The sequence below is a fragment of the Carcharhinus amblyrhynchos genome, unplaced genomic scaffold (assembly GCF_965287045.1).
Source record: "Carcharhinus amblyrhynchos unplaced genomic scaffold, sCarAmb.v2.hapA scaffold_892, whole genome shotgun sequence".
NCBI classification, from domain to species: Eukaryota; Metazoa; Chordata; class Chondrichthyes; order Carcharhiniformes; family Carcharhinidae; genus Carcharhinus; species Carcharhinus amblyrhynchos.
In genome coordinates this window covers 1-56,500 of record NW_027650632.1, presented here as the reverse complement: position 1 = coordinate 56,500, position 56,500 = coordinate 1, and the positions used below count along the sequence as shown (strand labels likewise).

Here is a 56,500-nt window from a genome sequence, read left to right as displayed (position 1 = left end):
GGGGATGGAGATGGGGGGGGTGGGGGGGGTGGGGGGGTGGTGGGGGGGGATGGGGATGGGGATGGGGGGTGGGGGGGGATGGGGATGGGGGGTGGGGGGGGATGGGGATGGGGGGGTGGTGGGGGGGGGTGGGGGTGGTGGGGTGGATGGGGGGGTGGTGGGGTGGGGATGGGGGTGGTGGGGTGGGGATGGGGGGGTGTGGGGGGGAGGAGGAGGAGGGGGGCATGGGGAGGGACGAGGAGGGGGGGGAAGGGGAGGGGGGATGGGGAGGGGGGAGGAGGAGGAGGAGGGGCGGGGATGGGGAGGGAGTTGGGGAGGGCGGAGGGGATGGGGGAGAGAGAGGAACTGGGGTGGGGCAGGGCAGGAGAGGGGCTGAAGCAGCAGGTAGGTGCGAGATGGAGGAAGCACTGGGTGGGAGGGTGATTGAGCTAATCCTGATGTTAACGCTGGCTGAGTATAAATGTTTTGATGTGGATATGGCGGTGTTGGACTGGGGTAAACACAGTAAAAAGTCTGACAACACCAGGTTTAAGTCCAACCGATTTATTTGATAGTAAACTCACAAGCTTTCAGGTTTGCCCCTTCGTCAGGTGAGGCCAGAACTCTCTATTCACCTGACGAAGGGACAAACCCCGAAAGCTTGTGAGTTTACTATCAAATAAATCGGTTGGACTTGAACCTGGTGTTGTCAGACTTTTTACTGTATAAATGTTTTCCCAATCATCTGAAATCTGAATTCTGTCATACCAATGTTTAAGTCTGAGCAGGAACCAGCCATTTACTCCTTTGTTGATTAAGAATCTATCTCATTCAGGTAATAATATTTACTGACCTTGCCTCCACCACTCTCTGGGGAACGTGTCCAATCTACAAATGTAATTAAATAATTTCTTAAATATTATAGAATCATCGAAAAAACTACAGTACAAACAGGCCCTTCGACCCACAAATGCGCTGATCATATCTCTACTAACTCAGCTTACCTATAACCCTCAATCCTATTAAGTCCTGTATACTCATCCAGAAGTCTCTTAAAAGACCCTAATGAATTTGCCTCCTCTACCACCATCGCCAGCAGCCGATTCCATGCACCCTCCACTCTCTGAGTGGAAAATCTTAGCCCTGACATCTCCTCTGTACCTAGCCCTCTTGATATGAATGCTAACTTGCATTTGCCTTCCTAACTGCCAACTGAACCTGGAAGTTGAGCTCAAGAAAATCTTGAACAAGGATTCCCAAGTCCCTATGTGTTTCTGATTTCCTAAGTATTTTTCCATTTAGAAAATAGTCTATGTCTCCATTCCTCCTTCTAAAGTGCAGAACCTCACACTTTTCCCCATTATATTCCATCTGCCACTTCTTTGCTCACTCTCCAAACCTGTCCAAGTCCTTCTGTAGCCCCCCTGCTTCCTCAATACTACCTGTTCCTCTACCTGTCCCTTTTATTGGCCTTAGCTGCATAGCTGTTGGGCGATTTACAAATCTGATTTTTAAAAAAAGTATTTTTAGTGCTAAGGTCAGGATAGAACATAACATAAGAACATAAGAAACAGGAGCAGAACCAAATTGGTTGGATTAAAGCCAGGACTTCCAGGAAAGATGGGAATGGATTTAGGAAGCAATAAAAATTATCATTTTGTAATTATGGAACTTTACTGTTGCTGAAAAAAAATGTTTTGTCAAAGCTTTTAGTTTTGAACTCATCAGAACAATCACAAGAATACCAATGTCAGGGAAGCAACAATGTTTACTGCATGAGAATTGAGTATTGATTGGCAAGTGGACATTGGTAGAGCTATTACGTGAAGAATGCGTGAATTGATGGCGACTGACCGTTAACTGCCAAGCATTGTTTTAAATGTATATCATGAAGCTTAACTCTGGCCAACACATTACCCTGAGGAATCAACCAGTGAATGGTTGTCACTCATTTCGTTTGTCTGAAAAAGATGCAATGTGTGTACCTGTTCTTTAGGTCTGCAAAGAACAAGATCCAAGAACATAACATAAAAACGTACGAACTAGGAGCAGGAGCAGGAGTTGGCCATCAAGTCAAACAACTTCCCTCCTTCTATCTTATCTATTCCCTTCATAATCTTATATGTTTCTATAAGATTTCCCATCATTCTTCTGAATTCCAGTGAATAACGCCCCAGTCTACTCAGTCTCTCCTCGTAAGCCAACGCTCTCAACTCCGGAATCAACCCAGTGAATCTCCTCTGCCCCCACCTCCAGTGCCAGTATATCCTTTCTCAAGTAAGGAGACCAAAACTGTACACAGTAACTCCAGGTGTGGCTTCACCAGCACCTTATACAGCTGTAACATAACCTTGCTGTTTTTAAACTCCATCCCTCTAGCAATGAAGGATAAAATTCCATTTACCTTCTTAATTACCTGCTGTACCTGCAAACCAACTCCTTGAGATTCCTGCACAAGGACACCCAGGTCCCTCTGCACAGCAGCATGCTGCAATTTTTTACCATTTAAATAATAGTCCATTTTGCTGTTATTCCGACCAAAATGGATGACCCACATTTACCAACATTATACTCCACCTGCCAGACCCTCGCCCACTCATTTAGATTATCTATATCCCTTTACAGACTTTCAGTATCCTCTGCACACTTTGCTCTGCCTCCCATCTTAGTGTCATCTGTGAATTTTGACACACTACACTTGGTCCCCAACTCCAAATCATCGATGTAAATCGTAAACAATTGTGGTCCCAACACTGATCCCTGAGGCACACCACTAGTCACTGAGTCACCGAGTCACCAGTCACTGAGCCTCTAGTCCCTGTGTTCATATACATAGCATTCAGTGCACACAAATGTAAAGTTTACTTATTAATCACAAGTAAACTTGCATTAACATTGTGAACTGAATATTCAAGGGCACTAAATATTTGGGTAGGATAAACAAAAGGGAAAGGAGATGGGTGAGGTTGTTAGTTAAGGATGAAATCTGTGCAATAGTGAGAGAGGATGTTGGCTCAGAAAATCTCAATATAGAATCAGCCTAGGAGGATTTGCTCCTGTACCTGAGTCCTCTTGCAATAAAGTCCAACATTTAGCAAATGTTGTCCAAATGTGGAATCATATCTAACATTGGAGACTGTGATTTGAGATTTGTACTCACCAGTTGGTTGGGTATGGCCTGTATCTTGTCAGAATGGACTTGCTGTTTGATTCAGTCAGTCTTTGGGATGTGTGACCTACATACCTGGCATCATACTGGCCCTGAAATTCACATAGAACATTACTGAATTGTGTGATACATGTCTTTTTGGCTTGACATGTCAAGCCAAAACATTCTGTTAGTGGTGAATACCACTTATGTTGCCACTGCACTGAGGCAGCATGAAACATCTAGGGCCACCTGCTGATCAAATTGATGAGATTCCTTCCCCTTGCAGGGTAATCTAAGGTAAACTGGATATTCACAGGTTCAAGAGTGACTGCCTTAGGTCTGTTTATGAGTTTGCATGACAAACAATGTGAAATGATTCAATTAGGGTAGCCATGATCCCACAGGATTCCTGTGATGTGCCCTATTTTAGCATCAAGCTTGCATAGTGAGCAAATGTCTGGGGTGCTCTTTGAGTTTGCCAATAAGGCCAATCTTATAAAGCAGTTAACTGTAAGAATTCAATAGATATATTCATAGAAGCCCTACTGTGCAGAAGGTTGCCATTTGGCCCATCGAGTCTTCACCGACAGCAATCCCACTTAAGCCCTATCCCCGTAACCCCACATGTTTGCCCTGCTAATCCCCTGACACTGAGGGTTAATTTAGCATTACCAATCAACCTAACCCAAACATCTTTGGACTGTGGGGGGAAACTGGAGCACCCAGAGGAATCCCACACAGACACGGGGAGAACGTGCAGACTCCACACAGACAGTGACCCTAGCCAGGAATCGAACTTGGGTCCCTGACACTGTGAGGCAGCAGTGCTAAACCACTGTGCCTTCCCGATTGAGCAGTGAAGGTGACCTTGTGACAGACCATGGTAGAGAATACCGTCCCCCACCGGGCACATTTCTCAAAGGTACATCAAGGAAAGGGAGTTAATTTGACTGCTGTGTTTCAAACGTGGATTTGAGCACAGGATGGAGCCCATTAAGACATTGAGGAAATTATTACATTATCCCACAGATTTAAACATAGCAACCACATTTTGGAAATTTGTAAAGGAGAGGCTTTTGGCTGTCATTCAACAGTGCATTGATGTGACCATATCTGGAGCACTGTGTACAGTTTTGGGAGTATATAAATATGTTGAAGTAGTTCACAGAAGTCTTTACTAGACTATTACCAGGATGAGTGTGTTGTTCATGTAGAAAGGTTGGAGATTAGGTTTGAGTTTAGAAGAGTAAGAGATGCTTTGATTAAAACCTTGAAGATCTGAGGGGCTTTGACAGGGTGGGTGTGGGGCTTTGACAGGGTGGGTGTGGGGCTTTGACGGGGTGGGCGTGGGGCTTTGACAGGGTGGGTGTGGGGTATTGACAGGGTGGGTGTGGGGTATTGACAGGGTGGGTGTGGGGTATTGACGGTGGTTGTGGGGCTTTGTCAGGGTGGGTGTGGGGCTTTGACGGGGTGGGTGTGGGGCATTGACTGGGTGGGTGTGGGGCATTGACGGTGGTTGTGGGGCTTTGTCAGGGTGGGTGTGGGGCATTGACTGGGTGGGTGTGGGGTATTGACGGTGGGTGTGGGGTATTGACAGGGTGGGTGTGGGGAGGATGTTTCCTCTTGCTAGAGAATCTAGAACTAGGTGTCACAGTTTAAAATTAAGAGGTTGTCCATTTAAGAGATTGGCTCTGATGTGGAGATGCTGGTCTTGGACTGGACTGGACAAGACACAAGGTCACATGACACCAGGTTATAGTCCAACAGGTTTATTTGGAATCCCGAGCTTTCAGAGCACTGACTTGACCTGGCAAAGGAACAGCACTCTGAAAGCTTGTAATTTCAAATAATAACCTAGTGTCATGTGATCTCTCATTTAAGAAACAGCTGAGGGGAATGTTTTCTTAGAGGGTCTTTGAAAGTGCCTTCCTCTAAAAGAGGGGGAAGCAGATGATTGTTTTTAAGGTAGAAATAGATTCTTGATTAACAAGGGGGCAAAAGATTATCAGGGGTAGATATGGGTGTGGGGTTGAAGTTACAAGGGCCTAAACAGGATCCCAAGGCAGCACTGTTTGCTTAGGCTTGCGTGGTGCTGTTAACACTGAACTCAACTGTGCAAGTTACTGATTTTTCAGTGAATGCTGATTTACACCTTGGTGGTTGTCGAGATCGCTGTGATCTGGGGCTGTAGCATTTCCTGAAGTGAAACATTGGGGAAAGAGTTAGAAATGTCAACTAAACACACGGACATAAAACCCCATTTGGGTCACTGATGTCCTTTAGGGAAGGAAATCTGTCATCCGAACCCACTCTGGCCTACATGTGAGTCCAGAGCCACAGCAATGTGGTTGACTTTCAACTGCCCCAGGCAACTAGAGATGGGTAATAAATGCTGGCCAGCCAGCGACGCCCAAGTCCCATGAACCAATAAAACAAAACATGGTATTGATATGCAAGTTTAGTTTGGTCTTTGTCAATATGAAGGAATCCTGTATTTGTAGAAAATTTGTTGAAAACTGATTGTAACAATTGTACCATTTAGCCAAATCACACTGTGTGGTAGTGGTTAGGATAAGATGTAGAAGGCCATCATTCTTGTGTGTCCTGGGTGATCTGTAGATAAGCAGACACAGTGAGTAATGAGCATGAACCCTGTTTTATATGTCACGTTCCTTGCTCTTACACAAGTCCAGCAGGCAATTTTTTAAGCTTTCTGTTCGGTCACATTGAGCTGCATTCCCAATTGATCAGAATTTGGACCTGACATTTTGTTGATGTTGTCGTGCTGATTAAAGGTTTTATTCCCGCCCATTTGTCAGGGTTACTGATACGTATGCCTGGTTTGGTCTTAAGGCCTCACAATGCTGTAGGACATGTGATTTGCATGGTCATTCAGAATTCCACAATGTGTGTGTGCCGAGGTCAGCAGGAATGTTCCATGGATTCAGCATCTTCAATGGAGGCTGGTTTGTGGTGGGATGGTTGGAAGTAGAGGAATTTAAACATAATAAATACCTCTTCACATTTGATACGGGATGAAGGTGCACCAACATTTTGCCTGTTCCAGCTAAACAAATTAACTGATAGCCATTCGCTGATTCATTCCTCAGGGCAATGCCTTGAGAAATCAGATCCAAACTGCTTGGTTTAAATGATCAAACAGTACTTGGCAGTTAACTGTGAGGCAGCAGTGCTAACCACTGTGCCACCGTACCGCCTTGTTCACCCTCTGTGGCTCTTGTGCTCAATTTAGGGCAGCAGCCTGCAGCTTTGGTCTTTGATGTTTCTGCTGTCTGTCTGTAGTGGGGGTGTCACTGGACTAAATGACAATGATTTGATTTCAGGTTATTCAAGAGGAGATGGCAGGGACAGCGAGACATGACCGAGAAATGGCGATGAATGCAAAGAAGCAACTTCAACAGTGCACGGACCCGATTGAGAAGCTGCGACTGCAGTGTCTGTCCCGGGGCTCTGCAGGAATTAAAGGCCTCAGCAGGTACATCAAGCGATCAGATTGTGATATCTGTATTTCTGTCGTTCTCTCTGTGTGGTACAGTTACAGGTGCCCACAACCCCATGGCATTTCCCCTGATGTTCACTTAGTGCTGGCTGGCTATTTGATGACAGAGATCCTGGCAGCTGTAATTATTTGCACCCCCCACTGCTCAATTTGGAGGGTGTTTGCTCCAGATGGTATAGACTGGCAGTTTGGCATTCCTGACACCAGTGTGTCTTACCCTGTCTTCCGTGTCTCTGTGCTATCGTTTAGACAGTAAGAAGTCTCACAACACCAGGTTAGAGTCCAATAGGTTTATTTGGTAGCACAAGCCACTGGCTTTCAGAGCACTACCCCTTCATCAGGTAAATGTGAGTTCTGTTCACAAACAGGGCATATAAAGACACAAACTCAATTTACAAAATAATGGTTGGAATGTGAGTCTTTACCAGGTAATCAAGTCTTAAATGTACAGACAATAAGAGTGGAGAGAGAGTTAAGCGCAGGTTAAAGAGATGTGTATTGTCTCCAGACAGTAGTTAGTGAGGTTTTGCAAACCCAGGCAAGTGACGGGGGTTACAGATAGTGTGACATGAACCCAAGATCCTTGTTGAGACCGTCCTCATGTGTGCGGAACTTGGCTATCAGTCTCTGCTCAGCGACTCTGCGCTGTCGTGTGTTGTGAAGGTCGCCTTGGAGAATGTTTACCCGAAGATCAGAGGCCGAATGCCTGTCATCGCTGAAGTGTTCGCCAACAGGAAGAAACCTTCTCTCTACTCCCATTGCCTGTACCTTTAAGACTCGATTACCTGTAAAGATTTGCATTCAAACCATTATCTTATAAATTGAGTTTGTGTCTTTATATGCCTTGTTTGTGAACAAAACTCCCACTTACCTGACAAAAGAACAGCACTCTGAAAGCTAGTGGATTTTGCTACTAAATAAACTTGTTGGACTTTAACCTGGTGTTGTGAGACTTCTTACTGCGATTACACCAGTCCAACGCCAACATCTCCACGTCATGACTATTGTTCAGGGCCATGCTGTGTAAGCTGATGATCTGCAAATAAAATTGTCAGGAGTGGTAATGTTTGACTTTTTACAGGAACTCTGTTCGTTTGGAACTGCTTGATTGGGACTTTTTTCTCTGAAGCATAGGAGGCTGAGGGGTGATCTTATAGAGGTCTATAAAATAATGAGGGGCACAGATCAGCTAGATAGTCAATATCTTTTCCCAAAGGTAGGGGAGTCTAAAACTAGAGGGCACAGGTTTAAGGTGAGAGGGGAGAGATACAAAAGTGTCCAGAGAGGAAATTTTTTCACACAGAGGGTGGTGAGTGTCTGGAACAAGCTGCCAGAGGCAGTAGTAGAGGTGGGTACAATTTTGCCTTTTACAAAAAACAAAGAACAACACAGCACGGGAAACAGGCCCACGCCACCATTTTAACAATGTGTTTTTCACAATGTGTCCCTTGACGCATGTCTATGCTTATGGTACCCCCACTGGAAACCAGATTCAGGGGAGAATAATTTAGGGACAATTTGTTACACCAATCAGCCTAAGAGCACAACTTTGGGGTGTGGCACAAACTCCCACAGACACTGGCCCAAATCCATGCATCTGCACAGCAAACAGTGATAGTCACTGAGCTGTCTTGGTGCCCATCTGCTGGTCCAGTTTAAACGTACACTAACGACGTGAAGCACTAGGCTACTCTCGAAACGTCCAAGAGCAGCACTCATACGACCCACCGTGTGTATGCCCCTCATTAGACAACAAGGTGGACTGACGCACCTGTAGATTAAAAGAGAAAAACATCAACACATGTAACAGTTGATTTCCAGGAACGTCCCGAGGCTCTGATCCTTATTTAAAACAGTCTCCTATAACCCTCCATCCCTATTTCGCTCATGTGTCTATCTAAGTAAACCTTAAACAAGTAATTTGTTAAAAAAGCATTTAGACAGTTTTATGGGTAAGGTGGGTATAGAGGGATATGGGCCAAATGCGGGCAACTGGGACGAGCTTAGGGGCTAAAAAGATGAGTGGCCAAACTCGTCCATGCCAAAGGGCCTGTTTCCATGCTGTAAACCTCTGTGACGTGACAATTGTGTGGCGCAGTATTAATTCTGAACAGCTCTGTCATATCTTGTGTTAACCTTTGTGCTCTAAAGGCAACAAGCTTCTCCAGTTTATCCACATAGCTGAACTCCCTCAACCTGCTCCTTCTTGTAAGATATGGTATGGTGCCCAGAACATATATCTCCAGCTCGGGTCCAATTAGTATTTATAAAGCTTTAGCAATACCTTTTTACTCTTTTTTACAGCAGAGTTTCTTATTTGCTGTTGAACAGTTTTCTGGAGCTTTCACTGCCCAGTGAATTCCTCTGTTTATTTAGGATGTTCCGGATCATGGACGATGACAACAATCGGACACTTGACTTTAAAGAGTTTGTGAAAGGGCTGAATGATTATGGTGTGCTGATGGAGAAGGAGGATATGGAAGCTTGCTTCAAATGTTTTGACAAGGATTCAAGTGGAACCATTGACTTTGATGAGTTTCTCATAACACTGCGGGTAAGAGATTTCTCATAACACTGCGGGTAAGAGATTTCTCATAACACTGCGGGTAAGAGATTTCTCATAACGCTGCGGGTAAGAGATTTCTCATTACGCTGCGGGTAAGAGATTTCTCATTACGCTGCGGGTAAGAGATTTCTCATTACGCTGCGGGTAAGAGATTTCTCATTACGCTGCGGGTAAGAGATTTCTCATTACGCTGCGGGTAAGAGATTTCTCATTACGCTGCGGGTAAGAGATTTCTCATTACGCTGCGGGTAAGAGATTTCTCATAACACTGCGGGTAAGAGATTTCTCATTACGCTGCGGGTAAGAGATTTCTCATAACGCTGCGGGTAAGAGATTTCTCATAACGCTGCGGGTAAGAGATTTCTCATAACGCTGCGGGTAAGAGATTTCTCATAACGCTGCGGGTAAGAGATGTGTATTGGCAGTGCATTCCCTGAGAATTTTATGACCTGCATAAAATTGAGAACTGTCAATCTTTCAAAGTAATGAGTTACTTTCACTTGCTGTATAAAAACAGTGCCACAACTTGCATATCTATCACGTGTTTAATACAAGGAGATCTTATTGAAACTTATAGGATATTGCAAATCCTGGATAGAGTGGCTGTGGAGAGGATGTTTCCACTGGTAGGAAAACCTAGAGCCAGAGCGCACAACCTCAAGCTAAAGGGACGATCCTTTACAACAGAGATAGAACCATAGAACATTACAGCACAGAAACAGGCCTTTTGGCCCTTCTTGGCTGTGCTGAACCATTTTTCTGCCTAGTCCCACTGACCTGCACTTGGACCATATCCCTCCACACCCCTCTCATCCATGTACCTGTCCAAGCTTTTCTTAAATGTTAAAAGTGACCCTGCATTTACCACTTCATCTGGCAGCTCATTCCACACTCCCACCACTCTCTGTGTGAAGAAACTCTCCCCCCGGCCCCACCAAAATGAGGAGAAATTTCTTCATCCAGAGAGTGGGGAATCTGTGGAACTCTTTGCTGCAGAAGGTTGTGGAGGCCGGGTCACTGAGTGTCTTTAAGACAGAGATAGATAGATTCTTGATTAATAAGGGGATCAGGGGTAATGGGGAAAAGGCAGGAGAATGGGGATGAGAAAAATATCAGCCATGATTGAATGGTGGAGCAGACTCAATGGGCCGAGTGGCCTCATTCTGCTCCTATGTCTTATGGCCTAACTTGTATTAAATAGTATCTTAAGGTAGTGAAATGTCCCAGAGTGAATAACAGGTGTGTTATCAAATACAATTTGTTACTGAGCATCATAAAGAGATATCAGGAGAGATAATCAAAGGCTTGGTGAGAGTGGTCAGCCTCAAGGCGCCTCTTAAAGGAGGAGAGAGAGAGGAGCAGAGATTTAAGGACAGAATTCTCGAGCCTCAAGTTGCTGAAGGTGGAACAATGAATATTGGAACTGCTAAAGAGGCCAGAGTTAAAGTAGTACGATTATAAATCCATAGAATAGTAACATTGGAGCAGGAGGAAGCCATTACAATGCATTATGTATTGTTATCAATGATCTCACAGCATCTATCTTGTCTGTGCCAACTCTGTAAGAAAAGCCCACTAAGCACGGAGCCTTTCAGATTGTTTTCTCTCCAGATAATGATTCCGTTTCCCCTTGAAGACCTCAACTGAACTTGTCTCCACCACACGGTCAGCTAATGCATTCCAGATCCTAACCGCTCGCTGCAATAAAAAGATTTCCCTCATCTCACCATTGCTTCTTTTGCCAAAAACCTTAAATCTGTGTCCTCCTGTTCTCAGCCAGTGTAATACATTGCCTTTAACTGCTCTGTCTTCATGATTTCGAATACCTCTATCAAATGTCTTCTCAACCTTCTTTCCAAGGAAACAACCCTGGTTCCTCCAATCTATCCTCTTTACATGAGCTCCCTCATTCCTGGAACATCTCTAAACATTTTCTTCCTAAAGTATGGTGCCTAGAATGTGACACAATACTCCAGTTGAATCCAAACTAGAGTTTTAGTAAGATTTACCGTAAGTTCATGCATTTATACATATGGAGCCCAAGATCCCATCTCCTTTATTTCCACATAAGAGATGAGAGTGTAAAATTAAAGTGTGTGGGATTGGGATGATAGTGAGATGAATAGAAAACTGGTTGCCAGACAGGAAACAAAGGGTAGGGTCTTTATCTGAATGGCAGGCAGTTGCTAGTGGGGTATATTTAAGTCACGGGTAGATAGGTTTCTGACAGACAAGGGAATTAAGGGTTATGGGGAGAAAGCGGGAAAGTGGAACTGATCCACTTCAGATCAGCCATGATCTTATTGAATGGCGGGGCAGGCTCGAAGGGCTAGTTGGCCTACTCCTGCTCCTATTTCTTATGTTCTTATGTTCTTATATCCCTACATATTATACCCACTAATCCCCGCTACCCTGGACACTAAGGGGCAATTTCTTAGCATGGCCAATCAACCTAACCCGCACATCTTTGGACTGTGGGAAGAAATCGGAGCACCCGGAGGAAACCCACGCAGACACGAGGAGAATGTGCAAACTCCACACAGACAGTGACCCGAGCTGAGAATCGAACCCAGGACCCTGGAGCTGTGAAGCAGCAGTGCTAATCACTGTGCTACCGTGCCACCCAACACTATATTCCAAGTGTGGCCTCACTAAAGTTCTATAAAGCTGCAACATGATTTGCCAGTTTTTAAACTCAGTGCTCTAGCTGATGAAGGCAAGCATGCCGTCAGCCTTCTTGACTACCTTGACCTGTTGGTGTGAAGAACTGGATGATCTCCCGTGGGACTGCTTGGAGTCAGTAGACTAGTCAATATTTAAAAACTCTGCGACCAGCCTGAGTGAGGACATCACTACAATAACTGACTCCATTAGTAAGTGTGCAGAAGACTGTGTGCCACAGAAGCAAATCCGTGTGTTCCCCAACCAGAAACCATGGATGAACAGGGATATCCACTGCTTGCTGAAGTCCAGGTCTGAGGCGTTCAAGTCAATCTATACAAGAAAGCCAGATACAATCTATGGAGATCCATCAAAGATGCCAAAGAACAGTACCAGACCACACAGACCCCTGCCTGTGGCAAGGTCTGCAATACATAACAGGCTACAAGATGAAGGATGTAAAATCACCGGCTCTAACGCACTCCTCCCTGATGAATTCAGCACATTCTGTGCCCATTTTGAGCAAGAGGTCAGCGAGAGCACGCTCTCCACCCTGGATGAACCTCTATTTGGGGTCATTATTGTAGATGTTAGGGAAGCCTTCTTGAAGGTCAACCCATGGAAAGTGACTGACCTGGATGGACGAGCACTCAAATCCTGCATGGAGCAGCTGGTGGAGGCATTCACAGACATCTTTAAACTCTCTTTACACCAATCTGAAGTCCCTACATGCTTCAAGTAAATGGTCATCATCCTGGTACCAAAGGAAAACCAAGCAGCGTGCCTTAATGATTATCGGCCAGTGACATCCATCATTATGAAGTGCTTCGAAAGGTTATGATATATAGAACATAGAACACTACAGCACAAACAGGCCCTTCGGCCCACAAATTGCGCTGATCATATCCATACCTACCAGGTCTATCTATAACTCCCAATCCCATTCAGTCCCATGTACTCATCCAGAAGTCTCTTAAAACACCCCAGCGAGTTCACCTCTACCACCCCCGACGGCAGCCAATTCCACTCACTCACCACCCTCTGAGTGAAAAACTTACCCCTAACATCTCCTCTGTACTTGCTCCCCAGCACCTTAAACCTGTGTCCTCTCGTAGCGACCATTTCAGCCCTGGGAAATAGCCTCTGAGAATCCACCCTATCTATTCCTCTCAACATCTTATAAACCTCTATCAAGTCGCCTCCCATCCTTCGTCTCTCCAGGGAGAAGAGACCGACCTCCCTCAATCTATCATGACATGAATCAATTCCAGCCTCCCAGACTACCTGGATCCACTACAGTTTGCCTACTGCCACAACAGGTCCACAGCAGACGCCATCTCCCTGGATCGGCACTCAACCCTGGAACACCGAGATAACAAGGACACCTATGTCAGATTCCTACTTATTGATTACAGTTCAGCCATCTTCAAACTCCGTGGCCTGGGCCTCGGCTTGTCCATCTGCGACTGGATCCTAGACTTCCTAACCCACAGACCACAATCAGTAAAATTACACAAGGGCATTCTCACACTCCTTAGGAAGCATTGTGGAACAGAGGGATCTTGGAGTTCAGGTGCATGGTTCTCTAAAGGTGGAGTCATGGGTAGATAGGGCCGTGAAGAAGGTTTTTAGCATGCTGGCCTTCAGTCAGGGCATTGAGTATAGAAGTTGGGAAGTTATGGTGCAGTTGTACAGGATGTTGGTGAGGCTGCACCTGGAATATTGTGTTCAGTTTTGGTCACCTTGCTTTAGGAAAGATGTTATTAAATTGGAGAGAGTGCAGAAGGGATTTACAAGGATGTTGCCAGGACTCAAGGGACTGAGTTATAGGGAGAGGTTGGAAATGCTGGAGTTTTTTTCTTTGGAGTGTCGGGACTGAGGGGTGATTTTATTAAGATCAAAGTCGGAGGTGTGGTAGATTGTGAGGAAGGGTGTCGAAGTTTGCAGGGTGACTTGGACAGGTTGCAGAGCTGGGCCGCGAGGTGGCGGATGGAGTTTAATGCGGAGAAGTGTGAGGTAATCCATTTCGGTAGGAATAACAGATGTGTTGAGTATAGGGCTAATGGGAGGACTTTGAATAGAGTGGAGGAGCAGAGGGATCTAGGTGTATGTGTACATAGATCCCTGAAAGTTGGGAATCAAGTAGATAAGGTTGTTAAGAAGGCGTACGGTGTCTTGGCGTTTATTGGTAGGGGGATTGAATTTAGGAGTCGCAGCGTCATGTTGCAACTGTACACAACTCTGGTGCGGCCGCACTTGGAGTACTGTGTGCAGTTCTGGTCCCCACATTACAGGAAGGATGTGGAGGCTTTGGAGAGGGTGCAGAGGAGGTTTACCAGGATGTTGCCTGGTATGCAGGGGAGGTCCTATGAGGAGAGACTGAGGGATTTGGGGTTGTTTTCACTGGAAAGAAGGCGGCTAAGAGGGGATCTTATAGAAACATATAAGATGATTAGAGGTTTAGATAGGGTGGATGGTGATAGCCTGTTTCCTCGGATGGAGAAAGCTAGCACGAGGGGGCATGGCTTTAAATTAAGGGGGGGTAGTTATAGGACGGATGTCAGGGGCAGGGTGGTGAGGGACTGGAATGCCCTGCCTGCTGCAGTTGTAAATGCGCCTAGTTTGGGGGCGTTTAAGAGATTGGTGGATAGGTTTATGGACGAAAAGGGATTGGTTTAGATTAGTGGGTCAATGTTTTTTTTTAAAAATAAGACTGGTCGGCGCAACATTGTGGGCCGAAGGGCCTGTTCCGCGCTGTAATGTTCTATGTTCTATGTTCTATGTTCTAAGATCATGAGAGACATGGATAAGGTGAATGCACTCAGTCTTTTTCCCAGAGTTGGGGAATCGAGAACTAGAGGGCAGAGGTTTAAGTTAAGAGGGGAAAGAATTAATGGGAATCGGAGGAGTAACTTTTTTACACAGAGGGTGGTACGTGTGTGGAATGAGATACTTGAAGAAGTGGTTGAGGCAGGGACATTGACAGCATTTAAAAGACATTTGGACAGATACATAGATAGGAAAGGTTTAGAGGGATAGCGGCCAAATGCAGGCAGATAGGGTTAGCTTAGATCAGCATTTTGGTTAGCATGGTTGAATAAGATTATCTCCCGACTCCTAAACTCAATTCCTTGATTGAAGGCCAGTACACCATGGGCCTTCTTAACCACATCCTCTACCTGCGAGGCCGATTTGAGAGTCCTATGAACCTGGACCCCAAGGTCCTTCTGATCTTCCACACTGCTAAGAGTCTTACCCTTGATATTATATTCCTTCATCCCATTGGTCATGCCAAAATGAACCACCACACATTTATCCGAGTTGAAGTCCATCTGCCACTTCTCCGCCCAGTCTTGCATCCTATCTATGTCATTCATTGAGTTGATCGTAAGACCATAAGATATAGGAGCAGAATTAAGCCCCTCGGCCCATTGAGTCTGCTCTGCCATTCCAGATCCTAACCACTCGCTGTGTGAATCTGTCTCCACCACACTCTCAGACAATGTATTCCAGATCCTAACCACTCGCTGTGTGAATCTGTCTCCACCACACTCTCAGACAGTACATTCCAGACCCTAACCACTCGCTGTGTGAATCTGTCTCCACCACACTCTCAGACAGTACATTCCAGATCCTAACCACTCGCTGTGTGAATCTGTCTCCACCACACTCTCAGACAGTACATTCCAGACCCTAACCACTCGCTGTGTGAATCTGTCTCCACCACACTGTCAGACAGTACATTCCAGATCCTAACCACTCGCTGTGTGAATCTGTCTCCACCGCACTCTCAGACAGTGTATTCCAGATCCTAACCACTCGCTGTGTGAATCTGTCTCCACCACACTCTCAGACAGTAACATTCTAGAAACCAATCTAAAGCCCATCTAAGCTACACTACTCAGTTGGTGCGAGTGCGAGAGTTCCAGTTTACACGGATAAATCTGGAGATAACAGAGCCTTGGGTGAAGGATTCAGGAACAGGTGAGCTGAGGTGGTATTGCTATTTGTTCAGACACAATGGGAAGGCAGTGGAATTTGCTGCTCCAGGGATTTGGAGATTCCTTACTCATGTTCTGCTAGGTTTCTGAGCAAGTGCAGAATTCACTCTGTGCCAGAATCAGTGACAGAGATTCACCTATTTTCCCTCTCTCCCTGCTCAGCCTCCCATGTCCAACGCAAGGAAAGAGATTATTCAACAAGCCTTTCGTAAACTGGACAAGACAGGAGATGGTGTGATAACCATTGAGGATCTACGGGGAGTTTACAATGCTCAACATCACCCCAGGTATCAGAATGGGGAGTGGACCGAGGAACAGGTCTTTAGGATTTTCCTGGACAACTTTGACTCGCCCTATAACAAGGATGGAATTGTGAGTGAGAGAGGGAGCTGGCCCCTCATTAGCCAGAGCTCTTTGTTATGGGATTGCGAGTGTGACATCTTACTGAGTTTGTAGTTGATGTGGATGAAGCAGATCCTGCTGCCCAGGCCTGTGACAGCTGCATTCTGATACTGTGTGACCCTGCTGGAAACCAAATGCCCAGACAACCCCCCTCCTGCTCCTCATTCAGCCCAGGGTGGATGGAGGTCAGACACATTGCCCTGTCTGACTGAGTCACTGACGTAGCGGTTATTCTACAGTCTGCCATGACAGCGTAGAAACTGAGAATTCTGATAAAAGAAAGACTTGCTGTCGAAGCTTTTTGTTTTGCACTCATCAGGTCAGATGCACAAGAATACTAAATCTCAAAGGAGAATAATAATTCTGACTGCACCCAGTCTTCTCATGTAGTATAAGTTATTGTTCCCCTTCCTGATTTGGTAGTCTTGTGTATTTTTCCTGATAAGAGCAAAACAAAAAGCTTGGGCGAGCCGCATTCGACCCAAGGCCAGAAAATCCCAGCCGAGGTCAATGCTCCTTTGCATGTTCCGAATCCCGCACGCTACGATTCCTGTGGCAGGCAGGAATCTGTTTTTGAGTAATATATTCACAGTGTGGTGCGATGTGACAGATGCTTCAACAGTGATGTTAACCCCTTTAACCCCTTCATTGTTACTTAGAAATTTAGCAAAGCTTCAGCCAATATTGCCAGGTGAGAAATGAGCTGCCTCCTATGGAGGATAGTGTGAATGTTATAAATTTGTCATGGCAATCCTCTTAATCAATGTGAGAAAGTCGAGACTATACCCAACAGCTCCAGCACCTTCGTGGAAGGTGACTCATAGCGTTGAAATTGGTGAACCAAGTGTCATCGATATCAGCTGAAGAGGGCAGTCGGTATGCAGTGCCACTCCTGATAGCAAAGTGCAATTACAATGTGACATGTTTACATGGGAAGTCTCCGTTATAAATCGACACAGTCCAAGAGGTGTGCTGGTCCATTGGCCATGCTAAATTCTCCCTCAATGTACCCAAACAGGCACCAGACTGTGGCAACTGGGGGATTTTCACAGTAACTTCATTGCAATGTTAATGTTAAGTCTACTTGTGACTAATAAATAAACTTAACACAGGAATTCCTTATGAAAACACTAAAATAGAAACAAGGATCAGACTATAGGGGCCTGTATTTATTGTTATCTGGTCTTACCCTCGCTTTAACTAAAGGCAGTATTTGACTCTTACAGAACATAGAACACTACAGCACAAACAGGCCCTTTGGCCCACAAGTTGTGCCGATCACATCCATACCTACCAAGCCGTAGAACTATCTGTAACTCCCAATCCCATTAAATATAGAACATAGTAGTAACTATGATCTATATTTGTAACTAGTACTAACTCTTGAGTTACTAACTACTATGCAATTAGGAGTAACTCTTGAGTTCTCATGTCCAACATCTTGCAGTCTCCCCTCACATTGAGAAAAGATTTGAATGCTGGTTAACAGAGGCTGTGGATATCACGCTGTGTTTCTTATTACTGGGCCCTATCTGGATTGCTGTGAGTGGAATTACTAGAGCAATCTGACTAGTTTGAGCAGAATGGCCCAGAATGCACAGTGGCTAGGCACTCATTTCACTGCCCCTTAGGCTAGGGTTTAGGATTATATCCCGTCCACTTGGAGTTACTGTGAAAATCCCCCAGTTGCCACAGTCTGGTGCCTGTTCAGGTACATTGAAGGAGAATTTAGCATGGCCGATGTACCAGCATGCCTCTTGGACTGTGTTGATTTATAGTGGAGACTTCCCATGTAAACATGTCACGTTGTAATTTTAGCACTTTGCCATCAGGAGTGGCACTGCATTGATGAGAATTATAATCCCAGAATAACCATTATAAAGGAGCCTGGGTCATCGATCCAGCCTGCATTGTGTGTGTTGTTACTCTTCCTGAACCTAGTGATGCATAAGGCAGATTTTAATCTGTTCCCACAGTGAGGTTTTTCCCCTGGAGCACATCACTAACCTGTTGCTAGGGGTTTATAGCTTAAAGGGTGTAACTCAACATCAAGCATGACTGACCAGGAGTCTCTCCCGCTCTCACCACCAGCCATTGGTGTATTTGGAAGGATTTTCAGGTTGAAACTTGCCTGACTGTTATGAATGCACCTTCCATGGCCATCAAATCCTGGAGTGAGACTCAAACCTGGAGCTTCTGGCTCAGTGGCAGCAATGGTACCCACTGCACCACAGAACCTGCTGATACATTGTGTGGAGGAAATACATTTCCATCACTCTGAGAATACTTTCTAGTGCTGGATAGAGAACGTGGGTAGATTAGTGTTGAGTGACACGGAGAGAGGATGGGAGATTGGGATTAAGGGATTTGGAAAGAAATCAGATAGGTTTTGAAGGATCTGAGGAAAAGTTGGATGGTGGGGGAGGGAGTGAGGGAGGAGGTGGGGGGAATGAGGGGGCGGGAGAGGGAGTCAGGAGAAAGTGGGGTTGTTCTGTGTAAAAGGGATGAAGAGGTTTCTGAGGGATTATGTGGCACTTGCAGCTCTGTATCTGTGACTGGATGTGATGTGTGTCAGTCATAGATTCATAAAGGTTTCCAGCATGGAAACAGGCCCTTCGGCCCAACTTGTCCATGCCGCCCTTTTTTGTAAACCCTAAACTAATCCCAGTTTCCTGCATTTGGCCCATATCCATTTTACCCATGTAACTGTCTAAATGCTTTTTAAAAGACAAAATTGTACCCACCTCTACTACTACCTCTGGCAGCTTGTTCCAGACACTCACCACCCTCTGTGTGAAAAAATTGCCCCTCTGGACACTTTTGTATCTCTCCCCTCTCACCTGAAACCTATGCCCTCTAGTTTTAGACTCCCCTACCTTTGGGAAAAGATATTGACTATCTAGCTGATCTGTGTCCCTCATTATTTTATAGACCTCTATAAGATCACCCCTCAGCCTCCTACACTCCAGAGAAAAAAGTCCCAGTCTATCCAGCCTCTCCTTATAACTCAATCCATCAAGTCCCGGTAGCATCCTAGTAAATCTTTTCTGCACTCTTTCTAGTTTAATAATATCCTTTCTATAATATAATCGCGTCGTTGTGTGCGCTTAAACTGGACCATCTGACGGGCACCACGACAGCTCAGTGACTATCACTGTTTGCTGTGCAGATACATGGATTTGGGCCAGTGTCTGTGGGAGTTTGCACATTCTCCCTGTGCTTGCGTGGGTTTTCTCCGGGTGCTCTGGTTTCCTCCCACACCCCAAAGATGTGCTCTTAGGCTGATTGGTGTAACAAATTGTCCCTACACTATTCTCCCCTGAATCTGGTTACAATAGGGGTACCATTCACATACACGCGGGGCAGGGTAGGTGTATGAAAATGCTTTGTTAAGATGGTGGCGCGGGCTCGTTGGGCCGAAGGGCCTGTTTCCCGTGCTGGGTTGTTCTTTGTTCTTTGTTCTTTGTTGGGTGACCAGAACTGTACACAGTATTCCAAGTGTGGCCTTACCAATGTCTTGTACAACTTCAAGACATTCCAACTCCTATATTCAATGTTCTGACCAATGAAACCAAGCATGCCGAATGCCTTCTTCACCACTCTGTCCACCTGTGACTCCACTTTCAAGGAGCTATGAACCTGTACCCCTAGATCTCTTTGTTCTGTAACTCTCCCCAACGCCCTACCATTAACTGAGTAAGTCCTGCTCTGGTTCAATCTACCAAAATGTATCACCTCACATTTATCTAAATTAAACTCCATCTACCATTCGTCAGCCCACTGGCCCAATTGATCAAGATCCCGTTACAATTGGAGATAACTTTCTTCACTGTCCACTATGCCACCAATCTTGGTATCATCTGCAAACTTACTAACCATGCCTCCTATATTCTCATCCAAATCATTAATATAAATGACAAATAACAGTGGACCCAGCACTGATCCCTGAGGCACAACTCTCTCCAACCACCCTCTGACTTCTGTCAAGAAGCCAATTTTGTATCCATTTAGATACCTCACCCTGGATCCCAGCACCGAGCTGCAGCAGGGCTGACATTCTGTCTGATTCTGTGATAACTATCTGCTAAGTGAATGATCGGATAATAGACTCTGTCGGTGATGTATCTGCTGCTGGAATCGTGTTGTTTGGCCTGGTCAGTACGTGGCAGACAGTCCCAGGGCTGAGGTAATGAAGAAACCTGGTATCTGATGGACTTTCCCAGCAATGGGCAGCTCCGTGAGGAAAGGGGAATCAGGTTACATTGGTCTCTGATCAATCACTGCAGCAACAGGGGGGGAAGCAGCTGCTCAGACTGTGATCGATGTCTGCTCCTCGGAAGGTTCAGGGCCGCTGATATTCGGACACTGGGCTGCGCTGCTTGTTGTGATGTGGGCAGTTATGATCAATGATGTTTGGTGTGACTGTAGGTGACGATGGAGGAGTTTGTGAATTACTACGCGGGTGTCAGTGCCTCCATAGACACCGATGTCTACTTCATCATCATGATGAAAAACGCCTGGAAACTCTGAGGAGAATTCATGTACCTGGTGGTAAATTGCAGCCCTCTCCCCGTTCCCCTCTCCCCGTTCCCCTCTCCCCGTTCCCCTCTCCCCGCTCCCTTCCTCCCCTCCACCCCCACCTTCCCCTCTTCCCCTCTCTACCCTTCCCCGTTCCCTTCCCTCTCCCTCCGCTCCCTCCCTCCGAGAAACACTAACTCTGATCATAATACATTCTGAGAAGAATAACCGGCTCCAAATATAATATCAAACAGAGAGAGAGACGGAGAAGGAGAGAGTCACAGAGAGAGAGACGGAGAAGGAGAGAGTCACAGAGAGAGAGACGGAGAAGGAGAGAGTCACAGAGAGAGAGACGGAGAAGGAGAGAGTCACAGAGAGACGGAGAAGGAGAGAGTCACAGAGAGAGAGACGGAGAACGAGAGAGTCACGGACAGAGAGACGGAGAAGGAGAGAGTCACGGACAGAGAGACGGAGAAGGAGAGAGTCACAGAGAGAGGCAGAGACAGAGAAGGAGAGAGTCACAGAGAGAGAGACGGAGGAGAGAGTCACAGAGAGAGACGGAGAAGGAGAGAGTCACAGAGAGAGGCAGAGACGGAGAAGGAGAGAGTCACAGAGAGAGAGACGGAGAAGGAGAGAGTCACAGAGAGAGAGAGAGACGGAGAAGGAGAGAGTCACAGAGAGAGAGAGAGAGAGACGGAGAAGGAGAGAGTCACAGAGAGAGAGAGAGACGGAGAAGGAGAGAGTCACAGAGAGAGAGAGAGAGACGGAGAAGGAGAGAGTCACAGAGAGAGAGACGGAGAAGGAGAGCGTCAGAGAGAGAGGGAGACGAAGAAGGAGAGAGTCACAGAGAGAGAGAGAGACGGAGAAGGAGAGAGTCACAGAGAGAGGGAGAGACGGAGAAGGAGAGAGTCACGGACAGAGAGACGGAGAAGGAGAGAGTCACAGAGAGAGGCAGAGACGGAGAAGGAGAGAGTCACAGAGAGAGAGACGGAGGAGAGAGTCACAGAGAGAGACGGAGAAGGAGAGAGTCACAGAGAGAGGCAGAGACGGAGAAGGAGAGAGTCACAGAGAGAGAGACGGAGAAGGAGAGAGTCACAGAGAGAGAGACGGAGAACGAGAGAGTCACGGACAGAGAGAGAGACGGAGAAGGAGAGAGTCACAGAGAGAGAGAGAGACGGAGAAGGAGAGAGTCACAGAGAGAGAGAGAGACGGAGAAGGAGAGAGTCACAGAGAGAGAGAGAGACGGAGAAGGAGAGAGTCACAGAGAGAGAGAGAGAGACGGAGAAGGAGAGAGTCACAGAGAGAGAGAGAGAGACGGAGAAGGAGAGAGTCACAGAGAGAGAGACGGAGAAGGAGAGAGTCACAGAGAGAGGGAGAGATGGAGAAGGAGAGAGTCACGGAGAGACGGAGAAGGAGAGAGTCACAGAGAGAGAGACGGAGAAGGAGAGAGTCACAGAGAGAGAGACGGAGAAGGAGAGAGTCACAGAGAGAGAGAGACGGAGAAGGAGAGAGTCACAGAGAGAGAGACGGAGAAGGAGAGAGTCACAGAGAGAGAGACGGAGAAGGAGAGAGTCACAGAGAGAGAGACGGAGAAGGAGAGAGTCACAGAGAGAGAGACGGAGAAGGAGAGAGTCACAGAGAGAGAGACGGAGAAGGAGAGAGTCACAGAGAGAGAGACGGAGAAGGAGAGAGTCACAGAGAGAGAGACGGAGAAGGAGAGAGTCACAGAGAGAGAGACGGAGAAGGAGAGAGTCACAGAGAGAGAGACGGAGAAGGAGAGCGTCACAGAGAGAGAGACGGAGAAGGAGAGAGTCACAGAGAGAGAGACGGAGAAGGAGAGAGTCACAGAGAGAGAGACGGAGAAGGAGAGAGTCACAGAGAGACGGAGAAGGACAGAGTCACAGAGAGAGAGATGGAGAAGGAGAGAGTCACAGAGAGAGAGACGGAGAAGGAGAGAGTCACAGAGAGAGAGACGGAGAAGGAGAGAGTCACAGAGAGAGAGACGGAGAAGGAGAGAGTCACAGAGAGAGAAAGAGACGGAGAAGCAGAGAGTCACAGAGAGAGAGAGAGAGAGACGGAGAAGGAGAGAGTCACAGAGAGAGAGACGGAGAAGGAGAGAGTCACAGAGAGAGGGAGAGACGGAGAAGGAGAGCGTCACAGAGAGAGAGACAGAGAAGGAGAGCGTCACAGAGAGAGAGACGGAGAAGGAGAGCGTCACAGAGAGAGAGACGGAGAAGGAGAGAGTCACAGAGAGAGAGATGGAGAAGGAGAGCGTCACAGAGAGAGAGACGGAGAAGGAGAGCGTCACAGAGAGAGAGACGGAGAAGGAGAGCGTCACAGAGAGAGAGACGGAGAAGGAGAGCGTCAGAGAGAGAGAGACGGAGAAGGAGAGAGTCACAGAGAGATGGACGGAGAAGGAGAGCGTCACAGAGAGAGAGACGGAGAAGGAGAGAGTCACAGAGAGAGAGAGATGGAGCAGGAGAGAGTCACAGAGAGAGAGAGACGGCGAATGAGAGAGTCACAGAGAGAGGGAGACACGGAGAAGGAGAGAGTCACAGAGAGAGAGACGGAGAAGGAGAGCGTCACAGAGAGAGAGACGGAGAAGGAGAGAGTCACAGAGAGAGAGAGGGAGAAGGAGAGAGTCACTGAGAGAGGGAGAGACGGAGAAGGAGAGAGTCACTGAGAGAGGGAGAGACGGAGAAGGAGAGAGTCACTGAGAGAGGGAGAGACGGAGAAGGAGAGAGTCACAGATAGAGAGACAGAGAAGGAGAGAGTCCCAGAGACAGAGAGAGTGAGACGGAGAAGGATAGAGTCACAGAGTGAGAGACAGAGAAAGAGAGAGTCACAGAGAGAGAGAGATGGAGCAGGAGAGAGTCACAGAGAGAGAGAGACGGCGAATGAGAGAGTCACAGAGAGAGGGAGACACGGAGAAGGAGAGAGTCACAGAGAGAGAGGCAGTGAGACGGAGAAGGAGAGAGTTGAGGACAGAGAGACCGTGAAAGAGAGAGTTGCACAGAGAGAGAGAGACAGAGAAGTAGAGAGTCATAGAGAGAGAGGGAGACGGAGAAGGACAGAGTCACAGAGAGAGAGTGAGACGGAGAAGGAGAGAGTCACAGAGAGAGGCAGTGAGATGGAGAAGGAGAGAGTCGAGGACAGAGAGACGGAGAAAGAGAGAGAGACAGAGGAGAGAGTCACAGAGAGAGAGAGGGAGACGGAGAAGGAGAGCGTCACAGAGCACGAGACAGAGAAGGAGAGAGTCACAGAGAGAAAGACGGAGAAGGAGAGAGTCACAGAGAGAGAGAGACGGAGAAGGAGAGCGTCACAGAAAACGAGACAGAGAAGGAGAGAGTCACAGAGAGAAAGACGGAGAAGGAGAGAGTCACAGAGAGAGAGAGGGAGAAGGAGAGAGTCACAGAGAGAGGGAGAGGCGGAGAAGGAGAGAGTCACAGAGAGAGGGAGAGGCGGAGAAGGAGAGAGTCACAGAGAGAGAGACGGAGAAGGAGAGAGTCACAGAAAGAGGGAGAGACGGAGAAGGAGAGCGTCACAGAGACAGACGGAGAAGGAGAGAGTCACAGAGAGAGAGAGAGACGGAGAAGGAGAGAGTCACAGAGAGAGGGAGAGACGGAGAAGGAGAGAGTCACAGAGAGAGAGAGGGAGAAAGAGAGCGTCACAGAGAGAGAGAGGGAGAAGGAGAGCGTCACAGAGAGAGAGACGGAGAAGGAGAGCGCCACAGAGAGAGAGACGGAGAAGGAGAGAGTCACAGAGAGAGAGAGAGACGGAGAAGGAGAGAGTCACAGAAAGAGAGACGGAGAAGGAGAGAGTCACAGAGAGAGAGACGGAGAAGGAGAGAGTCACAGAGAGACGGAGTAGGAGAGAGTCACAGAAAGAGAGACGGAGAAGGAGAGAGTCACAGAGAGAGAGACGGAGAAGGAGAGAGTCACAGAGAGAGAGACGGAGAAGGAGAGAGTCACAGAGAGAGAGAGACGGAGAAGGGGAGAGCACAGAGAGAGAGACGGAGAAGGAGAGAGTCACAAAGAGAGAGAGAGACGGAGAAGGAGAGAGTCACAGAGAGAGGGAGAGACGGAGAAGGAGAGAGTCACAGAGAGAGGGAGAGACGGAGAAGGAGAGAGTCGCAGAGAGAGAGGCAGTGAGACGGAGAAGGAGAGAGTCGAGGACAGAGAGACGGAAAAACAGAGAGTCACACAGAGAGAGAGAGAAGGAGAGAGTCACAGAGAGAGAGTTGGAGACGGCGAAGGAGAGAGTCACAGAGACAGAGTTGGAGACGGCGAAGGAGAGAGTAACAGAGAGAGAGAGACGGAGAAGGGGAGAGTCGCAGAGAGAGAGAGACGGAGAAGGAGAGAGTCACAGAGGGAGAGTCGGAGAAGGAGAGCGTCACAGAGAGAGAGAGAGAGGGAGAAGGAGAGCGTCACAGAGAGAGAGACGGAGAAGGAGAGCGTCACAGAGAGAGAGAGGGAGAAGGAGAGAGTCACAGAGAGGGAGAGAGACGGAGAAGGAGAGAGTCACAGAGAGAGGGGGAGACGGAGAAGGAGAGAGTCACAAAAAGAGAGACGGAGAAGGAGAGAGTCACAGAAAGAGAGACGGAGAAGGAGAGAGTCACAGAGAGAGGGAGAGACGGAGAAGGAGAGAGTCACAGAGGGAGAGACGGAGAAGGAGAGAGTCACAGAGGGAGAGAGACGGAGAAGGAGAGAGTCACAGAGGGAGAGACGGAGAAGGAGAGAGTCACAGAGGGAGAGACGGAGAAGGAGAGAGTCACAGAGAGAGAGACGGAGAAGGAGAGCGTCACAGCGAGAGAGACGGAGAAGGAGAGCGTCACAGAGAGAGAGACGGAGAAGGAGAGCGTCACAGAGAGAGAGACGGAGAAGGAGAGCGTCACAGAGAGAGAGACGGAGAAGGAGAGAGTCACAGAGAGAGAGAGGGAGAAGTAGAGAGTCACTGAGAGAGGGAGAGACGGAGAAGGAGAGAGTCACTGAGAGAGGGAGAGACGGAGAAGGAGAGAGTCACAGAGGGAGAGACGGAGAAGGAGAGAGTCACAGAGGGAGAGAGACGGAGAAGGAGAGAGTCACAGAGGGAGAGACGGAGAAGGAGAGAGTCACAGAGGGAGAGACGGAGAAGGAGAGAGTCACAGAGAGAGAGACGGAGAAGGAGAGCGTCACAGCGAGAGAGACGGAGAAGGAGAGCGTCACAGAGAGAGAGACGGAGAAGGAGAGCGTCACAGAGAGAGAGACGGAGAAGGAGAGAGTCACAGAGAGAGAGAGGGAGAAGGAGAGAGTCACTGAGAGAGGGAGAGACGGAGAAGGAGAGAGTCACTGAGAGAGGGAGAGACGGAGAAGGAGAGAGTCACTGAGAGAGGGAGAGACGGAGAAGGAGAGAGTCACAGATAGAGAGACAGAGAAGGAGAGAGTCCCAGAGACAGAGAGAGTGAGACGGAGAAGGATAGAGTCACAGAGTGAGAGACAGAGAAAGAGAGAGTCACAGAGAGAGAGAGATGGAGCAGGAGAGAGTCACAGAGAGAGAGAGACGGCGAATGAGAGAGTCACAGAGAGATGGAGACACGGAGAAGGAGAGAGTCACAGAGAGGGAGGCAGTGAGACGGAGAAGGAGAGAGTTGAGGACAGAGAGACCGTGAAAGAGAGAGTTGCACAGAGAGAGAGAGACAGAGAAGTAGAGAGTCATAGAGAGAGAGGGAGACGGAGAAGGACAGAGTCACAGAGAGAGAGTGAGACGGAGAAGGAGAAAGTCACAGAGAGAGGCAGTGAGATGGAGAAGGAGAGAGTCGAGGACAGAGAGACGGAGAAAGAGAGAGAGACAGAGGAGAGAGTCACAGAGAGAGAGAGGGAGACGGAGAAGGAGAGCGTCACAGAGAACGAGACAGAGAAGGAGAGAGTCACAGAGAGAAAGACGGAGAAGGAGAGAGTCACAGAGAGAGAGAGACGGAGAAGGAGAGCGTCACAGAGAACGAGACAGAGAAGGAGAGAGTCACAGAGAGAGAGAGACTGAGAAGGAGAGAGTCACAGGGAGAGGGAGAGACGGAGAAGGAGAGAGTCACAGAGAGAGGGAGAGACGGAGAAGGAGAGAGTCACAGAGAGAGAGACGGAGAAGGAGAGAGTCACAGAGAGACGGAGAAGGAGAGAGTCACAGAAAGAGAGACGGAGAAGGAGAGAGTCACAGAGAGAGAGACGGAGAAGGAGAGAGTCACAGAGAGAGAGACGGAGAAGGAGAGAGTCACAGAGAGAGAGAGACGGAGAAGGGGAGAGCACAGAGAGAGAGACTGAGAAGGAGAGAGTCACAAAGAGAGAGAGAGAGACGGAGAAGGAGAGAGTCACAGAGAGAGGGAGAGACGGAGAAGGAGAGAGTCACAGAGAGAGGGAGAGACGGAGAAGGAGAGAGTCGCAGAGAGAGAGGCAGTGAGACGGAGAAGGAGAGAGTCGAGGACAGAGAGACGGAAAAACAGAGAGTCACACAGAGAGAGAGAGAAGGAGAGAGTCACAGAGAGAGAGTTGGAGACGGCGAAGGAGAGAGTCACAGAGACAGAGTTGGAGACGGCGAAGGAGAGAGTCACAGAGAGAGCGAGACGGAGAAGGGGAGAGTCGCAGAGAGAGAGAGACGGAGAAGGAGAGAGTCACAGAGAGAGAGACGGAGAAGGAGAGCATCACAGAGAGAGAGAGAGGGAGAAGGAGAGCGTCACAGAGAGAGAGACGGAGAAGGAGAGTGTCAGAGAGAGAGAGAGGGAGAAGGAGAGAGTCACAGAGAGGGAGAGAGACGGAGAAGGAGAGAGTCACAGAGAGAGGGAGAGTCGGAGAAGGAGAGCGTCACAGAGAGAGAGAGAGGGAGAAGGAGAGCGTCACAGAGAGAGAGACGGAGAAGGAGAGCGTCACAGAGAGAGAGAGGGAGAAGGAGAGAGTCACAGAGAGGGAGAGAGACGGAGAAGGAGAGAGTCACAGAGAGAGGGAGAGACGGAGAAGGAGAGAGTCACAAAAAGAGAGACGGAGAAGGAGAGAGTCACAGAAAGAGAGACGGAGAAGGAGAGAGTCACAGAGAGAGGGAGAGACGGAGAAGGAGAGAGTCACAGAGGGAGAGACGGAGAAGGAGAGAGTCACAGAGGGAGAGACGGAGAAGGAGAGAGTCACAGAGGGAGAGACGGAGAAGGAGAGAGTCACAGAGGGAGAGACGGAGAAGGAGAGAGTCACAGAGAGAGAGACGGAGAAGGAGAGCGTCACAGAGAGAGAGACGGAGAAGGAGAGCGTCACAGAGAGAGAGACGGAGAAGGAGAGAGTCACAGAGAGAGAGAGGGAGAAGGAGAGAGTCACAGAGAGAGGGAGAGGCGGAGAAGGAGAGAGTCACAGAGAGAGGGTGAGGCGGAGAAGGAGAGAGTCACAGAGAGAGGGAGAGGCGGAGAAGGAGAGAGTCACAGAGAGAGAGACGGAGAAGGAGAGAGTCACAGAAAGAGGGAGAGACGGAGAAGGAGAGCGTCACAGAGACAGACGGAGAAGGAGAGAGTCACAGAGAGAGAGAGAGACGGAGAAGGAGAGAGTCACAGAGAGAGGGAGAGACGGAGAAGGAGAGAGTCACAGAGAGAGAGGCAGTGAGACGGAGAAGGAGAGAGTCGAGGACAGAGAGACGGAAAAAGAGAGTCACACAGAGAGAGAGAGAGAGAAGGAGAGAGTCACAGAGAGAGAGTGGGAGACGGAGAAGGAGAGAGTCACAGAGAGAGAGAGACGGAGAAGGAGAGAGTCACAGAGAGAGAGAGGGAGAAAGAGAGCGTCACAGAGAGAGAGAGGGAGAAGGAGAGCGTCACAGAGAGAGAGACGGAGAAGGAGAGCGCCACAGAGAGAGAGACGGAGAAGGAGAGAGTCACAGAGAGAGAGACGGAGAAGGAGAGAGTCGCAGAGAGAGGGAGAGACGGAGAAGGAGAGAGTCACAGAGGGAGAGACGGAGAAGGAGAGAGTCACAGAGAGACGGAGAAGGAGAGAGTCACACAGGGAGAGACGAAGAAGGAGAGACTCACAGAGAGAGAGACGGAGAAGGAGTGAGTCACAGAGAAAGATAGACGGAGGAGAGAGTCACAGAGAGAGGGAGAGACGGAGAAGGAGAGAGTCACATAGAGAGAGACGGAGAAGGAGAGAGTCACAGAGAGAAAGACAGAGAAGGAGAGAGTCACAGAGAGAGAGAGGGAGAAGGAGAGCGTCACAGAGAGAGATGGAGAAGGAGAGAGTCACAGACAGAGGGAGAGACGGAGAAGGAGAGAGTCACAGAAAGAGAGACGGAGAAGGTGAGAATCACTTAGAGAGGGAGAGACGGAGAAGGAGAGAGTCACAGAGGGAGAGACGGAGAAGGAGAGAGTCACAGAGGGAGAGACGGAGAAGGAGAGAGTCACAGAGAGAGAGATGGAGAAGGAGAGAGTCACAGAGAGAGAGAGACGGAGAAGGAGAGAGTCACAGAGAGAAGGAGAGATGGAGAAGGAGAGAGTCACAGATAGAGAGACAGAGAAGGAGAGAGTCCCAGAGAGAGAGAGAGTGAGACGGAGAAGGATAGAGTCACAGAGAGAGAGTGGGAGACGGAGAGGGAGAGAGTCACAGAGAGAGTGAGACGGAGAAGGGGAGTGTCACAGAGAGAGAGACGGAGAAGGAGAGCGTCACAGAGGGAGAGACGGAGAAGGAGTGCGTCACAGAGAGAGAGGGAGAAGGAGAGCGTCACAGAGAGAGAGACGGAGAAGGAGAGCGTCACAGAGAGAGAGACGGAGAAGGAGAGCGTCACAGAGAGAGAGACGGAGAAGGAGAGAGTCACAGACAGAGGGAGAGATGGAGAAGGAGAGAGCAACAGAGAGAGAGGCAGTGAGACGGAGAAGGAGAGAGTCGTGGACAGAGAGACGGAGAAAGAGAGAGTCTCAGAGAGAGGGAGGGACGGAGAAGGAGAGAGTCACAGAGAGAGAGACGGAGAAGGAGAGAGTCACAGAGAGAGAGAGAGACGGAGAAGGAGAGAGTCACAGAGAGAGGGAGAGGCGGAGAAGGAGAGAGTCACAGAGAGAGGGAGAGACGGAGAAGGAGAGAGTCACAGAGAGAGAGACGGAGAAGGAGAGAGTCACAGAGAGACGGAGAAGGAGAGAGTCACAGAAAGAGAGACGGAGAAGGAAAGCGTCACAGAGAGAGAAACGGAGAAGGAGAGAGTCACAGAGAGAGAGAGACGGAGAAGGGGAGAGTCACAGAGAGAGAGACGGAGAAGGAGAGAGTCACAGAGAGAGAGAGAGGGAGAAGGAGAGAGTCACAGAGAGAGGGAGAGACGGAGAAGGAGAGAGTCACAGAGAGAGAGACGGAGAAGGACAGAGTCACAGAGAGAGAGAGAGGGAGAAGGAGAGAGTCACAGAGAGGGAGAGACGGAGAAGGAGAGAGTCACAGAGAGAGAGACGGAGAAGGAGAGAGTCACAGAGAGACGGAGAGACGGAGAAGGAGAGAGTCACAGAGAGAGGGAGAGATGGAGAAGGAGAGAGTCACAGAGAGAGAGACGGAGAAGGAGAGAGTCACAGTGAGACGGAGAAGGAGAGAGTCACAGAGAGAGAGACGGAGAAGGAGAGAGTCACAGAGAGAGGGAGAGACGGAGAAGGAGAGAGTCACAGAGAGAGAGAGACGGAGAAGGAGAGAGTCACAGAGAGAGGGAGAGACGGAGAAGGAGAGAGTCACAGAGAGAGAGACGGAGAAGGAGAGAGTCACAGAGAGACGGAGAAGGAGAGAGTCACAGAAAGAGAGACGGAGAAGGAAAGCGTCACAGAGAGAGAGAGACGGAGAAGGAGAGAGTCACAGAGAGAGAGACGGAGAAGGAGAGAGTCACAGAGAGACGGAGAAGGAGAGAGTCACAGAGAGAGAGACGGAGAAGGAGAGAGTCACAGAGAGAGGGAGAGACGGAGAAGGAGAGAATCACAGAGAGAGAGAGAGGGAGAAGGAGAGTCACAGAGAGAGGGAGAGACGGAGAAGGAGAGAGTCACAGAGAGAGGGAGAGATGGAGAAGGAGAGAGTCACAGAGAGAGAGACGGAGAAGGAGAGAGTCACAGAGAGACGGAGAAGGAGAGAGTCACAGAGAGAGAGACAGAGAAGGAGAGAGTCACAGAGAGAGAGACGGAGAAGGAGAGAGTCACAGAGAGACGGAGAAGGAGAGAGTCACAGAAAGAGAGACGGAGAAGGAAAGCATCACAGAGAGAGAGACGGAGAAGGAGAGAGTCACAGAGAGAGAGAGAGGGAGAAGGAGAGAGTCACAGAGAGAGGGAGAGACGGAGAAGGAGAGAGTCACAGACAGAGAGAGACGGAGAAGGAGAGAGTCACAGAGAGAGGGAGAGATGGAGAAGGGGAGAGTCACAGAGAGAGGGAGAGACGGAGAAGGAGAGAGTCACAGAGAGAGAGACGGAGAAGGAGAGAGTCACAGAGAGAGGGAGAGGCGGAGAAGGAGAGAGTCACAGAGAGAGGGAGAGACGGAGAAGGAGAGAGTCACAGAGAGAGAGACGGAGAAGGAGAGAGTCACAGAGAGAAGGAGAGATGGAGAAGGAGAGAGTCACAGATAGAGAGACAGAGAAGGAGAGAGTCCCAGAGAGAGAGAGAGTGAGACGGAGAAGGATAGAGTCACAGAGAGAGAGTGGGAGACGGAGAGGGAGAGAGTCACAGAGAGAGAGAGACGGAGAAGGGGAGTGTCACAGAGAGAGAGACGGAGAAGGAGAGCGTCACAGAGGGAGAGACGGAGAAGGAGTGCGTCACAGAGAGAGAGGGAGAAGGAGAGCGTCACAGAGAGAGAGACGGAGAAGGAGAGCGTCACAGAGAGAGAGACGGAGAAGGAGAGCGTCACAGAGAGAGAGACGGAGAAGGAGAGAGTCACAGAGAGAGGGAGAGATGGAGAAGGAGAGAGCAACAGAGAGAGAGGCAGTGAGACGGAGAAGGAGAGAGTCGAGGACAGAGAGACGGAGAAAGAGAGAGTCTCAGAGAGAGGGAGGGACAGAGAAGGAGAGAGTCACAGAGAGAGAGACGGAGAAGGAGAGAGTCACAGAGAGAGGGAGAGACGGAGAAGGAGAGAGTCACAGAGAGAGAGAGACGGAGAAGGAGAGAGTCACAGAGAGAGGGAGAGGCGGAGAAGGAGAGAGTCACAGAGAGAGGGAGAGACGGAGAAGGAGAGAGTCACAGAGAGAGAGACGGAGAAGGAGAGAGTCACAGAAAGAGAGACGGAGAAGGAAAGCGTCACAGAGAGAGAAACGGAGAAGGAGAGAGTCACAGAGAGAGAGAGACGGAGAAAGGGAGAGTCACAGAGAGAGAGACGGAGAAGGAGAGAGTCACAGAGAGAGAGAGAGGGAGAAGGAGAGAGTCACAGAGAGAGGGAGAGACGGAGAAGGAGAGAGTCACAGAGAGAGAGACGGAGAAGGAGAGAGTCACAGAGAGAGAGAGAGGGAGAAGGAGAGAGTCACAGAGAGGGAGAGACGGAGAAGGAGAGAGTCACAGAGAGAGAGACGGAGAAGGAGAGAGTCACAGAGAGACGGAGAGACGGAGAAGGAGAGAGTCACAGAGAGAGGGAGAGATGGAGAAGGAGAGAGTCACAGAGAGAGAGACGGAGAAGGTGAGCGTCACAGAGAGAGAGACGGAGAAGGAGAGAGTCACAGAGAGAGAGAGGGAGAAGTAGAGAGTCACTGAGAGAGGGAGAGACGGAGAAGGAGAGAGTCACTGAGAGAGGGAGAGACGGAGAAGGAGAGAGTCACAGAGGGAGAGACGGAGAAGGAGAGAGTCACAGAGGGAGAGAGACGGAGAAGGAGAGAGTCACAGAGGGAGAGACGGAGAAGGAGAGAGTCACAGAGGGAGAGACGGAGAAGGAGAGAGTCACAGAGAGAGAGACGGAGAAGGAGAGCGTCACAGCGAGAGAGACGGAGAAGGAGAGCGTCACAGAGAGAGAGACGGAGAAGGAGAGCGTCACAGAGAGAGAGACGGAGAAGGAGAGCGTCACAGAGAGAGAGACGGAGAAGGAGAGAGTCACAGAGAGAGAGAGGGAGAAGGAGAGAGTCACTGAGAGAGGGAGAGACGGAGAAGGAGAGAGTCACTGAGAGAGGGAGAGACGGAGAAGGAGAGAGTCACTGAGAGAGGGAGAGACGGAGAAGGAGAGAGTCACAGATAGAGAGACAGAGAAGGAGAGAGTCCCAGAGACAGAGAGAGTGAGACGGAGAAGGATAGAGTCACAGAGTGAGAGACAGAGAAAGAGAGAGTCACAGAGAGAGAGAGATGGAGCAGGAGAGAGTCACAGAGAGAGAGAGACGGCGAATGAGAGAGTCACAGAGAGATGGAGACACGGAGAAGGAGAGAGTCACAGAGAGGGAGGCAGTGAGACGGAGAAGGAGAGAGTTGAGGACAGAGAGACCGTGAAAGAGAGAGTTGCACAGAGAGAGAGAGACAGAGAAGTAGAGAGTCATAGAGAGAGAGGGAGACGGAGAAGGACAGAGTCACAGTGAGACGGAGAAGGAGAGAGTCACAGAGAGAGAGACGGAGAAGGAGAGAGTCACAGTGAGACGGAGAAGGAGAGAGTCACAGAGAGAGAGACGGAGAAGGAGAGAGTCACAGAGAGAGGGAGAGACGGAGAAGGAGAGAGTCACAGAGAGAGAGAGACGGAGAAGGAGAGAGTCACAGGGAGAGGGAGAGACGGAGAAGGAGAGAGTCACAGAGAGAGAGACGGTGAAGGAGAGAGTCACAGAGAGACGGAGAAGGAAAGCGTCACAGAGAGAGAGTCGGAGAAGGAGAGAGTCACAGAGAGAGAGACGGAGAAGGAGAGAGTCACAGAGAGACGGAGAAGGAGAGAGTCACAGAGAGAGAGACGGAGAAGGAGACAGTCACAGAGAGAGGGAGAGACGGAGAAGGAGAGAGTCACAGAGAGAGAGAGAGGGAGAAGGAGAGTCACAGAGAGAGGGAGAGACGGAGAAGGAGAGAGTCACAGAGAGAGGGAGAGATGGAGAAGGAGAGAGTCACAGAGAGAGAGACGGAGAAGGAGAGAGTCACAGAGAGACGGAGAAGGAGAGAGTCACAGAGAGAGAGACAGAGAAGGAGAGAGTCACAGAGAGAGAGACGGAGAAGGAGAGAGTCACAGAGAGACGGAGAAGGAGAGAGTCACAGAAAGAGAGACGGAGAAGGAAAGCGTCACAGAGAGAGAGAGACGGAGAAGGAGAGAGTCACAGAGAGAGAGAGAGGGAGAAGGAGAGAGTCACAGAGAGAGGGAGAGACGGAGAAGGAGAGAGTCACAGAGAGAGAGAGACGGAGAAGGAGAGAGTCACAGAGAGAGGGAGAGATGGAGAAGGGGAGAGTCACAGAGAGAGGGAGAGACGGAGAAGGAGAGAGTCACAGAGAGAGAGACGGAGAAGGAGAGAGTCACAGAGAGAGGGAGAGGCGGAGAAGGAGAGAGTCACAGAGAGAGGGAGAGACGGAGAAGGAGAGAGTCACAGAGAGAGAGACGGAGAAGGAGAGAGTCACAGAGAGAGAGAGACGGAGAAGGAGAGAGTCACAGAGAGAGAGAGACGGAGAAGGGGAGAGTCACAGAGAGAGAGAGAGAGGGAGAAGGAGAGAGTCACAGAGAGAGGGAGAGACGGAGAAGGAGAGAGTCACAGAGAGAGAGAGAGGGAGAAGGAGAGAGTCACAGAGAGAGGGAGAGATGGAGAAGGAGAGAGTCACAGAGAGAGAGACGGAGAAGGGGAGAGTCACAGAGAGAGAGACGGAGAAGGAGAGAGTCACAGAGAGAGAGAGAGGGAGAAGGAGAGAGTCACAGAGAGAGGGAGAGACGGAGAAGGAGAGAGTCACAGAGAGAGAGACGGAGAAGGAGAGAGTCACAGAGAGAGAGAGAGGGAGAAGGAGAGAGTCACAGAGAGAGGGAGAGACGGAGAAGGAGAGAGTCACAGAGAGAGAGACGGAGAAGGAGAGAGTCACAGAGAGACGGAGAAGGAGAGAGTCACAGAGAGAGAGAGACGGAGAAGGAGAGAGTCACAGAGAGAGGGAGAGACGGAGAAGGAGAGAGTCACAGAGAGAGAGACGGAGAAGGAGAGAGTCACAGAGAGACGGAGAAGGAGAGAGTCACAGAAAGAGAGACGGAGAAGGAAAGCGTCACAGAGAGAGAAACGGAGAAGGAGAGAGTCACAGAGAGAGAGAGACGGAGAAGGGGAGAGTCACCGAGAGAGAGACGGAGAAGGAGAGAGTCACAGAGAGAGAGAGAGGGAGAAGGAGAGAGTCACAGAGAGAGGGAGAGACGGAGAAGGAGAGAGTCACAGAGAGAGAGACGGAGAAGGAGAGAGTCACAGAGAGAGAGAGAGGGAGAAAGAGAGAGTCACAGAGAGGGAGAGACGGAGAAGGAGAGAGTCACAGAGAGAGAGACGGAGAAGGAGAGAGTCACAGAGAGACGGAGAGACGGAGAAGGAGAGAGTCACAGAGAGAGGGAGAGATGGAGAAGGAGAGAGTCACAGAGAGAGAGACGGAGAAGGAGAGAGTCACAGTGAGACGGAGAAGGAGAGAGTCACAGAGAGAGAGACGGAGAAGGAGAGAGTCACAGAGAGAGGGAGAGACGGAGAAGGAGAGAGTCACAGAGAGAGAGACGGAGAAGGAGAGAGTCACAGAGAGACGGAGAAGGAGAGAGTCACAGAAAGAGAGACGGAGAAGGAAAGCGTCACAGAGAGAGAGAGACGGAGAAGGAGAGAGTCACAGAGAGAGAGACGGAGAAGGAGAGAGTCACAGAGAGACGGAGAAGGAGAGAGTCACAGAGAGAGAGACGGAGAAGGAGACAGTCACAGAGAGAGGGAGAGACGGAGAAGGAGAGAGTCACAGAGAGAGAGAGAGGGAGAAGGAGAGTCACAGAGAGAGGGAGAGACGGAGAAGGAGAGAGTCACAGAGAGAGGGAGAGACGGAGAAGGAGAGAGTCACAGAGAGAGGGAGAGACGGAGAAGGACAGAGTCACAGAGAGAGAGACGGAGAAGGAGAGAGTCACAGAGAGACGGAGAAGGAGAGAGTCACAGAAAGAGAGACGGAGAAGGAAAGCGTCACAGAGAGAGAGAGACGGAGAAGGAGAGAGTCACAGAGAGAGAGACGGAGAAGGAGAGAGTCACAGAGAGACGGAGAAGGAGAGAGTCACAGAGAGAGAGACGGAGAAGGAGACAGTCACAGAGAGAGGGAGAGACGGAGAAGGAGAGAGTCACAGAGAGAGAGAGAGGGAGAAGGAGAGTCACAGAGAGAGGGAGAGACGGAGAAGGAGAGAGTCACAGAGAGAGGGAGAGATGGAGAAGGAGAGAGTCACAGAGAGAGAGACGGAGAAGGAGAGAGTCACAGAGAGACGGAGAAGGAGAGAGTCACAGAGAGAGAGACAGAGAAGGAGAGAGTCACAGAGAGAGAGACGGAGAAGGAGAGAGTCACAGAGAGACGGAGAAGGAGAGAGTCACAGAAAGAGAGACGGAGAAGGAAAGCGTCACAGAGAGAGAGACGGAGAAGGAGAGTGTCACAGAGAGAGAGAGAGGGAGAAGGAGAGAGTCACAGAGAGAGGGAGAGACGGAGAAGGAGAGAGTCACAGAGAGAGAGAGACGGAGAAGGAGAGAGTCACAGAGAGAGGGAGAGATGGAGAAGGGGAGAGTCACAGAGAGAGGGAGAGACGGAGAAGGAGAGTGTCACAGAGAGAGAGACGGAGAAGGAGAGAGTCACAGAGAGAGGGAGAGGCGGAGAAGGAGAGAGTCACAGAGAGAGGGAGAGACGGAGAAGGAGAGAGTCACAGAGAGAGAGACGGAGAAGGAGAGAGTCACAGAGAGAGAGAGACGGAGAAGGAGAGAGTCACAGAGAGAGAGAGACGGAGAAGGGGAGAGTCACAGAGAGAGAGAGAGGGAGAAGGAGAGAGTCACAGAGAGAGGGTGAGACGGAGAAGGAGAGAGTCACAGAGAGAGAGAGAGGGAGAAGGAGAGAGTCACAGAGAGAGGGAGAGACGGAGAAGGAGAGAGTCACAGAGAGAGAAACGGAGAAGGGGAGAGTCACAGAGAGAGAGACGGAGAAGGAGAGAGTCACAGAGAGAGAGAGAGGGAGAAGGAGAGAGTCACAGAGACAGGGAGAGACGGAGAAGGAGAGAGTCACAGAGAGAGAGACGGAGAAGGAGAGAGTCACAGAGAGAGAGAGAGGGAGAAGGAGAGAGTCACAGAGAGTGGGAGAGACGGAGAAGGAGAGAGTCACAGAGAGAGAGACGGAGAAGGAGAGAGTCACAGAGAGACGGAGAAGGAGAGAGTCACAGAGAGAGAGACGGAGAAGGAGAGAGTCACAGAGAGAGGGAGAGACGGAGAAGGAGAGAGTCACAGAGAGAGAGAGAGGGAGAAGGAGAGAGTCACAGAGAGAGGGAGAAACGGAGAAGGAGAGAGTCACAGAGAGAGAGACGGAGAAGGAGAGAGTCACAGAGAGACGGAGAAGGAGAGAGTCACAGAGAGAGAGACGGAGAAGGAGAGAGTCACAGAGAGAGGCAGAGACGGAGAAGGAGAGAGTCACAGAGAGAGAGAGACGGAGAAGGAGAGAGTCACAGAGAGAGGGAGAGACGGAGAAGGAGAGAGTCACAGAGAGAGAGACGGAGAAGGAGAGAGTCACAGAGAGACGGAGAAGGAGAGAGTCACAGAAAGAGAGACGGAGAAGGAAAGCGTCACAGAGAGAGAACCGGAGAAGGAGAGAGTCACAGAGAGAGAGAGACGGAGAAGGGGAGAGTCACCGAGAGAGAGACGGAGAAGGAGAGAGTCACAGAGAGAGAGACGGAGAAGGAGAGAGTCACAGAGAGAGGGAGAGATGGAGAAGGAGCGAGTCACAGAGAGAGAGATGGAGAAGGAGAGAGTCACAGAGAGACGGAGAAGGAGAGAGTCACAGAGAGAGAGACAGAGAAGGAGAGAGTCACAGAGAGAGAGACGGAGAAGGAGAGAGTCACAGAGAGACGGAGAAGGAGAGAGTCACAGAAAGAGAGACGGAGAAGGAAAGCGTCACAGAGAGAGAGAGACGGAGAAGGAGAGAGTCACAGAGAGAGAGAGAGGGAGAAGGAGAGAGTCACAGAGAGAGGGAGAGACGGAGAAGGAGAGAGTCACAGAGAGAGAGAGACGGAGAAGGAGAGAGTCACAGAGAGAGGGAGAGATGGAGAAGGGGAGAGTCACAGAGAGAGGGAGAGACGGAGAAGGAGAGAGTCACAGAGAGAGAGACGGAGAAGGAGAGAGTCACAGAGAGAGGGAGAGGCGGAGAAGGAGAGAGTCACAGAGAGAGGGAGAGACGGAGAAGGAGAGAGTCACAGAGAGAGAGAGACGGAGAAGGAGAGAGTCACAGAGAGAGAGAGACGGAGAAGGGGAGAGTCACAGAGAGAGAGAGAGAGGGAGAAGGAGAGAGTCACAGAGAGAGGGAGAGACGGAGAAGGAGAGAGTCACAGAGAGAGAGAGAGGGAGAAGGAGAGAGTCACAGAGAGAGGGAGAGACGGAGAAGGAGAGAGTCACAGAGAGAGAGACGGAGAAGGGGAGAGTCACAGAGAGAGAGACGGAGAAGGAGAGAGTCACAGAGAGAGAGAGAGGGAGAAGGAGAGAGTCACAGAGAGAGGGAGAGACGGAGAAGGAGAGAGTCACAGAGAGAGAGACGGAGAAGGAGAGAGTCACAGAGAGAGAGAGAGGGAGAAGGAGAGAGTCACAGAGAGAGGGAGAGACGGAGAAGGAGAGAGTCACAGAGAGAGAGACGGAGAAGGAGAGAGTCACAGAGAGACGGAGAAGGAGAGAGTCACAGAGAGAGAGAGACGGAGAAGGAGAGAGTCACAGAGAGAGGGAGAGACGGAGAAGGAGAGAGTCACAGAGAGAGAGACGGAGAAGGAGAGAGTCACAGAGAGACGGAGAAGGAGAGAGTCACAGAAAGAGAGACGGAGAAGGAAAGCGTCACAGAGAGAGAAACGGAGAAGGAGAGAGTCACAGAGAGAGAGAGACGGAGAAGGGGAGAGTCACCGAGAGAGAGACGGAGAAGGAGAGAGTCACAGAGAGAGAGAGAGGGAGAAGGAGAGAGTCACAGAGAGAGGGAGAGACGGAGAAGGAGAGAGTCACAGAGAGAGAGACGGAGAAGGAGAGAGTCACAGAGAGAGGGAGAGATGGAGAAGGAGCGAGTCACAGAGAGAGTGATGGAGAAGGAGAGAGTCACAGAGAGACGGAGAAGGAGAGAGTCACAGAGAGAGAGAGACGGAGAAGGGGAGAGTCACAGAGAGAGAGAGGGAGAAGGAGAGAGTCACAGAGAGAGGGAGAAACGGAGAAGGAGAGAGTCACAGAGAGAGAGACGGAGAAGGAGAGAGTCACAGAGAGAGAGAGAGGGAGAAAGAGAGAGTCACAGAGAGGGAGAGACGGAGAAGGAGAGAGTCACAGAGAGAGAGACGGAGAAGGAGAGAGTCACAGAGAGACGGAGAGACGGAGAAGGAGAGAGTCACAGAGAGAGGGAGAGATGGAGAAGGAGAGAGTCACAGAGAGAGAGACGGAGAAGGAGAGAGTCACAGTGAGACGGAGAAGGAGAGAGTCACAGAGAGAGAGACGGAGAAGGAGAGAGTCACAGAGAGAGGGAGAGACGGAGAAGGAGAGAGTCACAGAGAGAGAGACGGAGAAGGAGAGAGTCACAGAGAGACGGAGAAGGAGAGAGTCACAGAAAGAGAGACGGAGAAGGAAAGCGTCACAGAGAGAGAGAGACGGAGAAGGAGAGAGTCACAGAGAGAGAGACGGAGAAGGAGAGAGTCACAGAGAGACGGAGAAGGAGAGAGTCACAGAGAGAGAGACGGAGAAGGAGACAGTCACAGAGAGAGGGAGAGACGGAGAAGGAGAGAGTCACAGAGAGAGAGAGAGGGAGAAGGAGAGTCACAGAGAGAGGGAGAGACGGAGAAGGAGAGAGTCACAGAGAGAGGGAGAGACGGAGAAGGAGAGAGTCACAGAGAGAGGGAGAGACGGAGAAGGACAGAGTCACAGAGAGAGAGACGGAGAAGGAGAGAGTCACAGAGAGACGGAGAAGGAGAGAGTCACAGAAAGAGAGACGGAGAAGGAAAGCGTCACAGAGAGAGAGAGACGGAGAAGGAGAGAGTCACAGAGAGAGAGACGGAGAAGGAGAGAGTCACAGAGAGACGGAGAAGGAGAGAGTCACAGAGAGAGAGACGGAGAAGGAGACAGTCACAGAGAGAGGGAGAGACGGAGAAGGAGAGAGTCACAGAGAGAGAGAGAGGGAGAAGGAGAGTCACAGAGAGAGGGAGAGACGGAGAAGGAGAGAGTCACAGAGAGAGGGAGAGATGGAGAAGGAGAGAGTCACAGAGAGAGAGACGGAGAAGGAGAGAGTCACAGAGAGACGGAGAAGGAGAGAGTCACAGAGAGAGAGACAGAGAAGGAGAGAGTCACAGAGAGAGAGACGGAGAAGGAGAGAGTCACAGAGAGACGGAGAAGGAGAGAGTCACAGAAAGAGAGACGGAGAAGGAAAGCGTCACAGAGAGAGAGACGGAGAAGGAGAGTGTCACAGAGAGAGAGAGAGGGAGAAGGAGAGAGTCACAGAGAGAGGGAGAGACGGAGAAGGAGAGAGTCACAGAGAGAGAGAGACGGAGAAGGAGAGAGTCACAGAGAGAGGGAGAGATGGAGAAGGGGAGAGTCACAGAGAGAGGGAGAGACGGAGAAGGAGAGTGTCACAGAGAGAGAGACGGAGAAGGAGAGAGTCACAGAGAGAGGGAGAGGCGGAGAAGGAGAGAGTCACAGAGAGAGGGAGAGACGGAGAAGGAGAGAGTCACAGAGAGAGAGACGGAGAAGGAGAGAGTCACAGAGAGAGAGAGACGGAGAAGGAGAGAGTCACAGAGAGAGAGAGACGGAGAAGGGGAGAGTCACAGAGAGAGAGAGAGGGAGAAGGAGAGAGTCACAGAGAGAGGGTGAGACGGAGAAGGAGAGAGTCACAGAGAGAGAGAGAGGGAGAAGGAGAGAGTCACAGAGAGAGGGAGAGACGGAGAAGGAGAGAGTCACAGAGAGAGAAACGGAGAAGGGGAGAGTCACAGAGAGAGAGACGGAGAAGGAGAGAGTCACAGAGAGAGAGAGAGGGAGAAGGAGAGAGTCACAGAGACAGGGAGAGACGGAGAAGGAGAGAGTCACAGAGAGAGAGACGGAGAAGGAGAGAGTCACAGAGAGAGAGAGAGGGAGAAGGAGAGAGTCACAGAGAGTGGGAGAGACGGAGAAGGAGAGAGTCACAGAGAGAGAGACGGAGAAGGAGAGAGTCACAGAGAGACGGAGAAGGAGAGAGTCACAGAGAGAGAGACGGAGAAGGAGAGAGTCACAGAGAGAGGGAGAGACGGAGAAGGAGAGAGTCACAGAGAGAGAGAGAGGGAGAAGGAGAGAGTCACAGAGAGAGGGAGAAACGGAGAAGGAGAGAGTCACAGAGAGAGAGACGGAGAAGGAGAGAGTCACAGAGAGACGGAGAAGGAGAGAGTCACAGAGAGAGAGACGGAGAAGGAGAGAGTCACAGAGAGAGGCAGAGACGGAGAAGGAGAGAGTCACAGAGAGAGAGAGACGGAGAAGGAGAGAGTCACAGAGAGAGGGAGAGACGGAGAAGGAGAGAGTCACAGAGAGAGAGACGGAGAAGGAGAGAGTCACAGAGAGACGGAGAAGGAGAGAGTCACAGAAAGAGAGACGGAGAAGGAAAGCGTCACAGAGAGAGAACCGGAGAAGGAGAGAGTCACAGAGAGAGAGAGACGGAGAAGGGGAGAGTCACCGAGAGAGAGACGGAGAAGGAGAGAGTCACAGAGAGAGAGACGGAGAAGGAGAGAGTCACAGAGAGAGGGAGAGATGGAGAAGGAGCGAGTCACAGAGAGAGAGATGGAGAAGGAGAGAGTCACAGAGAGACGGAGAAGGAGAGAGTCACAGAGAGAGAGAGACGGAGAAGGAGAGCGTCACAGAGAGAGAGACGGAGAAGGAGAGTGTCACAGAGAGAGAGAGGGAGAAGGAGAGAGTCACAGAGGGGGAGAGAGACGGAGAAGGAGAGAGTCACAGAGAGAGGGAGAGTCGGAGAAGGAGAGCATCACAGAGAGAGAGAGAGGGAGAAGGAGAGCGTCACAGAGAGAGAGACGGAGAAGGAGAGCGTCACAGAGAGAGAGAGGGAGAAGGAGAGAGTCACAGAGCGGGAGAGAGACGGAGAAGGAGAGAGTCACAGAAAGAGAGACGGAGAAGGAGAGAGTCACAGAGAGAGGGAGAGACGGAGAAGGAGAGAGTCACAGAGAGAGAGACGGAGAAGGAGTCACAGAGAGACGGAGAAGGAGAGAGTCACAGAAAGAGAGACGGAGAAGGAAAGCGTCACAGAGAGACAAACGGAGAAGGAGAGAGTCACAGAGAGAGAGAGACGGAGAAGGGGAGAGTCACAGAGAGAGAGACGGAGAAGGAGAGAGTCACAGAGAGAGAGAGAGGGAGAAGGAGAGAGTCACAGAGAGAGGGAGAGACGGAGAAGGAGAGAGTCACAGAGAGAGAGAGACGGAGAAAGAGAGAGTCACAAAGAGAGAGACGGAGAAGGAGAGAGTCACAGAGAGACGGAGAAGGAGAGGGTCACAGAGAGACGGAGAAGGAGAGAGTCACACAGAGAGAGAGAGGGAGAAGGAGAGAGTCACAGAGAGAGGGAGAGACGGAGAAGGAGAGAGTCACAGAGAGAGAGACGGAGAAGGAGAGAGTCACAGAGAGACGGAGAAGGAGAGAGTCACAGAGAGAGAGACGGAGAAGGAGACAGTCACAGAGAGAGGGAGAGACGGAGAAGGAGAGAGTCACAGAGAGAGAGAGAGGGAGAAGGAGAGAGTCACAGAGAGAGGGAGAGACGGAGAAGGAGAGAGTCACAGAGAGAGGGAGAGATGGAGAAGGAGAGAGTCACAGAGAGAGAGACGGAGAAGGAGAGAGTCACAGAGAGACGGAGAAGGAGAGAGTCACAGAGAGAGAGACGGAGAAGGAGAGAGTCACAGAGAGAGGGAGAGACGGAGAAGGAGAGAGTCACAGAGAGAGAGAGACGGAGAAGGAGAGCGTCACAGAGAGAGGGAGAGATGGAGAAGGAGAGAGTCACAGAGAGAGAGACGGAGAAGGAGAGAGTCACAGAGAGACGGAGAAGGAGAGAGTCACAGAAAGAGAGACGGAGAAGGAAAGCGTCACAGAGAGAGAAACGGAGAAGGAGAGAGTCACAGAGAGAGAGAGACGGAGAAGGGGAGAGTCACAGAGAGAGAGACGGAGAAGGAGAGAGTCACAGAGAGAGAGAGAGGGAGAAGGGGAGAGTCACAGAGAGAGGGAGAGACGGAGAAGGAGAGAGTCAGAGAGAGAGAGAGACGGAGAAGGAGAGAGTCACAGAGAGAGAGAGACGGAGAAGGGGAGAGTCACAGAGAGAGGGAGAGACGGAGAAGGAGAGAGTCACAGAGAGAGAGAGACGGAGAAGGAGAGAGTCACAGAGAGAGAGACGGAGAAGGAGAGAGTCACAGAGAGACGGAGAAGGAGAGAGTCACAGAGAGAGGGAGAAGGAGAGAGTCACAGAGAGAGAGAGAGGGAGAAGGAGAGCGTCACCGAGAGAGAGAGGGAGAAGGAGAGAGTCACAGAGAGAGAGACGGAGAAGGAGAGCGTCACAGAGAGAGAGAGGGAGAAGGAGAGAGTCACAGAGAGGGAGAGAGACGGAGAAGGAGAGAGTCACAGAAAGAGAGACGGAGAAGGAGAGAGTCACAGAGAGAGAGAGAGACGGAGAAGGAGAGAGTCACAGAGGGAGAGACGGAGAAGGAGAGAGTCACAGAGGGAGAGAGACGGAGAAGGAGAGCGTCACAGAGAGAGAGACGGAGAAGGAGAGCGTCACAGAGAGAGAGACGGAGAAGGAGAGCGTCACAGAGAGAGAGACGGAGAAGGAGAGAGTCACTGAGAGAGAGAGGGATAAGGAGAGAGTCACTGAGAGAGGGAGAGACGGAGAAGGAGAGAGTCACAGATAGAGAGACAGAGAAGGAGAGAGTCCCAGAGAGAGGCAGTGAGATGGAGAAGGAGAGAGTCGAGGACAGAGAGACGGAGAAAGAGAGAGTCACAGAGAGAGAGAGAGACAGAGGAGAGAGTCATAGAGAGAGAGAGGGAGACGGAGAAGGAGAGAGTCACAGAGAAAAGACGGAGAAGGAGAGTGTCACAGAGAGAGAGAGGGAGAAGGAGAGCGTGACAGGGAGAGAGACGGAGAAGGAGAGAGTCACAGAGAGAGGGAGAGGCGGAGAAGGAGAGAGTCACAGAGAGAGAGACGGAAAAGGAGAGAGTCACAGAGAGATGGAGAGGCGGAGAAGGAGAGAGTCACAGAGAGAGGGAGAGGCGGAGAAGGAGAGAGTCACAGAGAGAGAGACGGAGAAGGAGAGAGTCACAGAAAGAGGGAGAGACGGAGAAGGAGAGCGTCACTGAGACAGACGGAGAAGGAGAGAGTCACAGAGAGAGAGAGAGACGGAGAAGGAGAGAGTCACAGAGAGAGGGAGAGACGGAGAAGGAGAGAGTCACAGAGAGAGGGAGAGACGGAGAAGGAGAGAGTCACAGAGAGAGAGGCAGTGAGACGGAGAAGGAGAGAGTCGAGGACAGAGAGACGGAAAAAGAGAGAGTCACACAGAGAGAGAGAGAGAGGAGAGAGTCACAGAGAGAGAGTGGGAGACGGAGAAGGAGAGAGTCACAGAGAGAGAGAGACGGAGAAGGGGAGAGTCACAGAGAGAGAGAGACGGAGAAGGAGAGAGTCACAGAGAGAGAGAGGGAGAAGGAGAGCGTCACAGAGAGAGAGAGGGAGAAGGAGAGCGTCACAGAGAGAGAGACGGAGAAGGAGAGCGCCACAGAGAGAGAGACGGAGAAGTAGAGACTAACAGAGAGTGAGAGAGACGGAGAAGGAGAGAGTCACAGAGAGAGGGAGAGACGGAGAAGGAGAGAGTCACAGAGAGAGAGACGGAGAAGGAGTGAGTCACAGAGAAAGAGAGACGGAGAAGGAGAGAGTCACAGAGAGAGGGAGAGACGGAGAAGGAGAGAGTCACAGAGAGAGGGAGAGACGGAGAAGGAAAGAGTCACAGAGAGAAAGACGGAGAAGGAGAGCGTCACAGAGAGAGAGAGGGAGAAGGAGAGCGTCACAGAGAGAGAGACGGAGAAGGAGAGCATCACAGAGAGAGAGAGGGAGAAGGAGAGAGTCACAGAGAGAGGGAGAGACGGAGAAGGAGAGAGTCACAGAAAGAGAGACGGAGAAGGAGAGAGTCACAGAGAGAGGGAGAGACGGAGAAGGAGAGAGTCACAGAGAGAGAGATTGAGAAGGAGAGAGTCACAGAGAATGAGAGACGGAGAAGGAGAGAGTCACAGAAAGAGAGACGGAGAAGGAGAGAGTCACAGAGAGAGGGGGAGACGGAGAAGGAGAGAGTCACAGAGGGAGAGACGGAGAAGGAGAGAGTCACAGAGAGAGAGAGACGGAGAAGGATAGAGTCACAGAGGGAGAGACGGAGAAGGAGAGAGTCACAGAGAAAGAGAGACGGAGAAGGAGAGAGTCACAGAGAGAGACGGAGAAGGAGAGAGTCACAGAGAAAGAGAGACGGAGAAGGAGAGAGTCACAGAAAGAGGGAGAGATGGAGAAGGAGAGAGTCACAGAGAGAGAGAGAGTGTGACGGGGAAGGATAGAGTCACAGAGAGAGAGAGAGTGTGACGGAGAAGGATAGAGTCACAGAGTGAGAGACGGAGCAGGAGAGAGTCACAGAGTGAGAGACGGAGCAGGAGAGAGTCACGGAGAGAGACGGAGCAGGAGAGAGTCACAGAGAGAGAGAGACGGTGAAAGAGAGAGTCACAGAGAGAGGGAGAGACGGAGAACGAGAGAGTCACAGAGAGAGAGGCAGTGAGCCAGAGAAGGGAGAGACGGAGAAGGAGAGAGTCACAGAGAGAGAGACGGAGAAGGAGAGAGTCACAGAGAGAAAGACGGAGAAGGAGAGAGTCACAGAGAGAGAGAGGGAGAAGGAGAGCGTCACAGAGAGAGAGACGGAGAAGGAGAGCGTCACAGAGAGAGAGAGGGAGAAGGAGAGAGTCACAGAGAGAGGGAGAGACGGAGAAGGAGAGAGTCACAGAAAGAGAGACGGAGAAGGAGAGAGTCACAGAGAGAGGGAGAGACGGAGAAGGAGAGAGTCACAGAGGGAGAGACGGAGAAGGAGAGAGTCACAGAGAGAGAGAGAGACGGAGAAGGAGAGAGTCACAGAGGGAGAGACGGAGAAGGAGAGAGTCACAGAGAGAGAGATGGAGAAGGAGAGAGTCACAGAGAAAGAGAGACGGAGAAGGAGAGAGTCACAGAAAGAGAGACGGAGAAGGAGAGAGTCACAGAGAGAGGGGGAGACGGAGAAGGAGAGAGTCACAGAGGGAGAGACGGAGAAGGAGAGACTCACAAGAGAGAGAGACGGAGAAGGATAGAGTCACAGAGGGAGAGACGGAGAAGGAGAGAGTCACAGAGAAAGAGAGACGGAGAAGGAGAGAGTCACAGAGAGAGACGGAGAAGGAGAGAGTCACAGAGAAAGAGAGACGGAGAAGGAGAGAGTCACAGAGAGAGGGACAGCCGGAGAAGGAGAGAGTCACAGAGAGAGGGAGAGATGGAGAAGGAGAGAGTCACAGAGAGAGAGAGAGAGTGTGACGGAGAAGGATAGAGTCACAGAGTGAGAGACAGAGAAGGAGAGAGTCACAGAGAGAGACGGAGCAGGAGAGAGTCACAGAGAGAGAGAGACGGTGAAGGAGAGAGTCACAGAGAGAGGGAGAGACGGAGAACGAGAGAGTCACAGAGAGAGAGGCAGTGAGACGGAGAAGGAGAGAGTTGAGGACAGAGAGACGGAGAAAGAGAGTCACTCAGAGAGAGAGAGACAGAGAAGGAAAGAGTCATAGAGAGTGAGTGGGAGACGGAGAAGGAGAGAGTCACAGAGAGAGAGACGGAGAAGGAGAGAGTCACAGAGAGAGAGACGGAGAAGGAGAGAGTCACAGAGAGAGAGACGGAGAAGGAGAGCGTCACAGAGAGAGAGACGGAGAAGGAGAGCATCACAGAGAGAGAGACGGAGAAGGAGAGCGTCACAGAAAGAGAGACGGAGAAGGAGAGCGTCACAGAGAGAGAGAGGGAGAAGGAGAGCGTCACAGAGAGAGAGACGGAGGAGGAGAGCGTCACAGAGAGAGAGACGGAGAAGGAGAGCGTCACAGAGAGAGAGACGGAGAAGGAGAGCGTCACAGAGAGAGAGACGGAGAAGGAGAGCGTCACAGAGAGAGCGACGGAGAAGGAGAGAGTCACAGAGAGAGAGACGGAGAAGGAGAGCGTCACAGAGAGAGAGAGGGAGAAGGAGAGAGTCACAGAGAGAGAGACGGAGAAGGAGAGAGTCCCAGAGAGAGGGAGAGACGGAGAAGGAGAGAGTCACAGAGAGAGAGACGGAGAAGGAGAGAGTCACAGAGAGAGATAGGGAGAAGGAGAGAGTCACAGAGGGAGAGACGGAGAAGGAGAGAGTCACTGAGAGAGGGAGAGATGGAGAAGGAGAGAGTCACAGATAGAGAGACAGAGAAGGAGAGAGTCCCAGAGAGAGAGAGAGTGAGACGGAGAAGGATAGAGTCACAGAGAGAGAGTGGGAGACGGAGAGGGAGAGAGTCACAGAGAGAGAGAGACGGAGACGGGAAGTGTCACAGAGAGAGAGAGGGAGAAGGAGAGCATCACAGAGAGAGACGGAGAAGGAGAGAGTCACAGAGAGAGAGAGAGAGATGGAGAAGGAGAGAGCCACAGAGAGAGGGAGAGATGGAGAAGGAGAGAGCCACGGAGAGAGAGGCAGTGAGACGGAGAAGGAGAGAGTCGAGGACAGAGAGACGGAGAAAGAGAGAGTCACACAGAGAGAGAGAGAGACAGAGAAGGAGAGAGTCACAGAGAGAGGGAGAGACAGAGAAGGAGAGAGTCACAGAGAGAGGGAGAGACGGAGAAGGAGAGAGTCACAGAGAGAGAGAGACGGAGAAGGAGAGAGTCACAGAGAGAGGGAGAAACGGAGAACGAGAGAGTCACAGAGAGAGGGAGAGACGGAGAAGGAGAGAGTCACAGAGAGAGAGACGGAGAAGCAGAGAGTCACAGAGAGAGGGAGAGACGGAGAAGGAGAGAGTCACAGAGAGAGAGATGGAGAAGGAGAGAGTCACAGAGAGAGGGAGAGGCGGAGAAGGAGAGAGTCACAGAGAGAGAGATGGAGAAGGAGAGAGTCACAGAGAGAGAGACGGAGAAGGAGACAGTCACAGAGAGAGAGGCAGTGAGACGGAGAAACAGAGAGTCGAGGACAGAGAGACGGAAAAAGAGAGAGTCACACAGAGAGAGAGAGAGGAGGAGAGAGTCACAGAGACAGAGTGGGAGACGGAGAAGGAGAGCGTCACAGAGAGAGAAACGGAGAAGGAGAGAGTCACAGAGAGAGAGAGACGGAGAAGGAGAGAGTCACAGAGAGAGAGAGGGAGAAGGAGAGCGTCACAGAGAGAGGGAGAAGGAGAGCGTCACAGAGAGAGAGACGGAGAAGGAGAGCGTCACAGAGAGAGAGATGGAGAAGGACAGAGTCACAGAGAGAGAGAGACGGAGAAGGAGAGAGTCACAGAGAGAGGGAGAGACGGAGAAGGAGAGAGTCACAGAAAGAGAGACGGAGAAGGAGAGAGTCACAGAGAGAGATACGGAGAAGGAGAGAGTCACAGAGGGAGAGACGGAGAAGGAGAGAGTCAGAGAGGGAGAGACGGAGAAGGAGAGAGTCACAGAGAGAGAGAGACGGAGAAGGAGAGAGTCACAGAGGGAGAGACGGAGAAGGAGAGAGTCACAGAGAGAGGGAGAAGGAGAGAGTCACAGAGAGAGAGACGGAGAAGGAGAGAGTCACAGAGGGAGAGACGGAGAAGGAGAGAGTCACAGAGAGAGAGATGGAGAAGGAGAGAGTCGCAGAGAGATGGAGAAGGAGAGAGTCACAGAGAGAGAGAAGGAGAGAGTCACAGAGAGAGGGACGGAGAAGGAGAGAGTCAGAGAGAGAGAGAGGGAGAAGGGGAGAGTCACAGAGAGAGAGAGGGAGAAGGAGAGAGTCACAGAGAGAGAGACGGAGAAGGAGAGAGTCACAGAGAGAGGGAGAGACGGAGAAGGTGAGAGTCACAGAGAGAGAGAGAGACGGAGAAGGAGAGAGCCACAGAGAGACTGAGAGACGGAGAAGGAGAGAGTCACAGAGAGAGAGAGAGAGACGGAGAAGGAGAGAGTCACAGAGAGAGGGAGAGACGGAGAAGGAGAGAGTCACAGAGAGAGAGGCAGTGAGACGGAGAAACCGAGAGTCAAGGACAGAGACGGAAAAAGAGAGAGTCACACAGAGAGAGAGAGAGGAGGAGAGAGTCACAGAGAGAGAGTGGGAGACGGGGAAGGAGAGCGTCACAGAGAGAGAGACGGAGAAGGAGAGAGTCACAGAGAGAGAGAGGGAGAAGGAGAGTGTCACAGAGAGAGAGACGGAGAAGGAGAGAGTCACAGAGAGAGGGAGAGACGGAGAAGGAGAGAGTCACAGAGAGACGGAGAGACGGAGAAGGAGAGAGTCAGAGAGGGAGAGACGGAGAAGGAGAGAGTCACAGAGAGAGAGAGACGGAGAAGGAGAGAGTCACAGAGGGAGAGACGGAGAAGGAGAGAGTCACAGAGAGAGGGAGAGATGGAGAAGGAGAGAGTCACAGAGGGAGAGACGGAGAAGGAGAGAGTCACAGAGAGAGGGAGACGGAGAAGGAGAGAGTCACAGAGGGAGAGACGGAGAAGGAGAGAGTCACAGAGAGAGAGACGGAGAAGGAGAGAGTCACAGAGAGAGAGACGGAGAAGGACAGAGTCACAGAGAGAGAGAGACGGAGAAGGAGAGAGTCACAGAGAGAGGGAGAGACGGAGAAGGAGAGAGTCACAGAAAGAGAGACGGAGAAGGAGAGAGTCACAGAGAGAGGGAGAGACGGAGAAGGGGAGAGTCACAGAGGGAGAGACGGAGAAGGGGAGAGTCAGAGAAGGAGAGAGTCACAGAGAGAGGGAGAGACGGAGAAGGAGAGAGTCACAGAAAGAGAGACGGAGAAGGAGAGAGTCACAGAGAGAGGGAGAGACGGAGAAGGAGAGAGTCACAGAAAGAGAGACGGAGAAGGAAAGAGTCACAGAGAGAGAGTGAGACGGAGAAGGAGAGAGTCACAGAGAGAGGGAGAGACGGAGAAGGAGAGAGTCACAGAGAGAGGGAGAGACGGAGAAGGAGAGAGTCACAGAAAGAGAGACGGAGAAGGAGAGAGTCACAGAGAGAGAGTGGGAGACGGAGAAGGAGAGAGTCACAGAGAGAGGGAGAGACGGAGAAGGAGAGAGTCACAGAGAGAGAGTGAGACTGAGAAGGAGAGAGTCACAGAGAGAGGGAGAGACAGAGAAGGAGAGAGTCACAGAGAGAGGGAGGGACGGAGAAGGAGAGAGTCACAGAAAGAGAGACGGAGAAGGAGAGAGTCACAGAGTGAGAGTGGGAGACGGAGAAGGAGAGCGTCACAGAGAGAGAGATGGAGAAGGAGAGCGTCACAGAGAGAGAGACGGAGAAGGAGAGCGTCACAGAGAGAGAGACGGAGAAGGAGAGAGTCACAGAGAGAGAGACGGAGAAGGAGAGCGTCACAGAGAGAGAGACGGAGAAGGAGAGCGTCACAGAGAGAGAGACGGAGAAGGAGAGAGTCACAGAGAGAGAGAGAGAAGGAGAGAGTCACAGAGAGAGGGAGAGACGGAGAAGGAGAGATCACAGAGAGAGAGGCAGTGAGACGGAGAAGGAGAGAGTCGAGGACAGAGAGACGGAGAAAGAGAGAGTCACAGAGAGAGAGAGAGACGGAGAAGGAGAGAGTCATAGAGAGAGAGAGGGAGACGGAGAAGGAGAGCGTCACAGAGAGGGAGACGGAGAAGGAGAGCGTCACAGAGACGGAGAAGGAGAGAGTCACAGAGAGAGAGAGACGGAGAAGGATAGAGTCAGAGAGAGAGAGACGGAGAAGGAGAGAGTCACAGAGAGAGAGTGAGACTGAGAAGGAGAGAGTCACAGAGAGAGGGAGAGTCGGAGAAGGAGAGCGTCACAGAGAGAGAGACGGAGAAGGAGAGAGTCAGAGAGAGAGTGACGCAGAAGGAGAGAGTCACGGAGAGAGTGACGCAGAAGGAGAGAGTCATGGATTGAGAGAGAGAGAGCTGGAGAAGGAGAGAGTCACGGAGAGAGAGAGAGACGGAGATGGAGAGAGTCACAGAGAGAGAGAGAGACGGAGATGGAGAGAGTCACAGAGAGAGAGATGGAGGTAGGAGAATTATCCCAGACACTTCCTTCATCTTGTGTTGTTGTCTCTCAGACAGCCACAAATAGTTGAGCAGAAGTGAGTGAGCGTTGGGTTATTTTTTCCAGAATGGAGCTAAATCTCTTGTAACTTCTCCACAATCTGATCTTGTGTCTGTTTCTTCCTGTCTGTGTCTTTGTGAAACAGGTAAGTCCGTGTGAATTGTTCTTGCTAAATCTTATTCTCCTGTCAGTGTCCCAGATCTAAATTGTTTCTACGTGAATCTCCCGTCCCAGATACAGACTGAGGATGGACACCAGCCGGCCTGTAATCTGGCTCACACATCCCTGCCCTCACTGACACGTTCCCCCCCACCCCCCACCCCACCTACACCCCCCTACCCCCACCTACACCTCAACCCCCACCCGCTATCCCCCACCGACACCTCACCCACCCCCCCAACACCAACACCCCCCCACTCCCCACTGCCCCCTTGCTCCGACACCTCGCCCGTTCCCCTGAGGCCTCATTTACAAGACGTGGGAGTCGCTGGCTGGACCAGGTTTTATGGCCCATCTGTAACTGCCTTCCATTGCAGAGAGCAGAAAGTCATCCACATGTGGGCCAGACCAGGTAAGGACGGCAGATTTCCTTCCCTAAAGGACATTAGTGACCCAGATGGGTTTTTCCAACAATCGACAATGATTTTATGATTAGCCTTTTAATTCCATGTTTTTATTGAATTCAGTTTTCACCATCTGCCGAGGTGGGATTTGTCCCCCGCTCTTGCACTGGGTCTGAGGATTCTACCCAGTGACAAAATCACTCTCCTTCCCCCCCCTCTCAGCCACTCCCTGATGCCTTAAACATTCCCCAACTCATCAACCTCCAATGCCTCATCACTCCCCACCGCCCCTCTGCTCACCCCTCACCCATAAGGAGCAGGAGCAGAAGTAGGCCACTCGGCCCATCGAGTCTGCTCTGCCATTCAATGAGATCATGACTGAACTGTTGATCTTCAACTTCACTTTCCCGCCTTATCCCCAAAGCCCTCGATTCCCTTACTGATTAAAAACCTCTCTATCTCAGCCTTGAACAGGCTGAACTCTCCGGCATCTTCAGCCCTCTGTGGGAAAGAATTCTACAGATTCACTCTCCAGAGAGAAGAAATTCCTCCTCATCTCTGTCTTCAGTAGATGAGCCCCTGACTCTGAGATTGTGTCCTCTGGTCCTAGACTCTCCCACAAGGGGAAACAATCTCTTAGCATTGACCCTGTCAGCCCCCTGAGAATCCAATATGTCTCAATAAGCTCTCTCATTCTTCTAATCTCCAATGAGCACAGGCTCAACCTACTCACTCTGTCCTCGTAAGAAAATCCTTCCATTCCTGGGATCAACCCAGTGAACCTTCTCTGGACTGCCACCAAAGCCAGTATGGCTTTCCTTAGATAAGGGGACCAAAACTGTCCACAGTATCCCAGGTGCCTCCCCCCCCCCTCCCCCACTGCCCCTCAACACTCCCCTCACTCCACAGCCTCACCTTGGACCTCTCAAGCCCACACCCCTCATCCTGTCAATCCCACTCCCCCCTTCTCATCCCTCCCAGCTTCACCATTTCCTGCCTTGGCTCCCGTGTCTCCTTCTCATCCTGACAGCCCTTCCAGTCCGTCCTATCCCTCTGTCACCCCCTTTCTCCACCCCACGCCCTGTTTGCTGCGTCTCTGATACTCTCTAGTTGGCAGTTTTACTGAATGAGTGTTCTCTACTTTTCTCTCCTCTGCTCTGTCATTTCCACTAACCAATGGGTTAACAGAACCACACAGTGAATAATTCCTCCCTCACGCAGTGTGTGACATGTTAAAGGTTTTTGCCATCCCATTCTGATCTGAAGCTGATTCTCGCTGGATTTTGCTTTGTGTTGGAGTAAAATCCATCAAGCTGCCACCCGACTCCAGATCAGGCACTCCGAGCCACAGCCTGTGGATTCTGATTGGTTTATACCTCCTTTCAGAATTTTCTACCTGTGGTCTGTGTGTTTGTGTGGCCACGGGCCACCCTCTGGGGTCTAGGGGGCATGGTGCTGACCTTAACCCAGGACTGTTCCCCAGCTGATGGCACAACACCTTTAACTGTGCAGTGAAGAGTGCATATTCCCAATGATGGATTGCAGGGGCCTCACTCTGTGTGACAAACCTGACTGAATCCATCATTATCATTCAATGATACCTCAGACCCTCCTTTTAATCCTCAGCCAATAAGGGAGCATCTCCTCAGGAGGTATCATTGAATGTCTTCATTCCAACGTGATGGTTGGAGTTTGGAATGATTACTAACCAGAATTCACTGTTATAGTTGAGTGTGAATGCTTTATCCTGACTGCATTGTGAACCAGCATGTACCAGGAGCAAGACAGAGGGGACTGAGAGAGACAGACAATCAGACACACACATTCCCAACATCAATCGAAAAATTCACAGCCAGCACCAACCCTGAGAGAACAACACACATTCCCTCCGTCAGCATTGAGAAACACACACACACACACACACACACACACCCCCACCCCACACTCACTCACATCCACTACTCAACACTTCCTCCTTTGCTGTTTGATGTGTGTGTGTTTGATTGTGAAAAACTATGTGATAAACTGTATATGTGAGTGTGAAAATCAATCTGTTTGTATGAAAGCTGTACTTGTGTGTGTGTGTGTGTGTGTGTGTGTGTGTGTGTGTGTGTGTGTGTGTGCATGGCAACTTTTGTATATGGGAAATCTGTGTGAGTGGGGTGAGACTATGTGTGAGAGAGACCGCAGGGAGAGTGTGTGTGTGTACAAAGTGTATCCCAGCTGATGCTGACTCCTTTTCTCTCTCTTTCTGCAGGTCACCAAAGATGATTTTTTAAATTACTATTCCGGAGTCAGTGCTTCTATTGATAAGGATGCCTACTTCATTCTGATGATGCGGAGCTCCTGGCAACTTTGACAAACTGGTTTTTAGATTTTCCTATTGAGAGAAGCACTGACTGTGAACAGAACGATAACACATTGGATAAGAATCTCACTCAGTTTCCGAGATTCTGACTGAGAATCATTCCGAATTACTGTCACAATTCCAGCTGATTTGCTTTGCTGCTTTTTGTAATCGATGGTGTGCGATGTTTGTGGTTGCTGCTGTCTAACTGGCAACAAGCTGCTGCGGGTAACCTGCAGAGATCTTGTTTGCCAAATTCTCTGTTAATGTTTTGTGAGTGAGTCCTGCTGTTGTAAACATGTGTCACAGCTGTGAGGTGAAGTGAACACTACCCTGTTCAGAGACAGATTATGGGCCTCCCTCTCTGATGAAGGGCCTCTGTAGCAGAGGGTCCGGATTGGTGGAGGGACCTCCTCCTGTCAGTCTGATCACCTGCTGTAGTAACCAACCCACGCTTAACTTCCTAACCCAGGCTTAACTTCCTAACCCAGGCTTAACTTCCTAACCCAGGCTTAACTTCCTAACCCAGGCTTAACTTCCTAACCCAGGCTTCTCCAAGCCGGGAGTGTGTGGGGGGGAAGGGGTTGGGGGGGAAGGGAGAATTGAGCCCAGTCGCAAATCTCAACATCCTCCAACCAGGTCCTGCAGCCTCTCTCTCTCTCTCACTCTCTCTCTCTCCTCACACTCACTCTCTCTCTCTCTGACTCTCTCTCTCACTCACTCTCTCTCACTCTCTCGCTCTCCTCTCACACTCACTCTCTCACACTCTCTCTCTCTCTCACTCTCTCTTCTCCTCACACTTCATTCACTCTTTCCTCTCACACTCTCTCTCTCCTCTCACTCTCTCTCCTCTCACTCTCTCTCTCTCTCCTCTCACTCTCTCTCTCTCCTCTCACTCTCTCCTCTCTCTCTCTCTCTCTCCTCTCACTCTCTCTCTCTCTCTCTCTCGCTTCTCTCTCTCTCTCCTCTCACTCTCTCTCCTCTCACTCTCTCTCTCTCTCCTCTCTCTCTCTCTCCTCTCTCTCTCTCCTCTCACTCTCTCTCTCTCCTCTCACACTCTCTCTCTCCTCTCACGCTCTCTCTCTCTCCTCTCTCTCTCTCTCTCCTCTCTCTTCTCTCTCTCCTCTCTCTCTCTCCTCTCACTCTCTCTCTCCTCTCACACTCTCTCTCTCCTCTCACTCTCTCTCTCCTCTCACTCTCTCTCTCTCTCCTCTCACTCTCTCTCTCTCTCCTCTCACTCTCTCTCTCTCCTCTCACACTCTCTCTCTCTCCTCTCACACTCTCTCTCTCTCCTCTCACACTCTCTCTCTCTCCTCTCACTCTCTCTCTTCTCACTCTCTCTCTCTCCTCTCACTCTCTCTCTCCTCTCACTCTCTCTCTCTCTCACACTCTCTCTCTCCTCTCACCTCTCTCTCTCCTCTCACTCTCTCTCTCCTCTCACTCTCTCTCTCTCCTCTCACACTCTCTCTCTCCTCTCACTCTCTCTCTCTTCTCTCTCTCTCTCTCTCCTCTCACTCTCTCTCTCCTCTCTCTCTCTCTCTTCTCTCACTCTCTCTCTCTCCTCTCACTCTCTCTCTCCTCTCACTCTCTCTCTCTCTCCTCTCACACTCTCTCTCTCTCCTCTCACACTCTCTCTCTCCTCTCACACTCTCTCTCTCTCTCTCTCTCTCTCTCCTCTCCTCTCTCTCCTCTCACACTCTCTCTCTCCTCTCACTCTCTCTCTCTCTCCTCTCACTCTCTCTCTCTCTCCTCTCACTCTCTCCTCTCACTCTCTCTCTCTCCTCTCACTCTCTCTCTCTCCTCTCACACTCTCTCTCTCTCTCCTCGCACTCTCTCTCTCCTCTCACACTCTCTCTCTCCTCTCACACTCTCTCTCTCCTCTCACACTCTCTCTCTCCTCTCACACTCTCTCTCCTCTCACACTCTCTCTCTCTCCTCTCACACTCTCTCTCTCCTTTCAGTCTCTCTCTCTCCTCTCACTCTCTCTCTCCTTTCACTCTCTCTCTCTCTCTCTCTCCTCTCACTCTCTCTCTCCTCTCACACTCTCTCTCTCCTCTCACACTCTCTCTCTCTCTCTCACTCTCTCTCTCTCCTCTCACACTCTCTCTCTCCTTTCACTCTCTCTCTCTCTCCTCTCACTCTCTCTCTCCTCTCACACTCTCTTTCTCCTCTCACTCTCTCTCTCTCTCCTCTCACACTCTCTTTCTCCTCTCACACTCTCTCTCTCTCCTCTCACTCTCTCTCGCTCCTCTCACTCTCTCTCTCTCCTCTCACTCTCTCTCTCCTCTCACACTCTCTCTCTCCTCTCACTCTCTCCTCTCACTCTCTCTCTCTCTCCCCTCACTCTCTCTCCTCTCACACTCTCTCTCTCCTTTCACACACACTCTCTCTCTCCCCTCACTCTCTCTCTCTCTCTCCTCTCACTCTCTCTCTCTCCTCTCACTCTCTCTCTCTCCTCTCTCTCT

The 56,500-nt window shown here is 50.6% G+C and overlaps 1 protein-coding gene across 1 annotated transcript; it reads left to right on the top strand.

Moving 5' to 3' along the window:
* Positions 1 to 6,479: 6,479 nt before the first annotated feature.
* Positions 6,480 to 54,135, top strand: capslb (calcyphosine-like b). The gene is made up of 5 exons (XM_080184721.1): positions 6,480 to 6,626; positions 9,027 to 9,204; positions 16,041 to 16,250; positions 20,709 to 20,831; positions 53,946 to 54,135. Exons 1-4 carry the CDS (start codon positions 6,490 to 6,492, stop codon positions 20,808 to 20,810), a joined length of 627 nt encoding a protein of 208 aa, XP_080040847.1. The 5' UTR covers positions 6,480 to 6,489; the 3' UTR covers positions 20,811 to 20,831; positions 53,946 to 54,135.
* Positions 54,136 to 56,500: the final 2,365 nt, after the last annotated feature.

Excerpts from the sequence above, each read along its gene's own strand:
- capslb (XM_080184721.1), top strand. The coding sequence starts at position 6,490 with ATGGCAGGGACAGCGAGACATGACCGAGAAATGGCGATGAATGCAAAG. Across the intron at positions 6,627-9,026 it reads GGAATTAAAGGCCTCAGCAG|GATGTTCCGGATCATGGACG; the intron begins GTACATCAAGCG and ends CTGTTTATTTAG. Across the intron at positions 9,205-16,040 it reads AGTTTCTCATAACACTGCGG|CCTCCCATGTCCAACGCAAG; the intron begins GTAAGAGATTTC and ends CTCCCTGCTCAG.